Source organism: Crinia signifera, chromosome 3, assembly GCF_055691185.1.
Source record: "Crinia signifera chromosome 3, ASM5569118v1, whole genome shotgun sequence".
NCBI lineage: Eukaryota > Metazoa > Chordata > Amphibia > Anura > Myobatrachidae > Crinia > Crinia signifera.
Window position 1 is genome coordinate 329,490,072 of NC_139219.1, and position 72,089 is coordinate 329,562,160.

General features: G+C 47.5%; 2 protein-coding genes across 2 annotated transcripts; one reads left to right on the forward strand and one right to left on the reverse strand.

Annotated features, from left to right (window-relative positions):
* Window positions 1–15,573: 15,573 nt before the first annotated feature.
* On the reverse strand, window positions 15,574–21,049 carry LOC146064893 (uncharacterized). Its single transcript, XM_083178849.1, has 3 exons — window positions 17,246–21,049; window positions 16,683–16,751; window positions 15,574–16,387 (listed from the first exon to the last, which is right to left on the reverse strand). The coding sequence occupies exons 1-3, from the start codon at window positions 18,090–18,092 to the stop codon at window positions 15,699–15,701; spliced, it is 1,605 nt and encodes a 534-aa protein (XP_083034975.1). The 5' UTR covers window positions 18,093–21,049; the 3' UTR covers window positions 15,574–15,698.
* A 1,289-nt stretch (window positions 21,050–22,338) lies between these two features.
* Window positions 22,339–36,509, forward strand: CCDC25 (coiled-coil domain containing 25). The gene is made up of 10 exons (XM_083178851.1): window positions 22,339–22,495; window positions 22,816–22,882; window positions 23,392–23,439; window positions 25,190–25,229; window positions 28,382–28,433; window positions 30,527–30,602; window positions 32,166–32,269; window positions 33,630–33,829; window positions 34,314–34,359; window positions 35,965–36,509. Exons 2-10 carry the CDS (start codon window positions 22,858–22,860, stop codon window positions 35,992–35,994), a joined length of 621 nt encoding a protein of 206 aa, XP_083034977.1. The 5' UTR covers window positions 22,339–22,495; window positions 22,816–22,857; the 3' UTR covers window positions 35,995–36,509.
* Window positions 36,510–72,089: the final 35,580 nt, after the last annotated feature.

Below are 72,089 nucleotides of genomic sequence, written 5' to 3' on the forward strand. Positions count from 1 at the left end.
CCGAATGCGGACGGACAGCTGATGGTTGGTGTTTGTGCATGTACAGAGGTATATCTGCGCATGTGCAAACGCCGCACACGTCCAAATACGGCGTGAATTCTGTACAAAAAACAATCGGTTGGAACAATCCAAACAGGGGGTGGAGAGGGGCGCGAAGGGCTGTTTGGGCTCTTTTCCATATGCGTATGCCCCGCATTTCATGGGCGTTCCCATGAAAACGCTGGGCATACGTATGGTAATGCAGCTGTGATGCACATGTGGGGGGCGGACATATGACATAGCCGGATGCCAGCTGCCCACCCATATCCCTGCTTTTGCACGGAGAAATGCCCCAGTGGTCTGAAGCACTCGGTGCTGCCTGACAACTCGGTGGTCGTCGACCATCGAATGATGAGGGGGGTTCCCAGAGATGGAGGAGGTGTTCACGTGAAAAATCCACTCGCGGTCCGTTCGGTCGGCGCCTTACCGCATTCGGACGGTGTGAGCTATCTGTACGGAAGGCGGGGCTAAGAACACTTGGTTCCTGTTCGAAAATAAGCATCCGATCGATTCAACTAGAATAAGGGCCTTTGTGATGACGTGTTCTTTTTTAAAAAGGATACAAACCAATTGGTGACAATTTTATTTCAATGTACAAACATGACTCATGAAACATGTTTGATGAATTCCTGGTTGAATTACAACTAATTTGCTAATCCTAGAAATCAGCCTCTCACTTACGATCACACCGGTCTTATTACCCAATATTATTCAATGTTAGAATTTATACTCACCAACTTTGGGATACAGCTTTGAATGCCAAGTCTCAAAATGAATCCAGAGTAAAACGTTTGTCAGGTACAACTGTCCCAGAACCATAGTTATGCAGTTAACGCATGTCCTCTTTGCCATGTTCTGTATGCTGTATAGTTACATATCCCTATTCCCTTCTTCAATAACTAAATATCCGCTTTAAGGTTTTTTTGTCCAGGCCATAGTTCCAAGTAGGATGTACATGGGGTTTCCCAGCAAAAGACTATGATTAATCTGTTGATGGTGATGACTCTTCTGATAAATGTCCTTCATGTTTAGTTGCAGCCAGATTACACTCATACACTTCTGGAGCTCAGCTAGACAGCCATTTAGCATTCGCCATTGCGTTCTCAGTACCCAGAGAAAAGGACATTGACCTCTTATAATTTAACCAAATCATATTTTTCTGAATTCTTATCTATTTCAGTGGGATATTCAGGATAAAAGGTGTTTGACATGATTTAGAACTGAATCATCGGTTAAGTCTTTACCATAAAAACCCCTGAATACAGAAATCGATGTCGAAACAGATCAGTTCTCAGTTTAGTAGAACTATAGAGAGTATTTTTTGGTTATTTCTACTTTATAAACAGTCTAGTTTGTCAATATAATGTTTAATATATGGTTTAATATATGGTCTTTAGCTCTCTTTTGGTCGTTGCATTTTCTTGAGTGTACTATATATCTAAATGACAGACAGGTTAATAGTCCAAATGTCATCAGTGTGTATAAAAAGCTAATTTGGCGTTTAACCAATGTATGACATAACAAAGGTCCTGTTTCTACTTGTGCCGTACACACAATATTCCCACAAATAATGCTAAACATCAATTTTCTTAGTGTTCTAGATCACTTATATATTGTTTTATTTATTTAGTTTGTTTTTGAGAACATCTTAGAGTTTACACTTAGGTCTTATATTTTAATTACTTGCAAGGATCTTCGTCAGATGTTAAAGTGATCTTCTTAACGATTTGCGTCTTTGGGCTAACAGTCTTGCCCGTTGATCCGTCAGTTGGTTCTGTGATGGAGAATTGCAGAGAGGCGAATCCTCAGCCTGGATGTTACATAGATCAGGTACATAGAATGCAGAGTTGGAAAAAAATTAAAAACCAAACGAAATGCTGTATTATCAAGTGACGCACGATAAAGCCCTAGAGTAATTGAGGTGACAAAATAAATGGCATAGCTAAGAAATGAGAAAAGTGAAAACTTTATGGTCTTGTAATAGATATCCAGTTGTCCTGTTGCAGTCCTGTCACATCTCATCCTATACATGTGATGACACAGAAAGCTGATCAGAAGGACTGTAGACGTGAAGAACATAAGAAAGGGCACAATGTCCCACAAGAAAAACATGTATTTTTTTGTTTCACGTATTTCCCATTCATAAGTTTTGTTATGTGAATTCTCAGGGGTTTGAATCTTGCCAATCAAAAAATATATTGAAATGTAACAAATGGGCACCAGCACAAAAGTGATGATCAGACGAATGACCCTCTGCAATATAATTATCTTCAGACGTACAAAGAAGGCGCTGTGGAAGTTGGAGATCTTCAGGCAGAAGACAACAGAGAGGAGGTTTGCTAACCAGATGCCGACATAGAAGGAAAATGAAAAACAGAACTCCATAATTATGTAGAATATCATACAGTTTTCTTTAAGGTAAGAACGAAATAACATTTCCAGCAGGCAAGCGGATTGATAGATCACCCTGGTGATCCCGAGGGAGGTGAGAACTTGGTCAGCGGAGGTCACCGGTCTTACTTTTATCCAATCGGTGACATTCACAGCAACGATAAATCCATTTATCATTAGCCCTGCTGTAAATGTAATTCCTGCTGCAACATGAATAATCAGGTGTTGTATGTTAGAATGTTCCTCCATAGAGCTGTTCATGTCTGCAGTGATAGGAGTGATCCGTCCTGATGACAGGTAATGCAGGTAATCGCTGAATTACGGAACGGTCTCTTTATTTAACTCTGTAATGCAAATGATAATGCAAAACACGTCCGCTGGTCACGGTTATACAAATAAGGAACAGGTTTGTATATTTAGCTAAGCGTCCCTCTTAGGATGTTATTATAAGGTACTGACCATAATATGGGACATTAAGCATTTGCATTTTATCAGCACGATAGTCACATTTCCTTTAGACTTAAACTACAAAACAATTTAATTATGAATAAAAAAATAATTATATGCATTGATGTTGATGACGATGGGACCTCTTAGAATTTGAACTTTAATTTAATTTTCCAAAATACAAGTTCCCAGCCGCTGCTCACCAACTCTCTGGTCATTTCAGGTCATTATTTTTTAGGTCTATCTTTTGTTCTCATAATCATGTTAATCAGAAAGCTCGATTCTCAGAAGTTAAAGTTAAGTTTTAGGTTACTGGCTAATTTGTACGGTAATATCATATATAAAAAAATATATTCTGTTAAGGTTTCAGTGACTCGGCTAAAAAAATGGCATAGCGGTGGCTTGGAGTCACGGATTGGCTTGTGGGCACTGTGAGGGGGCTATTGCTACAACCTTGCCAGGACTTGTCTCCTGGCAAGATTGTCACAAAAACCTTTGTTTTTGTGTGCTATGAGTCGGTCTCTGTCTTTATTCTGAACCATACTGCTTGATGGTCACTGGATCCCAGGTTTTCACCCACATTTATCTGATGAGACCGACTCATCGCACACAAAAACAAAGGTGTTAGATTTTAGAAAGCTATAATGGAAACTACTGAGGAAGAGAGGGATCTAGGTGTCACTATTTCAGGGGACTTAAAGGCAGGTAGGCAATGTAACAAAGCAATGAAGAAGGCAAGTCAGATGCTTGGTTGCATAGGGAGAGGTATCAGCAGTAGAAAGAAAGAAGTAATAATGCCACTGTATAGGTCATTGGTGCGACCTCATCTAGAGTACTGTGTTCAGTTCTGGAGGCCATATCTCCAGAAGGATATAAATACATTAGAGACTGTACAAAGAAGGGCAACTAAAATTGTGCATGGCCTACATCACAAAACGTACCAGGAAAGACTAAAAGTTCTTAATATGTATAGTTTGGAGCAGAGAAGGGAAAGGGGGGACATGATAGAAACTTTCAAATATATCAAGGGCTTTAACAAGGTACAGGTGGGAGACATTCTTCACAGAAAGAGTAGTAGATAAGTGGAATAGCCTCCCATCAGAGGTGGTAGAGACAAATACAGTAGAACAATTTAAACATGCCTAGGATAGGCATATTGATATCTTTACAAAAAAATAAGGATCAAATATGGTTTGAGGAAGCACGTTTAAAAAAGGGGCAGACTAGATGGGCAAAATGGTTCTTATCTGCCGTCAAATTCTATGTTTCTATGTAAATCAATTTCATGATTGGGGCAGCGTGGATGGTGTAATGGTTGGGCAGTATGGATGGTGTAATAGTTAGCATTACTGCCTCACAGTGCTGAGGTCATGAACTCTGGTTTCCACCAACAATCCAAAAATATACTGGTAGGCTAATTAACCCTAGAATGTCTGTGTGTGTGTGTGTGTGTGTATGTGGTAGGGAATATAGATTGTAAGTTCCACTGGGGCAGGGACTGATGTAAGTGTCCAAATACAGCTCTGCAGAATATGTGCGCGCTATTGAAGAAACTGTTAATAAATAAAATAAAATAGTTTCTGCCAGACTTATGTAAATACATGTATAGATGAAAAGTAAAAAAAAAAAAAAAAAATTGTGTTCTGCTAATACTTTAGTCCCTTGGACTGAAACAAAACTGTAGCAATCATCCCTGAGGACCCCGCAGTGGCTTGGAAACACTGGGTGGCTTGTGGGTACTGAAGTTCTGTGGGGGCTAGAGCTACACCCCTGCCAGGACCTCTATATACTTGTTAGAGGTATTGCCACAACTGCCCCCATTGAAAATATCTCTCCCATAAAGGTCACCTCCTCACAGGAGACAGTTATTAAGGACGCTAGAGAAGTAGTTGCCCACTTTGAGAGGGGGGATATTTAATGGGAGCAGGAGCAACAGACCCAACAGCTGGAGGGGCTGACTCCCCTGGCAATGGGCAGAACCTCTTGAGGGGCGGGGGGCAGCTGAAACTTTTCTAGCAAGGAGTAATTAAGTTTATAGCTACACCACTGGTCAACATTCCAAGTCCCTGAAATGCGAACGAAAACATTGTTATCCGCTGGTGCCACGACATAGCTGAAAAAAACAAATGACCACTGGGGAGAAAAGACAATGTGCTGTGATTGGGAAACATTTGCAGTTAGCAATATATATTATACACCAATAAAGTAATGTTCATTTGGACAACACCTTGCAGTCATACAGTATAAAAAAGACCATTTACATTTTGTACGCACATATTGTCAAGATGGATGATTTGGCCTCAAAGTTTCTAGCTTTTTCTAGCCATCGTTTCTGGTCCTTGTCTGGCTCTATATCATCATGGTTTCACCCATGTTGGCGATACAATCACTGTGCTCAGTAACATGGTAATTACTTTACTATCATTGCCACTTTTATTTAGCACGCTGTAGTGTCCAGAGCAAGGTACATACAGCAGTAGGATGACAGTGGCATGACAGTCTTACAAGAGGATGGGACCAGTGTGCATCTGCTGTGATGATTACTTTTCCTCCAGTTTCTCTGTTGAAGACCTTTTGCCTGCTCTATCAGTTGTTTTCTCTAACTCTTGACCTTAGATAATGATCTCAGACATAGATCTCAATTATTGTTCCTTCATGACTGTCCCTCATCAAACTCTTTTCTTCCCTTCTTCTGTCTGGAACTTCTACTTGTCTCATCATTTATGACATGGGTTTCGAGGCTTCGCTGATTCTATTATTCCATGTCTGCATGCATTGAGGCTCCATGCCCTATCCACCAGTTGAGCTAGACATTGTGTTCTAGTTAGCCTTTCTATCTGTAAGAGAAGAAGAGTGACCCAGAATCCTCTATTAGTTGACATGGGAGATTTCTCTTTGGGTGCAGGTTTATTAGACAGAAAGAATTGGTGCTGGACATTATAGCACAATCCAGCTATCTATGATAGAACAAATAATATCTCTTTTGATAATCCACTAAAAATCTGGAATTGGTATTAGAATAATGGTCAATGTCTTTTTAGCACAAAATATAATTTCTCAGGTCTGTTGTGATCTACAACATAATCAAACTTGACCACAGGTGGTCTGTATACACTTCATCAGAATGGGTTATATTGACATTTGAATTTAAATGCATTATATCACTTATTGTAAGAGTATATAAAAAAATAATATATAGCCATGGCCAAAGGTTTATATTCAATTTTCACAAAGTCTGCTGCCTGCTTGTTTTTATGATGGTAATTTACATATAAAGCAGAACGTCATGAAGAGAGATCAGATGAATCGCAATCAATTGCAAAGTCCATCTTTGCCATTAAATATACCTTTATCCCAAAAACAAAATGTTATCTGCATTTCAGTCCTGCCACAAAAGGACCAACTGACATCATGTCAGTGATTATCTTGCGAACACAGGTGAGGACAAGGCTGGATCACTCTGTTATGCTGATTGAATTAAACTTTAAAAGGAGGGTGGTGCTTGAAATCATTGTTCTTCCTCTGTTAACCATGGTTACCAGCAAGGAAACATGTGCATTCATCATTGCTTTTCACATAAGGGGCTAAGATATTGGTGCTTGTAAGATGGCCCCTCAACCAACCATTTACTTCATCATGAACTTCAAGGAGAGAGGTTGAATAGATATGAAAAAGGCTACATGGTGCCCAAGAATGTCCAGAAAGGGCTAGGACCATCTCCTAAAGTGTATTCAGCTGGGGGATTGGGGAACCACCAGTACAGAGTTTGCTCAGGGATGGCAGCTGGCCTGTGTGAGTACATCTGCACTCACATTGAGGAGAAAGCTTTCTGAGGATGGCCTGGTGTCAAGAAGGGCAGCAAAGAAGCCACTTCTCTCCAGGAAAAACATCCAGGCAGACTGATATTCTGAAAGAGGTGCAGGGATTGGACTGCTGAGGTCATTTTCTCTGATGAATCCCCTTTCAGATTGTTTGGTGCATCTGGAAAAACTCAAGAGAAGGAAAGGTGAGCGCTACCATCAGTCCTGTCTCATGCCAACAGTAAAGCATCCTGAGATCCTCCATGTGTGTGGTGGCTTCTCAGCCAAGGGAGTGGGCTCACTCACATTTTTGCTTAAGAACACAGCCATGAATAAAGACTTGTACAAAAACATCCTCCTAGAGCAACTTCTCCCAACCATCCAAGAACAGTTTGGTGAAGAACAATGCCTTGTCCAGGATGATGGAGCACCTCGCCATATGGCAAAAGTGATAACTACAGTATGTGGCCCAGAGAACAAAACTTCCAAATTTTAGTTCCACGGGCAGAAAACTCCCCAAACTTTAATACCATTGAGAACTTGTGGACAATCCATAAAAGGCGAGTGGACAAAGGAAAACCCACAAAATAAGACAAACTCCAAGCATTGAATCGGAAACAATGGGCGGCCATCACTCAGTTGCTATATGGGTTTAGCCATTAACGCTTTAACTTCCGTTTCAATACATAATTAAAAATACAAATCGAAAAAATAACGTGCAAAGTTTGTGAGTATTTGCATATTTCAACAACAATAAAATAAAAATACAAAAACCCAAACAATAAGAAAAGCAGGTCATTAAAATGCTAATATTGAGGAGAAAATATAAAAAAAAGTTCATAAAAAACACTAAATTTTAAAATCCAAATTCAATCATTTCAGCTGTAAGGTACCCGTATCATAAATCATTCTCATTTCTGCTATTGCAAATTGGCTTGCCTGATCCTTTTGGTGCTAGTGTCCTTTAATCATCCACCTCAAGCCTCCTTATTGCTGAGGTGCGGCTATTTCTTGCATTTCTTGAAATGATCATTGTTGACATGGATCTGGTAGGTGGAGGGATAATATTAGGAGACCAAAATACATTTTGGTTTGTGAAGTAACAAGTGCCCTATAACTGGATCTATTTCTTATAGTGTTCCACTATGTACCTAGAGTACTGTCTATAGTTTTGTATCGGCTATTGAACGTTGTTATACAAATGCCCAGTCGTATGAAGAATTTTTTTTTCAACACTTTGTCACGTGGAATTAATGGCCCTATCAATCATATTAGCTGCATATCTAGATGCTTTACACTTTTCCTGCATCGAGTCAGCCTGTAGGGACTGTGGGTATTCAGAACCATTCGTTTGGGTCCGAATTTGGCCCCAGCTGCGAGGGGTTTGCACATGCTTGATTATGCACATGTGCAAACCCCGGGAGCGAACAGCGAAAATCATTTTACTGTATGTAGGGTTACCACCCGTCCGGGATTACTCAAGACAGTCCGGTAATTAAGCCCGGTGTCCGGAGTCCGGACAGGTGGCATTCCCGAACTTTTAAATGTCCGGTAATGGAGTCCGGCAAGCAACTGTTTGTCCGACTCCATGGTAGCTGTTGTCTGCCCGCCCCATCCGCTGTCTGGCACGGTCCACGGCGCTGACAGCCAGTAGTAGGGAAGGATGCTGCGTGTGGCTGGCCTGTTGATCCACTTCTGCCAGCCGCACAGCCTGTCTCCTGCTTTACTTCCACCCAGCCAGTGGTGGAACTACTGGTGGTGCAGCCGGTGCTTTGCCAGCAATGATGGATGCCACCAGTGCCAGTCAAGGAGTAGAGCGGCTACTTTCTGCAGTCGGCACAGTCCCTGCAGCACCACACTCACACAGCCGCCTGCGACAACGCCGACCAATCACAGTGCAGCCTGCGCTGGGGCAGTCAATTAGAGAATCCCGGGAGATGCCAGGACATGAGTCACCACTCACCAGGAAGAAAGGGGGCAGCGACGAGCTGGAGGTGCTGACTGGGCTGGAAGGTGAGAGAGGCAGGCAGCGGAGGTGGCTGTGCTGGGCTGTATGACGTGTGGTGGTATGACTGGTAATATGCATTCACTCCCTCCGTATCCAATCACTCAATATGCCCTATGGGCATTTACTCTCCCCCTACTAACCCCTGCTGTGCTATAAGGCTTCTGATCTGGGCTCACAGCATAAAGTGTGTGTTTATAGATACAGGGCATATAATCATATTACCAGACAGAAGGATTCAGGCTGTGGTGACATTTTAACCATTTGAGAATTCATTCATTTTTTGTAGTGTAATTATATTCCAATCTCTGTTTATGTACCTTCATTGAATTGTTTTTATTTTTTACCTTTTTCATCCATTTTTTTATTTACAAAATTAATATTTTCATATTATAAGCGTGTCCTGTATTATTGTACTCAGCGTGGATTATTATTAATATCGTATTACAAAACTTTTTTACCCTTACTACCCAGACGGCGCAGTGTAAAATATTCTTGTATCTTTTGCAGCTCATCTGTGGCTCAGGCTCGCATTGCTGATAGGCTGCTCGGCGCTCGCTCAGCTATTGGCTAGTCTAGTCTCATTTGACTCTGACACAATCAGTCTGTGTGAGCCGAGCACCGAGATGCATAAGCTCATTGCGCTGTGTGCGCGAGCAGCCACCCTGAGCCGACCCGCTGTGCCTGTGCTTCAATCAACTTTGTGTGTGCCACCCCTCCTATCCCTGGTGGCTGATGCTGTGTGGCAGAGTGTCAATGGTATAATGTGTAATGGGCATTACCATGTTTGGTATAACGTGTAATGGGTATTATGGCATGTAGCATGTGTAATGGGCATCGCGGTGTGTGGCGTAACGGGTAATGGGCATCGCGATGTGTAGCATAACATGTAATGGGCATTTGGCATGTGTAATGGGCATTATGGCATGCAGTAAAGTTTGTAATGGGTGTGTGATATGAAGGTGACATTATAGTGTAAATTTTTGGCCTGCAGCGCACACTGTCCCTATTTTTAGTTTGTCTGACTTCTACACTTTCATCCTGGCTCATTTTTTTTTTTTTTTAATTGTCGAGCCCATGCATAATGTGTAATGGGCATCGTAGTGTGTTGCGTAATGTGTAATGGGCATTACGTGTGTGTTGTAACATGTTATGGACATTACATGTGTAGCATAACATGGGCATCACGGTGTGTGGCGTAATGTGTAATGGGCATTACTGTGTGGCATAACATGTAATGGGCATTACGTGTGTAGCATAACATGTAATGGGCATCGCGGTGTGTGGCGTAACATGTGATTGGCATTACGTGTGTGGCGTAACATGTAATGGGCATTACGTGTGTGAAAGATCAAAAATAGAATTGAAGCAAAGGTTAAAACAAAAACCATGATAAGACTGGTCAAGGGGTGGGGCTGGGGGCACGTCAATGGGTGGACTGTGGGTGGGTCAAGGGGCGGGTCACTGTCCGGGAATCTCTCAACAAAAAGGTGGTAACCCTAACTGTATGTATAAATCATTTGATCATATTCACATATAAGAATCTATGGAGGATAACTAGGAGCACAGTGTTTGCAAATGAGTCTGCTGTGTTTTCATATTGTGTTACATTTATAGGCTTTTGTGGTCAGACTGTAATCCAGACGGGCTCCGAGACTCCATAGATACATGCAAACTCCATAAACTGAGATCCTATCTTCCCTTATTTGCATCAGGGCTAAGAGCAAATGTGTTATTGTCACAATTACAGCGCAGTTTACAGCAGGATATTTGCAAACATGTACACGTGCAATGCAGACGATATTGTGTAATGTAATACATTCGCAGCCCGACCATTTCTGTGCATGTGCATGCACCCACGGCAAACATTCTGTTCGCATGCTGCACGCACGCTACGCAGCGGGCGGGGAGCGGAGAAGGGCCTGGGTCGCCGGGCAGCCTCATTACCATAAGGGAATGCCCAGCGTTCTCATGGTAATGAGGGCATGACGGACAGGCGGGGGGGGGGGGGGGGGCAGGAGGCTGACATCACCGGATATCAGCTGTCCGCCTATTCCCCCTGAGCGGCCACAAATATGTAAAGTTGGTCAGAACAACCTTACATATGCGTGGGCCTTCGCCATGATTCGACCATCGAATGATGGGGGTGGGTCCGCAGAGCCTGCGAATGGGTGTTTATGTTTAACATCCATTCACAGCCAGTGCGGGTGAACCCATGCTGCGAGGGGGGGGGGGGGGAGCGGGCAGCCCGGCATTCGGCAGGCAGGGTTCGGTGGACTTGCGAGCCAACCAGAATAACCCCCAATGTGTGTTAGTGATGTATGAGGTGTCACAAGCCGGCAGATGCAGACGGTGTGGATATATGGGTCGATGTAGTGGCATCCAAAGAGGTACAAATGAAGCACCTTCTGTGGCACAGTGAAGTAGAAGTGCTAATAGTATATTTTATTATCAATTAACAAAATGCAAAGTGAATGAAGAGAACATGAATCTAAATCAATTCAATATTCGGTGTGACCACCCATTGCCTTCATAACAGCATCAGTTCTTCTATGTACCTACACGCAGAGACCCTGAAAATCCACCCGGCCGAATGTCCACTGCGGAATCCCCTCGGTACCATGCAAGGGATTCCGCGGTGTACATCCCCTCGCATGCGGCCCATTCGATGGTCACCGACTGATAAGTTATTTCTCTCCCCTTTGGAAATAAAAGTCAGTCTGAGCTGACTTTAATTTCCGTCGGTGTCTGCTGAAGTGGCATCGGCCCGCACGCATTATTGGAGGAAGGCCCAGCATTTTTATGGAGACGCCCATTAAACGTTGGGCTGCTTGTGTTACAGCCAAAGGTCTGACATTGTGGCTCCTCAGTCCAGAGCACCTGCTGCCATTTCTCTGCAACCATGTTCCTATGTTTTTGGGCAGAGTTAAGTCGCTTGGCCTTGTTTCCCTGTAGAAGGTATGGCTTTTCTGCCACAATTCTGCCATGAAGACCACTTCTGGACAGATAACTCCTGCCAGTAGATGGGTGTACCTTGGTGTCAATGGTTTCTGCCAGTTCTGAGGTGATGGAACTGCTGAACACTTCCGCTTCCAAGGGAAATAAGCATGATGTGTCTCTGAGGGATGCAGTTACGATCCCGGCGGTCGGGATCCTGGCGTTCAGAATCCCGACGCCGGAATCCCGACCGCCGAAATGCCGACACATTCTCCCTCCTGGGGTGTCCACGACACCCCTGGAGGGAGAATAAATTAGTGTGCCGAGTGTAGCGAGGCACCGGGCCCGCTGCGTGGCGAGCGCAGCGAGCCCGCAAGGGGGGGGGGGCGATCCACGTCCCCCCCTTGTCGGGATTTCGGCTGTCGGGATTCCGGCGTTGGGATTCTGAACGCCGGGATCCCGACCGCCGGGATTCAATACTGAATCCGTCTCTGATGGGATGCACTACGTTTCCTTGGCTGATCCTCAGTGTTGCCCATTTATTTGTTCTTCTTCAAAAGAGCTTGAACAGCAAGCTCTTAAAACTTAAAACCCCAGTCTGCTTTGCCTGGGAGAGACCTTGCTGATGCAGTATAAATACCGTGTGTCTTGTTGCTGTGCTCAGTCTTGCCATGGTGTATGACCTTTGACATGAAATGGTCTTCCACATCCTCACCTTTGTAGCAGTGTTTGGCTGTTCCTCACCCAGTTTTAAGCCTCCCACACAGCTGTTTCTTATTCAGTTATTAACTGTGTTTCAACCAGCATATAAAAATGATGATCATTATTACCTGTTTGGTATGATTGGTTAATCATACACATGACTATAATCATACAAATTCCCTGAACTGTGCACGTGTACCTTGTAGAATGTATGCTGTTCTGAGGCCAAAGGGCGGTTACGGCAAATAAGTGACTTTGTATTATGTTAATAAATTGATAAAGCCACCTGGAGTGGCGAAACGCGTCAGGGAGCTACTGGGGTACCCACCTTCACCCCCTGCTTTCATCTCCATCATTCTGGATTGCAGTCCGAACCATCCCTTGGATATACAAAATACCACCTAAGGACATTGGTTTCCTCGTGTCTCCTTCAAAAATACTGGGAATACATCTACCGAACACCCATCCTTGGAGCATCCGAGCTATTTACCAACATCCCACCATCGGTGATTTGTGCCATCTTGGGCCGATAAGTGGACACTCGGACGAGGACAGTCCATACCCATCTAGGGTGGTAACTATACCCGTTTTTCACTCATTCAGTCCAAGGGAAATATAGGAACGGACTCTCCTATCCCATCCCTATGCAGGGGGACCCCCGTATTTTTACCCATCTTTTTCATTGTTGTTTTTATTACCACAGTCTTTTTACTGTACCGTTATTAATTCTTTTTAATTATTGTGTTTAATAAATTTTCATATTGATTCTCAAAGCTATTGCGCTGTTCAATTTCTTTTGCTATTATTCCTGGGGGACCCCAGCATGCTGGAGTACATCTACATTATATAACTACACACACACATATATATATATATATATATATATATATATATATATATATATATAATGGTTGCTGTGGGGGGGGCGGCACTCGGAAATAACGACAGGAGACGGGCAGCTAGAACGTGCAGGGCGCACGGAGGGGGGCTCAACACTGTGAACCAATGAGAAAACAGCAGCAATGAGTGTACATTTAAAAACAAAGCAGTGCTACAACTAAAATACAATAAGAGTATCCTATATAAAAAAAAACGGGGATACACAAGTGCGTATATAACGAATTCACTCATTGCTGTGTGCTGGATATAAAAATTGGATAATGTGAAAAATAATGAAATAAAAAGACAAAGGGTTAAAAAACAATATGCATACCGGTCTGTGGAGATATAATTACTTAATATTAAGGTTCTCAGAATAAAGACTTTTGTCTAAGAGAGACAATAGCCGCAAATTACATCAACATTATTATTAATGCATAGTCGACCTGTGTCGACACAACACTGACAACGTTAAATCCACATCCTAGTGTGTGGCCTGTATAGGAGTGATCTGGGGGTTTAGAGAAAACAGCTGAGTCCCAGGTTCTCGTTAAGCCCTCTGGGGGCCAGAGTGCCCAGTGTGTAGATCCATCTACATTCTTTTTGAAGCAGAGCCAGGGATCTATTGCCCCCTCTGGGGGGTGGTGGCACGTGGTCTATGATTTTGTATCGCAGTGAGGCGACAGAGTGCCGTGCCTCACTGAAGTGGCGGGCTACTGGTTGCTCACTTTTACCAGTTGCTATTGCTGCTTTGATGGCCGATCTATGTGCGGCAGCACGCTCTTTAAATTGGCGGTCTGTTTTGCCGACATAGTGTCGGCCGCACGGGCAACTGATTAGATAGATAACGTATTTGGACGTACATCCCAGCCGGTGTCTGATCTTATATTGTTTTCCTGTATAGGGGTGATGGAAACTGTCCCCTGGTAACATCCCAATTTGGGTGTGCCAAGGAAAGTAGATGGCATTACGGATGGGTACTGGATGTTGTTGTGGTCAAGGAGATCTTTTAGATTTTTGCCCCTCTTGTAAGCGCTCATTAACGACAATGGGTGACATTCTATGGACTGCGATTTGCGTTTTTTTGCGTTAATTAGACAACAAAATGGCGATATTGCATTTTTCTTTCAAATCGCCAATTTAATGGGATGCGCTAAGGGACTGAAATCGCATATTATGTGCGTTAAGGTATGCGGACCAAAACTGCGAGATTAATTCGCATTTTTATCGCATCCAGATGTTTTCGTATAGAAAAGTATACAATTCGCTTATTTAATGCAATGCGCATTCGCAAATCGCACTTTTTAGGTGTCTAATTATCGCACTTATTTCAGACCAGGTTCTGTTTGGCGATTTGGCCCAGAACTCATTTTGGTCAAGTGCACACATGATTAATTTCACCACAGGTGCCCTCATTTTCACTCACAGACACCCCTACATAAACCCCAACATCAGTAAAGACACCTGTGAGGGTTTCAAACATGGAGATTTTCCAGACTATTTTCAAGTTGCTTATCTGTGATGTGGCCCATTTGGAGGAGCTGCGCAGGAGGGAGGAAGCTGCGCAACAGATCCTGGTAGCCCCCCGACTACTGCGTACCCCACGTATGTATCGTGCTCGGCTGTACCTGGACTCCCTCTCGGATCAACAGGTTGTGGGGATGGTTACGCTGAACCCCATTAACCTGTTGGACTTATATGAGCAGGTGAGAGATGATTTTGACCCTTTTGGGGGAGGCAACTATGCAGTGTCTGGCCAGCACAAATTAATGTGTGCCCTCTACTATTTGGCCACAGGCTCCACTCAGTCTGTGACCTCATGGGCCTTGGGGGTATCACAGGCCACTTTCTCTAAGCATTTTACTCAAGTGTTACTTGCTATAAAGAAGTTGTGCCGGACATACATCAGCAGCCGTTACTTCTCTGGTAAGCACATGTGCCCTGTACTCCAAAATGTACCTGTGCTGTAAGTGTACTCATAAACAAATTATTGACCAATACCATCTGTTTCCACCAACATTTAGCCTAATACACAGTGCCCAACGGATGCAGATGGTGGTGCTGACCTATCCCTTGCTGGTATCTAGCTTGTAAGTACATTTGATACATGTATGAATGAAGTTTGCAGTCAAACATGGCTCACTGGTGTTGTGGAACTACACGTGCCAGCATGCCCTGACACACTCCAACCATTACAGTCCAAACCATGAGTGTCAGAGCCTGCTGGAATATGTAGATCCACAACCTTTGCCAGCCAAGGATTTACCCCACACTACTTTAGTGCAATCCCATTGTCATATACCATTACAATATGTTACAATTCACACATTAATTGGTATTTAGAAAAAGACACAAACACAATGGTATGCGGTTAGATTTTTTTACTTCTGACTTCTTTTTTTGAAGCATTCTGCATTTTGCCGTGTGAAAAATAACAACTGTGGGGGCATGTTACAAGATGTTTGGCATTCGACAAAATGAATAAACATATATATCAGCTACCTTCTCCCAGCATCAGGCAGCCCTACACCACTTCTAGACCCTGCACCAAGCCCACCACGGGTCCTAACACTCCGACGGGCTGGGGAAGTGGGGGAGCCACTTATTGGGGTGCTGGATACACTGCTGAGGGTTGATGCTGCGCCATCTCCCGCATTGGCTTCCTGCTGCTGAATTTGGGCCTGCATAGCTAGTAAGGCATTGGTCTGCGCTGTGCATGATTGGGTTAGTGCTGTGATACTTTGCGCCAGGCTGCCAATATGCCTATTCTGTTCCCTTATAGCAGCAGTTTGTTCTGCAAAACGGGTGTCAATGCTGTTAGCAATGCGCACATGAGTGCCTACACCTACCCGTACACTACGTGAAATTTTGCGTAACTGAAGGAAGGTGTCACGCATGTACCCCTGGATATTACCTATTTGGAGGCTTTGGGAGGCCATGAATTCTAACTGTTTGTCCTTGAAATTAACCAAGGAGTTAGCTACTTGGGAAGCAGAAGCTGCTGTATGGGGTGTGTGGGTGGGTGGGGGTGGGTTGGGAGACACCCCACTTGGGGGAAGATCACTCTGTGACGAGGTCTGTATTTCTTCCTGTGCCGCAAAGGTGTCGACCGGATCAAGAATGATGTCCATTTCGTCTAAAACCAGTATTGAAGATTCTGTTTGGTTAGACCCTAGTTGTATAGCACCTGTGGATACAGATGAAGAGGTAAGTACTGATGCATATATAGGCCACACTGTCGTCTATACTGTTTTACATAGGGCTTGAGATGCTGGACGCACATACCTAGAGGTGTTATGTACTTACACATGTACCCCGATACAGCATGTAACATTGACATTAATAATATGTCACATGCCTAGCTCAGATGACATTCATTTCCGTTGCAATGTAGCAGCAGGAGATGAATGTAGTGTGAGATATTGTTCATGTGACATGGGTGTGTGTACTGTATGTGTAATGGCGTTTTTTTGATCATTTACCTGCTTCCGCAGATTCGGCAGCAACGGGCCTTCTGGTCTTGGATGCCGCAGCACTTCGGGATGGACAATCTGTGCAAGGAAAGATGGGCAGGCATTATGGACCTTGCTATGGCTAAGCATTTTCTGAAAACATGCATTGAAATGACAATAATGGACAATACCCTATGGATAAGGACTGCATTATTTCTGCAACACCTTTTTTTTGGTTTAAAGGCAAAGATTTTTTTAAAACATTATTATGAAACTAGTGTACACATGACAACTATTGGATAATCGGTGGTATGAAGGCATGGCAGCTAAACCACCAGTACACCTCTGGGTTTTTGGCCACATGTTAGGGTGCTAGAAAGAATGTTACAGTGTTAATCAATATGAGCAGTTGTGGAACTACAGGGCCCAGCATTATCAGCAATTTAAAAGTAGGAGCAGTCAATTTGTTGTGCATGAGCTTGCTGGGCTATGTAGTTCTACAGCAGCACTTTACTTAGCATAACAATACAAGTGCACATTACAGGTATAATACATTGGCATGTATGTTTAACATTGCATGGAGTCACACTTACCAGCTCTGGATGGCGTTTGCGGCCTATCGGAATCCGCCACGTGCAGGCCAGGCAGGACCTCAGGGGGTATGATGCGCTTCAGCTTCACCTCATACGCATTGTAGCACACAGTGGTGGGGCTTCCTCCTCCAGTCTTGGTGGCCTCCTCCAACTCCATGGCCATTTTATTTTTCAACTGCCTTTTGATGTCGTTAAACCTTTTTTTCACATTGCAGACCAGGCGCTTGTGCTGACTGACAGCGTTCACCGCCTGGGTGATGTCCTTCCACATAGCCCTTTTGCGCTGTGCAGTGGTCTTGTGGTGAGATTTGCCAAGCAAACGCTCAAACACTGGCAGGATAGCCCGGACAAGTGCTGCATTTTCTTCATATGAAAAGCGGACCTTTCGGCCACTTTTTGTGCGGCCAGCTTCCACCTCCTCCTCCTCCTCCTCATTTTCAACTCCAGCCATGTAGCCCTCCTCCTCCATGCCAGTGTCTTCCTCCTCCTCACCAGCATCTTCCTCCACCTCTGACATGTGGCCCTCCTGCAGCTGGTGTGGGGTATGGTCTAGGTCTTGGCTGTAGGATGGGGATGCCAGCGGATCCTCCACCTCCTCCTGCTGGGGCTGGACGCCCAGGGCCTGGTGTGGGGCTGGCCTTGCTGTGGCCATGCTGCCTGCCACACTGCTGGGTCTCCCACTTGTCTGGCTGCTGCCACTGGTCCCTCTGCCACTGCTCCCTCTGCCACTGCTCCCTCTGCCACTGCTTCCTCTGCCACTGCTCCCTCTGCCACTGCTCCCTCTGCCACTCCTCACTCTGCCACCAACACCTCTTCCTGTACTCACACTGCCACTGCTCCTCTCCATGCTCCTTACTTCCTATCAAAGAGTGAAATGGCGCCAATGCCCCTTTATATAGGGGGTGTGATGCATAATGGAGGGGACACAGGTGGGCCAATAGGTTGGGGGGTTCTTAGTGATGCGGAGACAGTTTTGTAAATCGCACTCCGGTTGGTCCAAAACTCGCACATGACCGGCGGAAGAACTCGCACTTTTTTGTTACTTAAAATTGCACCACTTCGCCGCAAATCGCACCACTTCGCACTTTTCAGCCTCCAATGCGCATCACATTAAATATGCGAATTTTGACAGAAAAATGCGATTTGAAAAAGTGCGATTTGCGGCGATGTGGTGCGCTAAAAAAACATGCGCATTTATCTCAAAGCATAGAATGTCACCCTTAGAGTGCAAAGCAGTGAGTGCCGGGTCTGTTTTCACTATCGGCCAATGTTTTTTGGCAATCCCGTTAATTTTCGGACTATGTGAGTGATATGTATTGACCCAGATAACTTTATCTGCTGTGGAGCTTTTGGTTTTAGCTGTCAACACTTCCTGTCAACTCAAGTTAGCTACTTTGTTTTTGATTTTTGTCAGGTCTCCTATAGGGTACCCTCTCTGTACAAATTTGTCGACCATGTGGTCAAGGGCTGGCGGTACATCCTGTGGTTCACTGGTCACTCTGTGAACCCTCAAGAGCTGGGAGTGTGGTAATGCTTTGATGAGAGGAACTGGGTGATGGCTAGTAGCCAGAAGCATTGTATTCCTGTCAGTAGGTTTAACATACAACGAGGTGACAATTTTGCCCTCTTTGATGCCTATGTTGACATCTAGATAATGAACCAAATTGGGGTGCATACTGTATGTAAACTTGATAGGGGATGTAGACAGGTTTTGCTGATCTATATGGTTGGTGATCACCAACCATATAATTGCGATACAAAATCATAGACCACGTGCCACCACCCCCCAGAGGGGGCAATAGATCCCTGGCTCTGCTTCAAAAAGAATGTAGATGGATCTACACACTGGGCACTCTGGCCCCCAGAGGGCTTAACGAGAACCTGGGACTCAGCTGTTTTCTCTAAACCCCCAGATCACTCCTATACAGGCCACACACTAGGATGTGGATTTAACGTTGTCAGTGTTGTGTCGACACAGGCCGACTATGCATTAATAATAATGTTGATGTAATTTGCGGCTATTGTCTCTCTTAGACAAAAGTCTTTATTCTGAGAGCCTTAATATTAAGTAATTATATCTCCACAGACCGGTATGCATATTGTTTTTTAACCCTTTGTCTTTTTATTTCATTATTTTTCACATTATCCAATTTTTATATCCAGCACACAGCAATGAGTGAATTCGTTATATACGCACTTGTGTATCCCCGTTTTTTTATATAGGATACTCTTATTGTATTTTAGTTGTAGCACTGCTTTGTTTGAATGTACACTCATTGCTGCCGTTTTCTCATTGGTTCACAGTGTCGAGCCCCCCTCCGTGCGCCCTGCACGTTCTAGATGTGAGTGTGATGTCATCCTTCAGCGTCTCTCCTCCAGCCGGCGCGTGCGGGATCCACGGACGGAGCCCAACACTATTTAGGTAAGCACTGTATAACTTGTAAATTGTTCTCACCTTAGAGCACCTTGATAAAAAAAGCCTAAGGGCTTTTGAAACGTCGGTCACTCAAGCTGCCCATCTCCTGACGTTATTTCCGAGTGCTGCCCCCCCACAGCAACCATTACATACAGAGCGTCCCTGCACGCTCACCCAGGAGGGCACCGGATCTTTTGACATAGCCACCCTCAGTGGTGACAACGCGGAGTGCCACAAACTCTCCCCCCTATATATATATATATATATATATATATATATATATATATACACACACACACACACACACACATATATATTATATATATAAGCATGCTGCTGGCGTTCCCCCTGCCGTGTTCCTGCCCGCTCTCACCGGGCCGCTGATGTTAACAGAAGTCCCGCCCGCAGCTGAGCCGCACCGGGTCACGCTGGGTTGACAAGGTGTCCTGTTGCCGGGGCAACAGGGCAAAACTAAAACAAGCATATTTCACATATGTAAAGCTTCATTTTATAACATTACAATCAACGGTGCAATATAAACAATGAATAATAATAAAGCGCATGACTGCTATGGAATATTAAGACCCCAACCAGCGGGGATTGAGGGAACGTGTATGCATAAATCACAGTGATATTGTGAAACACACAGTACTATGGCGACTAGTGTCTAAATTGTACATATAAAAAAGTGTACTATGGGCAATTATCTAATGTGCAAATATCCACAGAAAAAGCAAATAAGGAAACACCCGATGTCATCTGTTTATAGCAAACTAAACAAATTGGGATAAAAGCGGGCATACAGTATGAACCTTCTGGCGCGACAGTGCTGTGCTGGCAGTGGCAGGAGGACCAGCAGCAGCAGAGAGGAGGCCGGCCCAGAAGATGAAGCAGGCGCTGGCGCAGCATACACAGTGGAGGCCTGGGAGTCGGAGGACCAGCGGCGGAGGGCGGAGATAATGACATCATCATCTCGCGAGCATCAGGCACGGACGGGGGATGCGGTACTACTGGCCACTTGGGAGAGGATGGAGGGCTGGAGGCTTTTTCAGACACCCGGATTCTGGGAGACTGGAAAAGCCTCCTGGAGGGTTGCCACCCAAAACGGGAGAATCCCAGAAATCTGGGAGAGGTAGCCAGGGCCAAAACTAGGGTTTCCGGCGCCCAGGCCAAGGCAGTCATTTGGTGCCCCCCCCCCTCTGATGGGACTGGACGGGACGGTGGGGGACCAATTGACCACCTTGGCCCTGGCGCCGGAGACCCCACCCCCGTTCACCGCCCCGCTGACAACATAAATTACCTCCTGTGTGCAGACAGCGGGGGTCCGGTGACAGGCAGCAGGGTTCCGGGTAGCCGGCCCGGGGTTGTGCGCTGCTTCAGTTCCTATAGGTGACAGTCACTGCTTCTGATAGTAGCCTCTGTGCTGTAGACAGTGCCCTTCCCTCCTGAATATACACCCTACCTAACTGCTATCTCATGGTTGCCTACCTGACCCTCTCCTTCAGGGAGAAAATGATCTGTTCCTGGACTTCCCTGGTAATGTATGATTGCCAGCACCTGTGGTGACACTAGGGTTGCCACCTCAGGGCCGTAACTAGGGGGGCTGGGGGGGCACGTGCACCGGGCGCTGGAGGGGGAAGGGGGGCGCTGTCCAGTCCGGGGACAGCCAGCCGAGGTCCGGTGACAGGCAGCGGGGTTCCGGTTAGCCGCTGCAGCGGCAGCTTGACTCCATCCGTCTCTACTCTCTCCTACTAGCGCGGCGGCGAGAAGCGCTGGTGAATTCAGCCAATCAGCGTCCGACAAGTCTTACAGCCAATAAGCGTCCAGCAAGTATTTTCAAAGTCATCACCAGCGATTCCTGCCGCCGTGCTAGTAGGAGAGAGTAGAGACGGATGGAGTCAAGCCACGGCGGAGGGAATCGCTGGTGATGACTTTGAAAAGACTTGCTGGACGCTTATTGGCTGTAAGACTTGTCGGACGCTGATTGGCTGAATTCAGCCAATCAGCGTCCAGCAAGTCTTACAGCCAATAAGCGTCTTTTCAAAGTCATCACCAGCGCTTCTCGCCGCCGCGCTAGTAGGAGAGAGTAGAGACGGATGGAGTCAAGCTGCCGCTGCAGCGGCTAACCGGAACCCCGCTGCCTGTCACCGGACCTCGGCTGGCTGTCCCCGGACTGGACAGCGCCCCCCTTCCCCCTCCAGCGCCCGGTGCACGTGCCCCCCCAGCCCCCCTAGTTACGGCCCTGAGGTGGCAACCCTAGTGTCACCACAGGTGCTGGCAATCATACATTACCAGGGAAGTCCAGGAACAGATCATTTTCTCCCTGAAGGAGAGGGTCAGGTAGGCAACCATGAGATAGCAGTTAGGTAGGGTGTATATTCAGGAGGGAAGGGCACTGTCTGCAGCACAGAGGCTACTATCAGCAGCAGTGACTGTCACCTATAGGAACTGAAGCAGCGCACAACCCCGGGCCAGCAGGTGGCGCTGTCCGGGGGGCGCTCTCTATAACCTGTAGGAAGCTGCGCAGTCTGTAGGAGAGTGGCTGCTATTACACCCCCTGGCCGGCAGGTGGCGCTGTCCGATGGACGCTCTCTGTCACCTGTAGGAAGCAGGGCATGTCTGTAGGAGAGTGGCTGCTATTACACCCCCGGGCCGGCAGGTGGCGCTGTCTGGGTGGCGCTCACTACCACCAGTCCCGGGGATGCTGGGGTGACGTGAGCGCGGCTTCCGGAGTGTGTGAGCTGCTTGTCCTGTGGCCGGGAGCGGGGGATCCTGCTACTGCCGGGGGGCCTCGGGGGGACGGCTGGCTCTGAGGCTCCATATCCGCCGCTCAGGTAAGCACCAGCTGCACTACATGTCCCAGCATGCCTCTGGGCGTAGGCAAACTGGTCTGGGAGACCGGCTACTGAGAGCCGCTGCCTGTGGTATCTGACTGTGTATATATCTCTCTCTCTCTGTATTACGTATGTATGTGTATGTATATATATATATATATATATATATATATATATATATATATATATATATATATTCTCCTTGTTTGTTGATGTGCTCCCAGCATATGTCCTGTACAGTATTTGAGGGGGTGGTGGTGTCAAGGGCCAGGCAAATATGTGACTATAAGGTGACACCGTCCTGTATATTTCTTCTATAGATATTCCTGTAACCGGCTGCAGAGAGACATCAGCGAGACGCCATGGTGTTCTACTTCACCAGCAACGGTACCTTATATTCCATTATATGTTCTATACATTGCAATGGCGCCATTACTGTATTACACCTGTTATACACTTACCCCTGTACATCACTGTATCACACCTATTATACCCTTGTATACACTGACGCCGCCCCGTTACTGTATTACACCTGTTATACCGCTCTATGTTACTGTATCATACCCGGTATACCATTATGTGCACCGGCGCCTCACAGTTACTATATTGCACCCAATATACCGATATATCCTTTGTATGTCACGCTTACTGTATTGCACCCGGTATATACACTGTACCGGTGCTGTTATTGTATTATGCTGTACTTGTGCCCACATTTATCAGTATAAGGAAACCTATGTACAGCTCCTGTTCTGTATATCACACATACTAGGGCCAGAGTGCAGCCTAATGTAACTGTGACACCCCGTTACTGGTCCCATCTTTAGGGTCTGTGCTTTATACATGATAACCATTGTGGTGCGCAGTGTTAGTAATCCATTGTGTGTCTCCCGCAGTTGTCACCCCGGCGTACACCTTATACATGGGAAAGGACAAGTATGAGAGTAAGTCTCCGCCTCTGGAGGAAGGTATCAACCTTGGTTCATAATAAGTAATGCAGTGAGTGTACGGCTGTCTCATTATAATCCTTACATTATAGCAAGACCCATATACAGTGCATACAGACAGTGCCATGAAGCACGTGGTGGGACTGAGGATAACAGGAGTATTCCCGATATATGTGATCTCATTTATTGTACAGTCCTGTGTGCTAGATCTGTGTCTCCATACGGTCATTAGACGTCCAGTCTGAGATATTGTTACAGCCAGGAAGCACTCATATCAGACGCACGTTACGGGGTGTGTCGCAGGCATGTCGCCTGAGTTGTCCATATGCGCTGTGCCGCCATTGTCAGCCATAGCCCGGGGTTGGTGTAACGGGTAATATTGATCCTGCAGATGGAGGTCTGATAATAGTGTGAATGCATAGTTACTGACATTAGATTCTGGCTGCAGGCATTTCGAATTGCAATCATGTCACTCCCCGTACGGTCTATGGAATAAGATGTTGCGGCTTTTTTTCCCTCCAGTTTCTATTGTGCTTTGTGTACAGATTAAGACTCTGTCGCACACAAATATACAAGTGTTGCATACCTGGTTATCTGTGCAGTCTAGTGAAATGATTAGGTTGTAAGACTGCCTGGCGTCTTGTGCGGCATATCATATGAGGACACATCTATATAATACAACATTGATGTCACACGTAACCATAGCTGCTAAGCCATGCCCCATCCCTCAGTAATATTAAGGGGTTATGAGATCTGAGACTAGCAGGGACTTTTATTACATTTAAAGAGACAGACACATTAGGTGTAATGGTGTGTACACATGGTAGATGTGCCTTAAGATCCTATCCACGATCCAATCGGATCGTGGATAGGATCTTAAGGCACATCAGATTTGCATCCTATTTTGACTATATAGTGCAGATCTGCACTATATAGACAAGGCAGCCAAGACTTTCTGGCTTCCGATTACGTGAACGCGCATCGGGATCGCAAGGGTTAAAACCCTTGCGATCTGCATCCGATGCCGATCCGATGTTGACTATATCGTCAACATCGGAAAGGAAATCGGACCGTGTGTACACAGCATAAGGCTTGCCAGACTGTACACCTAAAAACCGCAGAGACATGTCAGCTGCTTCATAATTCTCACCAAATGACCATTTGAATGACTGGAAAATCCTAAATCCAGCACATTTCTATACATGAGACAAACAAAGTGACGACAAACTGGACCATCTCGCTGTCAGTCAGTCGCCGGTGATTGTCAGGGTAGGTTTTCCCGGAGAATGATGTCTTTACCGAGCGGTAATCACTGGACAGTTTCTGCCTTTATATCCCATTTTTCTTTATCATTGTTCTGCGATGGGGGTTTCCTTGTTTTTCTTTCACCTTCCTGCTTACTCCTGATACATTTAGGGATAACCTTTCAGCACCTCCGCCATACTTCTCTGCATCCGCTAGCGGCATTTCCTGGTCACCTGTTACAGTACATCTTGTAATGTTCATTCTAGCATTTGCCATCTTTGAAAACCCATGCAGTTCCTCTTCCCTGCCTGGGGTGTCGCTGTCTTCTGTAGTGCTTCTAGAACAGTGTGGTCTATATATCAGTACTGATATGCAAACCAGACCTGTGCTAGTAACACCACAGCAGGGAACAGGCGCTGCATGGGTTTTCAAAGATGGCGGGGGCTAGAATGAACACTACATCTTGTTTTACCTCTTACAGTAATTTACATATCTATTGCAGATGAAGATCTTATAAAGTACGGCTGGCCGGAGGATATATGGTACGTACAGAAGAGAAGTAATGATCTTATATGTAAGGCAGCAATTTAATTGTAATTCAGTGAAAAAACTTTGGGAGCAATTTTTCTTTGCTGCGTTGGTGGCAATTCCTCGGTGTAACTAGAACCTGTGTTCCTGGGGGGGTTCTTGCAGGTGAGCAGGGCAGACGCATCTCAGTGGAGGCTCTTGTGAGATCATTTAAGAGGTCAGAAATGACCTAAACAGTCTCCTCCTGAGACACACGTATAGAACTTATGGTCTCTGCAGTACTTATATTTTCTAATGCAATAGAGAAGTGAGGCGCTACGTTGATTAGGGTGTAATCAGTGTGGGAGGTAATGCAATCAGGTTAAGTGGCAGGTAATTATATACCACACACGGGAGGAATTGTTCTAACCTCGGCTGTATTTTCAGCCTAAGAACTCACCAAATTTATACCCCTTTTACACCGCCGAAAAATCCGGGTCAGCGGCGTGTCAGACCTGGATCTTCGGCGGTGTAAATCCTAACGCTGTGTCCCTTTACACGGGACTTCTACCCAGGTCCTGACCTGGGTAAACCACGGCTAGGACCTGGGTAGAGGGCGGTGTAAATGGGAACGCCGGGTCGGATGACCCGGCTCCCATTTACATGAATGGGAAACGTCCAACCTGCGGACCGCAGCGTCCGCAGGTTGGACGGATTGTCAGTCTGACACTGACAGCCGGCGCTGCTGTCTGCTATACTCTGCAGACAGCAGCGGCGGGGGAAGGAGGTGAACGGATGCCTGTGTGCGGCATCCATTCACCTCCTGTCCAATGGCGGGGGGGTGTGCGCGGGGATTGGGGTCAGCCTAGCAGCTTACCTTAGTGCTGGGCTGCCCCCAGCAGCGTTCCGGGTACGGCGGCGTCGATCGGCGCTTGAAGATGACATCGCGCTGTCATCTTCAAGGGGCGGGAGGGGGGTGCGGGCGTTTAAGCCCGTCCGGTGTAAATGCCCCTAAACGCCGGGTCGCACCCGGCTTCAACCAGGGTCCAAAAAGCCGGGTGCGACCCGGCGTTTTGGTCTAAAAGGGGTATAACTAAGCTGCTGAGTTCTAAGGGTTCATATTTCCTAATTGTTAAATCAGTCAAGTTTCCTGGCAGCTAAATATGGACGACAATGAAGCATCACACAACAGTCGTCCATGCGATGCTTCTCTGTAAAGACAGAATAAATCATTTTAAAAAGCCACGTTGGGTCTCCCCTGTCCCCTACGAACATAACCAGTCCTGGGCTCTTGAGTCGGTCCTGATTCCAGAAATACAAGGGAACGAATGATTGGTGTCCCCTAAATTTCAAACACCAGCACTGGAATCTTGGACCAGTCTTGGTTCTAAAAATACGAGGGACAAAAAGATTAGGGGCCCCTCATATTTTTATAATCAGCATCAGGCTCCAAAAGTCAGCAGGGTAATGCCACGGCCGGGGACACACTTTTTATATAATGTCCCCCAGCCGTCACATCACCAATGTATTCGGGTTCTGCCAAGGAAAAACAAGTCCCGACATTATTGTGCTTGCTGGGACTCGTAGTTCCACAGCAGGACAAATACTCAAATAAAAACACACACCAAATAAAATATAACTTTATTGACATACATACTCGCCTATCTTGGTCAACTTGTCCAGTAGAAATCCATGGCGGACTTGTGGGAAACTTTTTTTTTTTTCCAGTAGTAGGAATCCAAGGGGTTAAAAAAAAATGCAAGAACCCGAACTAGCGGACATGAGGAGCTGCATGTTGTACACGTGCAGCTCCTCCCAGAGAATGAGGGGAATTCTACTGACATCAGTCAATGGGACTTCCTCAGCCTATCAGAAGTGAGCTCCAGCAGAGCTCCGCACTTGATAGGCTGTGCTCTATGAATTTTACATGTGCGTCTATGACAGGTTCTCACCATAGATGTTTAACATGGACATCTATAGTGGAACAGTGATCACGAAAACTCCAAAAAATAGTGGGTCCCTGGGACCCCTAACTTGTAAAAATTAAGGTTCTACCTGACCCTTTCTGGGTCCCAACAGACGAACGCCTCCTCTCCCCTTCCCCCCAAGGAGGACAGAAATCTCCTCTCCCCCACATATAACCTGAGCCGAGGGCCAGCCTGAGCCTATTTTCTTTGTAAGCAAACATAGATTTTGGCGCCTTTCACTGTGGCTTTTGTGTGTCGGAAGTATCAATTGGCCGCCTCACATAATGCAAGATACATACAGATGGAGCCGGGCTCCCTCTTGCTGGCGAATCGCCAGACTGTCTCCGCTGGTGATCCGCCAGCAGCCCGGCGCTCAATCTGACTGAGACACGCGTGCGTCGCACGCGCGTCTCAGTTTCCGTGACGGGAACCCTGTCAGTCTCAGCTTCAGGGAGACAGACAGGGTTAGGGGGCGGTGCGGGGAGGCGGTGGGGACCCCAGGTGACCGCCGACAAGCCGGCGGGGACCCGGGGGAAGCGATGTCTTTCACAGATACAGGCGGGGGATGGCGGCTGGCGATTCTGCCGCCGACCCCTGCAAAGACCAGCCCGGCTCCATCTGTATATACTAGAAAAGCCATAACCTTGAAACAGGGACAGCGCGTGCCAAAAATTTCGGGCGTGGCTTTGAGGGGAAGGGGTGTGGCCATATAACAGTACCAATTCACATTACACCACACAATAGTGAAACTTGTATACACTGTGCCAGCTAGAGCCGCTTGGACACCGCGCCATGATTACACACACCATAATGCCCATTATGCCACACACCATTATGCCCATTACACAACAATGTTCAGGGTCGAACATGGGGCTTCCCCGGAGTCAGGGGCCTTGTAAATGGGTAACCCGGTTCATCCGACCCAGGGACCCTTTTCAACCAATCAGGGAGCCCCAACTTGTGTGCGGCATCCATTCACCTCATGGACGGAAGCTGGGGGTGCATGGAGGCTGGGGGCAAGCACCAGCTCAGGGCCCGGCTTCGCCCACCCGGCATAGTGCAGGGGGACACCGGTGTAAAAGGGAACAACTACCAGGTCTCATCCGTGTCCAAAAACCCGGGTGCTACCCTGCAGTTTTGGTGTAAAAGTGGTATCACACTGTGTCGTCTCCTTATTTGCTGGAGGTCCCGACCACTAACCTTGTGTTCTGTCTGTGCAGGTTCCACGTGGATAAACTCTCCTCAGCTCACGTGTACCTCCGGCTACAGAAGGTAATAGTGACCCACAGAGCTACGTGCAATGTAATATGTGGGAACTCCGCAGCTAGAACAGAGGGGAGAGGGATCTCCTACATGACAGCAATAATACCCAAACCCTGGCCCTCACACTGTAACATAGCGGGGAGAGGAATCTCCTACATGACAGCAATAACACCCAAACCCTGGCCCTCACACTGTAACATAGCGGGGAGAGGGATCTCCTACATGACAGCAATAACACCCAAACCCTGGCCCTCACACTGTAACACAGCGGGGAGAGGGATCTCCTACATGACAGCAATAACACCCAAACCCTGGCCCTCACACTGTAACACAGCGGGGAGAGGGATCTCCTACATGACAGCAATAACACCCAAACCCTGGCCCTCACACTGTAACACAGCGGGGAGAGGGATCTCCTACATGACAGCAATAATACCCAAACCCTGGCCCTCACACTGTAACACAGCACGGAGAGGGATCTCCTACATGACAGCAATAATACCCAAACCCTGGCCCTCACACTGTAACACAGCGGGGAGAGGGATCTCCTACATGACAGCAATAATACCCAAACCCTGGCCCTCACACTGTAACACAGCGGGGAGAGGGATCTCCTACATGACAGCAATAATACCCAAACCCTGGCCGTAACACAGCGGGGAGAGGGATCTCCTACATGACAGCAATAATACCCAAACCCTGGCCCTCACACTGTAACACAGCGGGGGAGAGGGATCTCCTACATGACTGTAACACAGCGGGGGAGAGGGATCTCCTACATGACGGTAACACAGCGGGGAGAGGGATCTCCTACCTGACGGTAACACAGCGGGGAGAGGGATCTCCTACATGACTGTAACACAGCGGGGGAGAGGGATCTCCTACATGACGGTAACACAGCGGGGGAGAGGGATCTCCTACATGACTGTAACACAGCGGGGAGAGGGATCTCCTACATGACTGTAACACAGTGGGGGAGAGGGATCTCCTACATGACTGTAACAGTGGGGGAGAGGGATCTCCTACATGACTGTAACACAGTGGGGGAGAGGGATCTCCTACATGACTGTAACAGTGGGGGAGAGGGATCTCCTACATGACTGTAACACAGCGGGGGGGAGGGATCTCCTACATGACTGTAACACAGCGGGGAGAGGGATCTCCTACCTGACGGTAACACAGCGGGGAGAGGGATCTCCTACATGACTGTAACACAGCGGGGAGAGGGATCTCCTACATGACTGTAACACAGTGGGGGAGAGGGATCTCCTACATGACTGTAACACAGTGGGGGAGAGGGATCTCCTACATGACTGTAACAGTGGGGGAGAGGGATCTCCTACATGACTGTAACACAGCGGGGGGGAGGGATCTCCTACATGACTAACACAGCGGGGAGAGGGATCTCCTACCTGACGGTAACACAGCGGGGAGAGGGATCTCCTACATGACTGTAACACAGCGGGGAGAGGGATCTCCTACATGACTGTAACACAGTGGGGGAGAGGGATCTCCTACATGACTGTAACACAGTGGGGGAGAGGGATCTCCTACATGACTGTAACACAGCGGGGGGGAGGGATCTCCTACATGACTGTAACACAGCGGGGAGAGGGATCTCCTACCTGACGGTAACACAGCGGGGAGAGGGATCTCCTACACGACAGTAAGCGGGAGAGTGACACCTGTGATGAGCTCATCATTTCTCCCTATGATTTATATAATCTGATCACCTCTGGGTCTGTGGCCTGGCACATTGTGTATGTAACAACCAGTCTTATAATAGGATAGGGTCCTGCAGACTCCAGGTCCCAGCACATACAGAATGGTAATGGGCACGTACTTCACCACTCCAGCTATTGCCTGCCGCCAGTTGTACTGTGTATCACTCCGCTGTGACATTAGTTACCGGCATGGGGGGTTTTCCTGCTGTGAGTGGAAATGTGCACTGGAGAAGTTGGGATGCAATACTGAGTGTTTCGCTGTAATGTTCTGTAACGAAGCAAGGTTTGCCAGTGGTGACCCGTATTGCCGATGGCGCACGCAGGGTCCTGTAAGCGGTTACTGTGACTAGTGTTTTCAGAATTGTCCTTGTGTTTCAGGGACAGACGATAGAAGATATACCTAAAGATGTTCTGGCAGACTGTGCGCAGCTGGTAAAGGCTAACAGCATCCAAGGTATGTTCTCCTGCGTGTTCTATGTAATAAGCAGTAATCGCGCTCAGTGATAAAATGTGGGTACCGGGGACCCTTCACTTTATAAAGCTGGGTCCTACTCCACTGTTTCTGGGTCCCATGACATATTATTCATTGCAGCCCTCTCCCAACTACTGTCACTACAATGCCCCTTACAGAGGCAGAAGAAAGTGTGTATGGGAAAGAGTCAGGGAGAGATAGAGCTTCATGGAATGAGCTATATATACGTCCTGTGTGTGCTATATATACGTCCTGTGTGTGCTATATATACGTCCTGTGTGTGCTATATATACGTCCTGTGTGTGCTATATATACGTCCTGTGTGTGCTATATATACGTCCTGTGTGTGCTATATATACGTCCTGTGTGTGCTATAGATACGTCCTATGTGTGCTATAGATACGTCCTGTGTGTGCTATAGATACGTCCTATGTGTGCTCTATATATGTCCTATGTGTGCTATACGTACGTCCTATGTGTGCTATACGTACGTCCTATGTGTGCTATATGTACGTCCTATGTGTGCTATATGTACGTCCTATGTGTGCTATATGTACGTCCTATGTGTGCTATATGTACGTCCTATGTGTGCTATATGTACGTCCTATGTGTGCTATATGTACGTCCTGTGTGTGCTATACATACGTCCTGTGTGTGCTATATATACGTCCTGTGTGTGCTATATATACGTCCTGTGTGTGCTATATATACGTCCTGTGTGTGCTATATATACGTCCTGTGTGTGCTATATAGACGTCCTGTGTGTGCTATATATACGTCCTGTGTGTGCTATATATACGTCCTGTGTGTGCTATATATACGTCCTGTGTGTGCTATATATACGTCCTGTGTGTGCTATATATACGTCCTGTGTGTGCTATATATACGTCCTGTGTGTGCTATATATACGTCCTGTGTGTGCTATATATACGTCCTGTGTGTGCTATATATACGTCCTGTGTGTGCTATATATACGTCCTGTGTGTGCTATATATACGTCCTGTGTGTGCTATATATACGTCCTGTGTGTGCTATATATACGTCCTGTGTGTGCTATATATACGTCCTGTGTGTGCTATATATACGTCCTGTGTGTGCTATATATACGTCCTGTGTGTGCTATATATACGTCCTGTGTGTGCTATATATACGTCCTGTGTGTGCTATACATACGTCCTGTGTGTGCTATAGATACGTCCTGTGTGTGCTATAGATACGTCCTGTGTGTGCTATAGATACGTCCTATGTGTGCTCTATATATGTCCTATGTGTGCTATACGTACGTCCTATGTGTGCTATACGTACGTCCTATGTGTGCTATACGTACGTCCTATGTGTGCTATACGTACGTCCTATGTGTGCTATACGTACGTCCTATGTGTGCTATATGTACGTCCTATGTGTGCTATATGTACGTCCTATGTGTGCTATATGTACGTCCTATGTGTGCTATACATACGTCCTATGTGTGCTATACATACGTCCTATGTGTGCTATACATACGTCCTATGTGTGCTATACATACGTCCTATGTTCTCCCCACAGGCTGTAAAATGAGCAGCATCAATGTTGTCTACACACCGTGGGGCAATTTAAGGAAAACCGGAGACATGGACATCGGCCAGATCGGGTTTCACCGGCAAAAAGAGGTAATTCTCCTTCTGATGACTGTTAGCAGCAATGTGTAGGCCGCCAGGTCCTTGTCCAGCTTCCCACCCGTTCCCTAGTTACAGTACAATGTATCTACTGGGAAAGGTTGCAACTCTACATGGCCGCTATTTACCAATCAGACCACCTGACTAATAGACGTCTATTAAAGTGTCACGTTAACCCCGTAGTGACTAGAGCGGAGTGAACTATGAATAACGCCGTTATTTATATTATATAGCCAGTGGTAAATCATCTTTGTAGACGTGTTACTCTGGAATTGTACGGGGTTAAAACTTAATTTGCTGCATTTATGTATGTGACACCTGCAGATATTTGCGCACCCCTGGTCACTCGCCATATGTCCCTGTCCCTGCTGACACGAAATCCTCAGGGTATGGGGTTCTGGGATATCGAATAGACCATGTTTAGCTCGACAATACCATGATCAAAGGCGTCAAGTTAATCACCTAAGCTGGGTCGGCCGTGTTCAGCTAGACAATGACGGAAGATCGGCACCTTTGAATGCTTGATGGGAATGTGGTCGACACACGTTTTCTGGTACCGAATGTCACAGGGGTCCCCAAGGACACTGTATCTGTACACCGTGCCCCCTCGCTGCACTCGGCACACTATTATAATCTAACCCTATGTCCACTTGTATAGTAAAGTATCAACCAAGTGGACCTTCACCAACAAAACTCGCATCGACCTTGCTGCTGTCAATCATGTTCCCGTCGATTTATACACAGGTGTCAATCTCCCGTCACTGTCTAACTAGAGTCCCTGCGACCACTAGTGGTAAATCATGGTATTGTCGACCTAAACATGATCAATCCGCCATCCAGATACGATACCCATGTATGTGACCTTATACTGCACATTTAGTTTACGTAGCTTTTTCCTTGGTGCATGGCCATAGGTATCTCTTATTGGAGTGAAAGGGAATATTTCAATTTACCATTAATTCTCCTCTCTGATGCTGTAGAGAGACACAGGCTTCCTTTCAGGAATGTTGGTACTCCCTAGTTCCGGTCTTACTCTTTTTTTTTTATTGAGGAATAAACTGGGCTCTGCCTGTTATGGCTGTAAAATTGGTGCATTACCCATCTGCTCCCTACACAACGGGAAAAGGTGACTTTCAGCGCTAAATAAATCCTATCTTCAGCTGTATTCATAGTACACTACTAGTTCTATTGCAACAGCAAATACACATTCCCTTTCAGTCGTAACAATACTGCCCACTGTCCAGCAGAGGGCGCACCAAAGCTGTAAAGTGATTATAGTACTGCCGCAGCTTTCTCCTCCTGAGGAGTTTCTGGGATTCCTATCAGGTAATTGTTCATCTGTTTTATAACCCAGGTGAAAAGTATGACCGTCGAGAAAGCTAATGAAATCATCAATCGCCTGGAGAAGACGAGGACGGAGCTTTACCCGGACCTGGCAGCAGAGAAGGAATCCAGAGACCGGGAGGAAAGGAACGAGAAGAAAGTTCAGATTCAGGAGCTGAAGAAGAAAGAGAAGGAAGAGGTGAAGAAGAAGAAAGAGATTGATGATCTTCGGTGAGTTCACCTTGGCGTCTTTTATCTATGGGTGGGATTTCCAATGTCACCTACAGTAGGTAAGGCCTCCAGGGTCAGTGATAAACAACTGTCTGTTGTAGTGTGCGTGTAAGTCTCGCCCTGCCATCCCCGGCCATTCCGTGCTCAATGCCAGATCGCCCAACTTCCGGATTTTACCTATTACCGGAATTCTGTGCCGGCACAACGTAAATTATATCCGTATAATGCCATTTACTGGCAGCTTGTAGAGGCATTTACACCGGCGTCCACCTGAATCCAGCCCCAAAGTGTTGCCTCTAATGAATGGCTATGTGCATGTATGTCCTATATAAAGAATATTCTTACTACTGTATATAGCTGACACTGGCGTCTGTTCCCCGTTCCAGAAGCTGTTTAGCAATTGTCTGTGCTCATTATGTTGTTGTTATGCAGTAATCCTACAGCTGTGCCCAGTATAGTAACCGTGTGTCCTGTCTGTCCCCAGAAATTACACCTCATTGATGAAAGCTGAGAAAATGTCCACGAATCAGGTAAGCGCTCATGTACTGTGCCCGCTGCGTCTGACTGTCATATGTCCGCGCCCTCAGGCACATGCATCGGGGGACCTTATACGTTCCTATTCTATGTCTAAGCTTTTTACTCAATGCCTGGTCTGTAAATCCTCCTTTGAGACCAAGTATTTTACCATACAATGTGCAGAATCTCTCTATTGTCCTGAAAGTTGCTGCTGATCGGCCTTTCTTGCTGTATGGTCTGGACATATCGGCTCTTTGGGCCTGATTCGGATTTAAAATGAAAGCAAAGTGGTCTCCTGTACAACTGGGCAAAACCAAGCTGTGCTGCAGGGGGGCAGATGCAACGTGCTGAGATAGCTAAGGTGCCCACACACTTTTATTTGCCGATCATCCGCAAATCGGCTGATATTGATCGGATGCGCGATCCATAGGAACGCACACGAGATCTTAATAGAAATCTTTGGTGAAGATGTGTGCCTGCCTGAAATCATTCGTACAGGACGGAAAAAAAGATTTCAAGGCAGATCTATCTAGTGTGTGGGCACCTATAGGTTTGGGTGGGTTGTGTCCAAACTGAAATCTAAATTGCAGTGTAAAAATAAACAAGTCTAACATCTGTAGGCTACGTGTAAAAGCGGCCAGTATTTACCCTGCACAGAATTTTTTTTAATTATTACATTGTACCTGGAACAAACCATAATGCAAAGTTCCTTGCTTTTTATCGCCGGGGCAGGTTCTGTGTCTGTCCGGCAGGCTTGTGTTAGCAAATCGGCAATGCATAGATCCACTTTGGTGATGAAACTGTGTCACACATGCCTCGTGCTGCAGCTATTCACATAATAGAGCAGTTATTCCTGGTATCTGCCCCACTCATCACTGGCCCTCAGTGGTGTCTGGGTCCTGGCCTTCCTTAGTGCCCTATTTACGGAGATCGGAAATTTCATAACATGACTTGGGGGTAATGGTGTTTTTTTTTCCAGCTTATTTGCTCTTTTTTAATTAAGTTCCTGATTCAGGTTGGCTCGGTAAGCAGCGAACGCCTGAGATGCCCCCCCCGGCTGAATCCCCTTGGTAACATACGAGAACACCCCCGCCCCCCCCCAGTATGCAGCCGCTAGTAATAGAAACCATTCGATGGTTTATCGTATTTACGAGCACTAGGACGTAGACGGGGTGATCGGCTGACGTCTGGTGATGTCAGCCGGCAGGCATCGGCCCGCCCTCGTCCCCAGGGGAACACTCAGCATTTTTATTGGCACGTCCGTAAAATGCTGTGTGTTCCCCTGGACAGGCCCCGTGTCCGGTCCTCCCTCTCTGTGGCAAACGGCCCACACTCGCCGATTGCAGTGGCTGGGGCGAATTAGCGATCCTGAATCGGCCCCTAAGTGCTGTAGATTGTAATGGATACATAAGGAACGAGTAGAGGCTCAGGTCATTTCCCTGGGTGAGCGGAGCACTAACTGGCGATTCGGGGGCGATGACGGTTATTGCTGGTGGCAGTAAGGCTGTGTTCCTGCAGCAGATCATCCTAACGATGTACACACCCCAGCCAGCGGGGGAACATAAAATCACATTACTGGTACCTGACAGCGCAATCACTGGTGTGTTCTCTTCCCGCAGGACGGCAATGAATCCGATGACTTCATGTAACATGGGCGGACAGCCCTGGTTCTGGGGACTTCTCAATGCCAAAATAAGAGACTTTGTTAACCCTTCATCCAGCGCTCACTCTCTCCAGCCAGGCCCATCTGCCACGAGTTCCTCTACCTACGCCTTGTGAAGGGCGCGCAGGTATTTCCCAACTCCACAAGAAGATAGACTGAGGTTTGGGAGCTGGAAATGGGATCAGCCGCCCCAACCACGTTTTGTGGCGCGAGGACCACGTGGACGTCTCAAACGTGGCTCTGCCTGGAGTGGCTTCTGCTGGCATCCGCAGACTGTGCATCCTATGCAAACCGCATCGCTGGAATGAGTGTTTTAAACTTTTAATTTCTTTTCTCGACATCTCAGACAGTTTTGATATTTTTCTTTATATGTTCGATGTCTCTGTACACGCGCAGTTTTGAGTCTTTGCCTTCACTGGAAGCGAATTCCGTCTGCAAGCTTATGTCGCGGTCGGATCTGTTCAGTAAGCAGGTTTGAGAATAAAAGTATAAGCCATACAAGTCTCCGTCTGTCCTGTTCACAGAGATGCTTTTTGCCTGTGGTCACCACTGTCTGCTCCCCTTCTGATCTGGGCTTGCACAGTGGTATATACCACATGTAAGCGTCCCTTGGACAAGTCCCAGTATTGCTTTAGATCAGTCCCATGGGTCTTCGTGTACATGGTACTGCTCATCTGGCATAGAGAGTGCATTCATATAATAATTGGATTATAGATGGGGCTAGTGTAGTCCCCAAAACCTAATTGGCCACTCTGACGTGGGCAATCTGCGGCCCCTGCTCTGTCTGCGACGTTGCTGGAAATGAGTCACTACCTCTCGCTTCTCGGTCACATTTTCGGCTGACCATTGGTTTACTTTACACAAGGAGCTGATAGTAGGTTCAGCGAGGCACAGAAGACATGGGACAGAACAGGAAACGTACAGCACAGGGTTGACATTTGTGTGCGCTACCCCATGGCTGCCACCAGAGGGCAGAGATGTTAATCCTTTATGTTCTCTAGGAGTTTTATGGGGAAGCGGTCGACATGGGTCAAGGTCGACATGGGTTTAGGTCGACAGTCATTAGGTCGACATGAGTTTTTCACTTTTTTTGTGCCGACAGGCGGTATTTCATGCCCTACCATCCACTAGGGCGTGGTGAGAGAACAAAATAGTGTGCCGAGCACAGCGAGGCACCGTTCCCGAAGCAGTGCGAGCGATGCGAGGGGCTGCGGTGCAACTCCAACTGTGTCCATGTCGACTGTGTTGACTTTCGGCTCAAAAAAAGTGAAAAACTCATGTCGACCTAGAACCATGTCGACCTTGGGGCCAGTCGACCTAATGACTGTAGACCTAAGTCTGTTCTAACAGATGTACCGCTTCCGTTTTATGAGACCTAACCAATGGTTTCTGTTCACTCTGTGCTTATTGAGCATCGTAAATTGCAAAAAACGTACAGTGTACGAAGACCATTGGTAAGGCCTCAAATAATGCCTAGAAAACATGAGAAATTAACATCTCTGCCCCTGGTGGCAGCTGTGGGGTAGCGCACTCAAATTCCCACCCTGAGCTGTACACTGTGAAGTCTCTCAGACAGTAATAATGTACAGCTTACTTACCAGGTAAGGTTCCGCTGCTTCTGCAATAATAATGGTTGTCTTTGGTTACAAGGTCCTGTTGTAAGCCGAGCATCAGGCATCGCACCTGACGTTCCAGGTGGGGTTCATTAGGTCAGTGAGCCGGAACATTTATATTAGTTATTCTCATTTAGTGTATTGTGTTGTGATCAGCTGGGTGCACACTTGTCGATACTTGTTTCCTAGCACGGCCACAACGATCATGATCGTGGGCATCGTGAGGAAAAATCGCGGGCATCGCAAGCACTAAAAAAATCGGGTGCGATGGTCGCGACGCGATGTCCGCGATTTCCCCATAGGGAACAATGTTAAATGCCTCAATTTAGCCGCGATGCCCCCGATTTCCCATAGGAAACAATGTTAAATGGGTCACTTTACCCAAATCATCATAGGGAACCTTGTTAAATGGGCCATAAACCCCCCAAAACACCCCTGAACAGTGAAATGTCCCCCCAAAAGTATTTTACGCCACCCCACGATCAACGCGAACCCGAAGCGTAGCGAGCCCGCGAGGGGCGGCGGTACGCGTCCTCCGACCTTTTCATACCCCCACTATCCACGTCGGAGTGGAGTTGAGAATAGAATAGTGTGGCGAGCCACCGAGCCTGAAGCGTGGCGAGCCCCGCGAGGGGACGCGGATACCTGTGAAGCCCGCTAAGGGACGCGTTTACCTGTGAAGGTATCCGCGTCCCCTCGCTGCGCTCGCCACGCTTCGGGCCTCGGTGGCTCGCTGCGCTCGCCACACTATTCTATTCTCAACTCCATGCCGACGTGGATAGTGGTGGTATGAACAGGTCGGAGGACGCGTACCGCCGCCCCTCGCGGGCTCGCTGTGCTCGCCACGCTTCGGGTTCGCGTTGATCGTGGGGTGGCGTAAAGTACTTTTGGGGGGACATTTCACTGTTCTGGGGTGTTTTGGGGGCTTTCTGGCCCATTTACCATTGTTCCCTATGATGATTTGGTGAAATTGAGGTATTTAACATTGTTCCCTATGGGAAATCGGGGGCATCGCGGGTACATTGAGCCATTTAACATTGTTCCCTATGGGAAATCGGGGGCATCGTGGGTACATTGAGCCATTTAACATTGTTTCCTATGGGGAAATCGGGGGCATCGCGTCTGGACCATTTTAAGGCTTTTTTAGCCGCATACGACGCGACCGACGCGATTTTGACTATTTTCAATGCATTTCAATGGGAAAATCGGGGGCATCGCGTCGGTCGCGTCGTATACCACTAAAAATGACACACGATGCCCGCGATTGTGGCCGTGCTAGGAAACAAGTACCCACTTGTCAAATGCTCATCCTACCGGTTGATATGACATTGGTATAGTGTGTATGCTCACAGGACCTCTAGGTTCATCCAGTCCTGGTCGTTCAAAAAACATTTTTAAACCGGACAAAAAGATTCAGGAGATCCGAACACTCGTCACTCGACCGGTATAACAGCCTGTAAGCTCCTGCAGCTGGTTTGTTTAATACTCCCGATTGCCTTTGTGAGTGTACATTAACACCGTTTTCACCAATCAGTGCAGGTGTCTGCATGCCCGGTGCACCCAGCAAGCAGCCAATTGCAGTGGCAGAATGTGAGCCCCGCCTCGTTGTTCCATGTGCCACCAATTGGAGGAGACAGATGCTGTTAGCACAATAAGAATCCATCAGCTTTGTTGGGGAGATAAATTGGGAAATGGTTGTTGAATCGGGCCTATATCTGGTCGCCATATAGAGGTTTTTCACAAAAAGGGGTTTTTTATACCCTACCATCCACTAGGGCGTGGAGGGTGAATAAAATAGTGCGCCAAGCGGTGCACTTGGATGTATCCATTGACGAAAAAAAATCATGAGTAAGGCGGTGTATTAATGGGCCAGTATCGTACAGGAATGCGTGTTACATCTATAGCAACGGTTAGGAGGGACCATTCTGTAGCAATTAATTGCTACAAGGAACCATCAGGATGGACAACACATGCCGGCACACTGTATGCACTACCTGCCCTTACAGGGACGTGGTTAGAAATTACTCTGCAGCTTCTGCCATATTTATGTAAACGTCTGTCCCAAATCCTTAGGGCCAGGTGCACTAAGCTTCAAAAAGTGATACAATGGAGAGTGACGAATAACCAACCAATCCGCTCCTACCTGCCATGACGTAGACTGTGTTTAAAAAATGTCAGGTGAAAAAAAAATGTCAGGTGGGAGCTGATTGGTTGGTTGTTTATCACTCCTTAGAACCAGAGAGCCGCCTCTGTAACAACATATGTATTGGTAGATTTTTGTTCTTGGCGGTTTACAGGATCATTTGCAACAACCCTATAATAAAAGCATACAGGGGAATTCAATTGCTGGCTTAAAATTGGAAAATCCCAGCAGCTGTGATGTTTTCCTATTCGATGGCAGGAGAGAACATGGGATGTAGATCCTCTAAAAATCATTGTGTCTCTCTTCCCGCACCTCCACAGTAAATCTGATTTCTCAGAAAAGTGTTAATTTTATGAAAAGAATCACTGGGACTCGCTCTGGTGCCTCCTCCTCACAGGACAAAGTAGCTGTTGGTCGGTTACCAGTAGCTGAATTCACCTGTAATTACTCCCAAGTGCTGTCGTCTTCAGTGTCAGGAGCCGGGTCTTCTGCAGCCGTATGTCTGAGTGTGTATGCGTTCTTTCATGTAAGTAAAAACACCTAGAAGCTGGCCGCTGGGTGAACTACATATCCCAGCAGCCTCCTCCCCAGTGACAAGATGGGGGGAAAAAGACTATTGGGAGCCCAGAAAAGCACAGTGGCGGTAATGGTGCGCACACACTGGGAGATGCGTGCTAGGTGCGATTGGAGCTATACAATTAGAACTTTATACACTACATAATGTTATGGAAGCGCGAGAGTGTATGTATTCTATATACAGTAGATAGATGTAGTCATTTATTCTATTTTATTTTACTTCTGTATGGTCTTAATGTAAACTGGCCAAATATGAGTAGGTACAGTATATCTATACAGTGTATTATAAGCGCAGTTTGTTCGTGTTGTCTTTTGGTTTATGTGTGAGTGTGGAGCGTACGCACAACCTACTGCGGCTGAATGGAGAGAACAACTTGTACTGGGGCAGATGTATTAAGTCTGGTGATGAGATATAGTGGAAGGAGATAACGCACCAGCCAATCACCTCCTAACTGCCATTTTTTCAAACATAGCTGATGCGTTATCACCTTTTACGTTATCTCTTCACCAGGCTTAGTGCATCTGCCCCACTGTGTAACATCCTGTCTGCTAGGACATTGTTTACAGCGCACCATTACACACCTTGCTTCTGCCACATAAGATGTGCACTAGACTACAATGAATCCGTACAGATCGCATGCGATTCCCTACACAGGGTGCGATTTGAACTAGACACAGGGGCCTTATTCTGGTTGCTTTGCTTGCTGGCGCTGTGCTTATGCGCATTACCGCAGGGCAGCGGGAGGGGGTCGGCTGGCAGCCTCATTACCACATGAGAACCCTCGCTGTTCTTATGCTAATGAGGCCATGGTGTGGGAGCGGAGGGCGGGCAGCTGACGTCACCGTTATCCATAGGAATACTGTTTGCAGTACCGGCTCTGGCCACGGGCGCATGTTGGAAACGCGCCAGGCTGGTGACTTAATTATTACCTCAGTCAGCTTTATTATATCATCTGTGGAAAAACATGGGTATCATTAAAACCTGGCGTGCCAGGGAGCCAAGGAGGACTGAGTTTGCAAACAGAACCTATTTCTATGTAATGTATTTCTATGGTATTGTGTGGCGAATGGTTTGCACCATAGTGTCCTTCGCTTCTATTCTCTGGGCCTCAGATGAAGGTAATGAGGGACACGGCGCTCCACCACACTTCTGATGCTGTTATTACTGGTTATATCACATCCATATTCCAGTCCCTGCTGTCCTCTGACCGCTCTTTCATCCAATAACCAGGGTTAATCATATTCAGGAACATAGGCCCAGGTCTTCTCTCAAGGCATGCCAAGGTTGGGCTAGGTCTAGGCTTGGTCTGTTTTTGTTTTCTGGTGAGCTGTCACGTGCAGGTTGTTGTCGCTGATCCCGGCCCGTATACCCGCTGTGTCTCACCAAAGTGCTATTTCCCGTCTCCCGCACCCTCAAGGCAGTAGGAGAAAATGAAAAGCAGCTGACGGGGAGTGGAGGAGGTTTATTTAACCACTTGTTGCCTGCACTTTAACGTGTCAGTGTACAGAGGCGGTGTGCTGTGACTGGGGTACACTATGTCATCGCTGCCTGTCCAAGATGCTGTTATAGTCTCAGCATCTATGGGTTCATTACGAACGTATGCCGCAACTGGGGAGAAAGGAAAATGCTCAGCACAGTATGTGTAACATTAACCTACAAGGATAATATCATAGTTTCACTTTTAGAAGCATTTGTAAATTTACCCCATCATCAGGGGCCGGATTAAGGTGGGGGGGGGGGGTTTGCTCAGGGGGTCAGTACCCCTGGGCCCTCCTTTATCTAGGGCCCCCCATGGTCGGCATGTATTTAAAAAAACAAAAAAAAAAACATTTTTGTTTTAAACTAAAGGTTTTGTGCATGGGAGTTGGGTAGTGCTGCAGCGTCACCTATCTGCCAATGTGACAATGATTAATGGAGCTGAGCATCGGGAGCCAAGGGGAAACCCTTCCATGATGAGACCACTGCTGCTGTCCTCCATGGACCTGAGAAGCATGTGATGAGCTCTGATTGATGGAGCTCATCACATGCTTCTCAGGTCCATGGAGGACAGCAGCAGTGGTCTCATCATGGAAGGGTTTTTAATCAGAGGCAGCGTTGAGCCTGCGAGGTCTCCTGCAGAGTAAGGTGCAGAGGGACAAACACAGACTTTTCAGTTTGTGGTCAGTACAGGTCGAGTATCCCGTATCCGAATATCCGTTATCCGAATTATTCCGAAATACGGACATTCCAGAAAGTGAAAAAAAATATTTTTTTTGCTAAAAACTCACTGGGGACATTTGTAACAGCATCACTGGGGACATGATATGTAACTGGCACTATATATGTGCAAGACAATGATTGCTTGGCATTCAAATTCAATGCTGAGATAGTACACACATTTTGTTTCACGTTTTGAAACCTTGTTTTTTGAACAATTAAAATATATTTGTGTGTATTTTATGTGGTAATAAAATATATTTGTGTGTATTTTATGTGGTAATAAAATATATTTGTGTGTATATTATGTGTTTATACAGCATAAATGCAAGATACTTCAAAATACATCATTGAAATATTAAAATATTCCGAAATACGGAATAATCCGTTATCCAAAATTCTCCTGGTCCCGAGCATTTTGGATAAGGGATACTCAACCTGTAATGACAAGTGCAAGGGGGCCCCCTGTCTAAAGTAACCCGGGCGCCCTGAAGGCTAAATCCGCCCCTGCCCATCATCATTGTCTGGAGATGAGTTTTGGAATGAAATGCAAACAGATTTAATATGCATGGGACCAGAAGTTTTTGGGCTTTCTGATTATTCCGTATATGTTGGAATACCGGCGTAACATAATGAGATACTGTATCTTGAAGATGGGGTCCAAGTTTAAACAATAAATGCTTTTATGTTTCGTATACACGGTATACACAGGGGGGGAGGGGGACTTATCAAAGTAGTTGCGGTAAAAAAAAAAGTGAGAATGTGTATTTTTTTCCGACTGTCTGTCGCATGTGTGAATTTTCTTCAACCCCTTCAGTGGTAATCTCTAGAATTTTCCGGGCTGTGCCTCAGTGCCCAGACTAGCATTGCCACCGGCTCCCTCTCCTCTGCCACGCCTACTCCTCACCCCGCACCTTCGGATTTTCTATTGGAGGCAGCGGCTGCTAACACGCCGGGTGCAGGGCTGGGCAGCGGCTGGCATAGTGTTCAGTGGCGCTGCCCGGCCCAGGGGGACAGCACAGTGTTTTGTTTTTTTAGGTAGCGCTCCCCCTAAAAAACTCGCCCAGTGGGGAGTGCTACTTTAAATAAAAACCACCACTGAAGGGGTTAATGACTAATTAGGCACTTTGAAGTTTTTAATTATTCTTAATTAGCCAATAATGAGATGTCTGTTTTGGGGTGATAAAGTGCAAAGTGATGGACATAGGGGTGCAAGATATCGGACAGGTATTTTGGGGTACTTTATGAGTGGGACAGTTGTTTTTAGTCTTGCAGGTGGAAGTAATCGGTTGTGGTTGCAGGTGTCTTTAATTGAACCAAATATTTACTTTTACCTATTTTCATGTAGCCCGAATTCATGAGAACAGTCATATAACGCAGAAAGCTTGTATTAGTAGTATTATTATTTTTTAGACCCTGCATATTGCAATCATTTTAGGTCCTGAAAATGCTTTTATTGTGCCCTCTCATATACTTCTATACAGTAATCCTACAGGCTGGGTTCCTTATTTCAACTGAACGCATCGCTGGTCACCCGTTTTCCCAATTTTCTAATAGGATAGGTTGAGAAAACAGGAGTGCGCAGAGAGTACCCCCAATCTGCGTTTATTTAATGAGGCGATAACCGTAATCCTGAGATTAATATGAGAGGGAGTTATATGTAAGCATAGACTGCGATGGCGTATGTTCATGGTAATTTAAGCAAACAGTATTATAGTGTACACTACTTGTGGTACAAACACTTTGAGGGCCTCAAGCAGCTTTGTTAGTGAAGCAAATGGACAAACCCATGCTGCGCTGCAGATGGGGCAGATGTAATCTGTGCAGAGAGAGTTAGATTTGGGTGGGGTTCGTTCAAACTGAAATCGAAATAGCAATGTGAAGGCTCCCATACGCTAGGACGATTCACTTGCAGTGTGGGCTCTTTAAATGGGAATGTGGTGATCAAAGCGTCTAAATTGCATGTGATTGACAGCAGGTCCGATGCGATGTGATGCGCGGTCCTGTACGCACCGCACCAAAGCCTGAGAGTCGCACCGGCTGCACAATCGCTTGGATTGCTTCCAAGCTGGGCAGAGGGGATATGGTCATTGGGTCACCAGCATGTTGGTCAAGACCATTAGGTTGACATGCATTTAGGTCGACATGAGTCTATGTTGACATGCAGGAAGGTCGACATGAGTCTAGTTCAACATGAGTTAGGTCGACAGTCAAAAGGTCGACATGGGGCTTTTACCCGACGTGCCGACAGGCGGTATTTTACACCCTACCATCCACCAGGGCTTGGTGGGAGAACCAGGGCCGCCGAGAGGGGAGGGGAGCAGGTACATTTTACCTGGGCCCGGGCTTGGCAGGGGGGCCCTGGTCCCGGGCTGGGAACACACATTTTTTTTTTTTTTTTTTAATTATGATTTTGCCCGTGTGTAGTGGCGGGCGTGCAGATGGGAGAGCGTGCCGGGCGCTGAATGTATACTGGAGGAATAGGAGAGCGGCGGGGTCAGCTGTCACTTACAGTGTGTACAGCGGCAGCTTCAGTGTAGGAGAATTCTCCTGCTCTCCGACTCTTGACTCCTCTGCGCAGCTCAGCTAAGATGTGGCAGGCGGGGCTAACAGAAAATGACTGCCTACATGCCAGGCTCCAAAAAGATGGCCGCCGTTGACCAATGGGGAGCCAGGTTTCCTTTCCAGGCAACACAAGAGTGAAATAGGGGGCGGGGCATAACGGAGTCTGCTGCAAATGAAGGAAGAAGAAGAGAAGCTGCATCCTGGTCATGAAGAGAGACGCATGGACTGGAGCAGAGAGACAGAAAGGTAGAGAGAGAGGAGGGGGGTGCCTGCATGCCTGCATGCCTGCCTGCCTGCCTGCCTGCCTGCCTGCCTGCTACTCTTGCATACACAAAAAACTTATGTACCTATATTGATGATTGTGTGTCTAACTCTGCTGGGGGGGTTAAAGGTCGACATGGCTCAAGGTCGACATGGTCCAAGGTCGACATGGTTGTAGGTAGACAGTCATTAGGTCGACATGAGTTTTTCACTGTTTTTTTTTACCCGAATGTCGACACAGTCGACATGGACACAGTTGGAGTCGAACCGCTGCCCCTCGCTTCGCTCGCAATGCTCTATTTTATTCTCCCACCACGCCCTAGTGGATGGTAGGGCATGAAATACCGCCTGTCGGCACATGTCGGCTCAAAAAACAGGGAAAAACTCATGTCGACCTAATGACTGTCGACCTAAAACCATGTCGACCTTGGCCCATGTCGACCTTAAGTCATGACCCTGTCAACCTTGGGGACAGTCGACCTTCCGTGGTCGATCTAATGACTGTCGACCTAAGTCTGTTCTGACAGATGACCGTATCCCTATAGTGTGGGGGAGCAGGTGCAGGGTTAGCGGCAGTATAGTGTGTGTGTGGGGAGCAGGTGCAAGGTTAGCGGTGATAGGATGGTGTGCATGGGGAGTGAGTGCAGGGTTAGCAGTGATATACAATGCAGCGTTGGGGGCGGTGGCACTCAGAAATAAATACAAGACTGCAGGCGGTGTGAGTTACCAAAGCTTCAAAGCCTGTGGGCTTTTTTTATCAAGGTGCTGGCAAGAATATTCCTTTGAAACGTCGGTTTGTATTTATTTCTGAGTGCCACATATATATATATATATATATATATATATATATATATATATATATATATATAGAATTTGTAGAGGGGCAGGCACTCACCAACACTGAGAGTTTTGTGCAAAAGCAAAGTAGTCTTTATTCGTCACATCATAGGGACATCAAACAGGCATCGACGTTTCGACCCACAACAGGGGTCTTTGTCAAGATCATCAACATGGGTACACCAGACAAGATATACAGCTAACCTGCTGACCGGCTATTTATGGCCTGAACCCTCATTAGCTGTCACCACCCACTCACCTGTGGCCGCCTAATGGGAAGCCCTGAGATAACCAGTATACATTAAAACCACACTTACCATTCAAGCAGGACAAGAGGATCAACCAACGTTAAGCACCATCTTAAATTATCATAGTACAAAAAGGCAAAAAATAGCGTGTAGTAACTTAATTAAGTAAGGTGCGCTGAAGCCGGAAGTAGCGTGCGTTCCATGGCTTTGGAACGCACCTCCCAACCGGAAGTGGTCATCCTCAGCGTCTAGACGCCCCCAGGCTGTGCAGCGCATTCACAGCTGCCACAGACCCAGGAAACGAGGTGCGTTCCACCCAGCTGGAACGCAAACAGGAAGTGTTAATAGGAGACAACCGCTATATCATGGAAACATAATTTCTCATCAACACTCTCAAGCCCTATATAGCGCAGGTCAGCAGGTCACTTGCATTTACAATTTTATTTATTAAAACCACTAATATATAAACAAAACAATAATATACAATATGAAAAAAATATAAATCAAAAATAAACATAATCAAATGCATAGAAAAAAGGGAAGAGAAAAATATAAAGAATACAAAACAAAACATTTATTGCACTACCCCATAATCCATTGCTTCTCACGCTCATGAAGCCCTCTACAAAAATACATTATAAGCATTATGCTCATTTAAACCCCTTGGGACAAGTGTCCCCAATTCAAAGATCCATCTCGCCTCCTTTCTTTGTAGCACCTTCTCCCGATCACCACCTCGTTTCAGTGGTGGCACATGATCTATCAGCATGCATTTAAGACTTGCTACGGAGTGTCCAATCTGACAAAAATGCCTCGCAACGGGTTTGTCAGATTTTTTATTCTCCAGTGCTTGTCGTATCGATAGACGATGGTTCGCCATTCTGTCTTGAAACGATCTTGTGGTTAGACCCACGTAATAGAGTCCACAAGGACAGATTAAGATGTAGATCACATACGATGAAGTACAAGTGATTCGATGTTTAATCGATATTTGTTTTCCACTGTGTGGATGCGAAAAGGACCGTCCCACCAACATGGAACGACAGGTTGTGCAATCAGCACATCTCACACAACCCAATCTCTGTGATGGTAGCCAGGTTGTAGTGGCCATTTTGGGTTGTTTGGTTGGACACATAAGAAGTTGCTTGAGATTAGGTCCACGTCTGTATGAGAACATAGGTGTTTTTTTGTTTATCCCCTTCATCTTTACGTCAGACGTGATTAAGGACCAATGCTTCTTAACAGTCCGCTCAATGTCCTTAGAGGCAGTGTTATAGGTAGATGGGAATATCATTCTCCCTGCCTCCAATCGCTTTTTAGCATTACTCTCAGTGGTATAGTATTGCAACCGATTGCCAAATATGTTGACAGTTTCCTGCAGATTCATGTTCAGAGGATGTGGTGTTATATTAGGGACACCACTGATTTTCTGGAGAAACTTAGTGAATTGAATGATATGCCTGAAAATGCATTGTTTGCCACCATGGATGTCAGCTCATTGTATACGGTCATTCCCCTTCAGGGTGGACTGGGTGCAATGAGGGCTGGCCTCCTTGGTGGCGGACATGAGGGCCCACCGATTGAATTTCTGCTGGAACTGGCTGAGCTGGTATTGGGCCAGAACCATTTCTGTTACAATGGCGAATTCTTTATCCGCTATGGGGTCATCCCTGGCCCCGTCCTATGCTAATTTATATATGCATGACTACGAAAACAAACACATTATGCCTATATTTGGTTCAAAGATTTTGTGTTATAAACGTTTTATCGATGATATTTTTATTATTTGGAGTGGCACTGAGACAGAATTTGAGGCAATGCTTGAGTGTCTTAATGCTCTTGATACCCCGATACGCTTTACCCATACAGTGGACATTAACTCGATTAATTTCTTGGATGTTACAATCTATCGTGAGAATGGACAGTTGTGTTCCACATTATTCCGTAAAGAGACGGATAGAAACTCGCTCCTACATTCTACCAGTCATCACCCAAGCACTTTGAAAGAGAGCCTCCCGATCTCACAATTCATGAGGGTACTAAGAAATAATACCTCAAGCAACAATACCACCATGCAGATTGATGAGATGCGTAATCGTTTCCTTGATAGAGGCTACACATCGGCAACGATTGAGAGGTGCCTGAATAAGGCTAAGAAAAGGCACTATACCACTGAGAGTAATGCTAAAAAGCGATTGGAGGCAGGGAGAATGATATTCCCATCTACCTATAACACTGCCTCTAAGGACATTGAGCGGACTGTTAAGAAGCATTGGTCCTTAATCACGTCTGACGTAAAGATGAAGGGGATAAACAAAAAACCACCTATGTTCTCATACAGACGTGGACTTAATCTCAAGCAACTTCTTATGTGTCCAACCAAACAACCCAAAATGGCCACTACAACCTGGCTACCATCACAGAGATTGGGTTGTGTGAGATGTGCTGATTGCACAACCTGTTGTTCCATGTTGGTGGGACGGTCCTTTTCGCATCCACACAGTGGAAAACAAATATCGATTAAACATCGAATCACTTGTACTTCATCGTATGTGATCTACATCTTAATCTGTCCTTGTGGACTCTATTACGTGGGTCTAACCACAAGATCGTTTCAAGACAGAATGGCGAACCATCGTCTATCGATACGACAAGCACTGGAGAATAAAAAATCTGACAAACCCGTTGCGAGGCATTTTTGTCAGATTGGACACTCCGTAGCAAGTCTTAAATGCATGCTGATAGATCATGTGCCACCACTGAAACGAGGTGGTGATCGGGAGAAGGTGCTACAAAGAAAGGAGGCGAGATGGATCTTTGAATTGGGGACACTTGTCCCAAGGGGTTTAAATGAGCATAATGCTTATAATGTATTTTTGTAGAGGGCTTCATGAGCGTGAGAAGCAATGGATTATGGGGTAGTGCAATAAATGTTTTGTTTTGTATTCTTTATATTTTTCTCTTCCCTTTTTTCTATGCATTTGATTATGTTTATTTTTGATTTATATTTTTTTCATATTGTATATTATTGTTTTGTTTATATATTAGTGGTTTTAATAAATAAAATTGTAAATGCAAGTGACCTGCTGACCTGCGCTATATAGGGCTTGAGAGTGTTGATGAGAAATTATGTTTCCATGATATAGCGGTTGTCTCCTATTAACACTTCCTGTTTGCGTTCCAGCTGGGTGGAACGCACCTCGTTTCCTGGGTCTGTGGCAGCTGTGAATGCGCTGCACAGCCTGGGGGCGTCTAGACGCTGAGGATGACCACTTCCGGTTGGGAGGTGCGTTCCAAAGCCATGGAACGCACGCAACTTCCGGCTTCAGCGCACCTTACTTAATTAAGTTACTACACGCTATTTTTTGCCTTTTTGTACTATGATAATTTAAGATGGTGCTTAACGTTGGTTGATCCTCTTGTCCTGCTTGAATGGTAAGTGTGGTTTTAATGTATACTGGTTATCTCAGGGCTTCCCATTAGGCGGCCACAGGTGAGTGGGTGGTGACAGCTAATGAGGGTTCAGGCCATAAATAGCCGGTCAGCAGGTTAGCTGTATATCTTGTCTGGTGTACCCATGTTGATGATCTTGACAAAGACCCCTGTTGTGGGTCGAAACGTCGATGCCTGTTTGATGTCCCTATGATGTGACGAATAAAGACTACTTTGCTTTTGCACAAAACTCTCAGTGTTGGTGAGTGCCTGCCTCTCTACAAATTCTATGTTTGGGATCCAAAAATCCTCTAAAGTGGAGCACCGCCCTGTATCCCTCTCTCATGGACTGAGTGCGGTTCCTCCAAAATATATATATATATATATATATATTTGCTGCCACTCAGTAAGCACCCACCTAGGAAGCATTGGCATAGCGAAGGGTCCGCAGACTCTGCGGTGGCTTGGGGGAGTCCGCGCCGGCGGAGTCTGCTGGGAGCGCCCTCCATGGGGGCCCCGGAAAGTTGTTGTACCCGGGCCCATGATTTCTCTTGGCAGCCCTGGGGAGAACAAAATAGTGTGCCGACCTTATCGAGCAGACAAGGTGCTATGTTTCAGTGTCCTTGTCGACGGTGTCAACATTCGGGACAAAAATGTGAAACCCCCATGTCGACCTTTTGACTGTTGACCTAACCCATGTCGACCTAATAACCCTGTTGACCTAACCCATGTCGTCCTAGACTCATGTCGACCAAACATGCTGGTGACCTAATGATCCATACCTGGGCAGACTTTGCTGGGATCACATGCAATATATCGATTTTCGGTCCTGCCACCTGGGCAGGTCTCGGGCGGCTCAAGAGGGGGAGAAGAAGTGTAAGCCCAGTTTAAGAATAAAGCTGTCTAATTCTGTGAATTTGCACAAGCAGCCAGTATTTACCCTGCACAGAAACATAAATGTATTTGCTTTCCTTGCATGGCAGCAACAATGTGACATGACTTTCTGCAGCAGGAGCCCAGTTTGGAAGGCGTGGAACGTCAGGGTGGAATGCATCCTGATTCCCAAGAGTTACTGGGATTCATTTACGAAGCCACTCTGCGCTTCCGATCTTGTTTATCACCAATACATAAAAGGGTGATGGTTTTACAATGGGTGTCTCACCAGTAACAGCATTGCCATTTTACACCCCCCGACACCTCATAAATAAACCTCGCTGGCTCCAGTTCTCGTGCTTCCAGTTAGCGAGTCTCCGCTTCTCTTTGTTCCCCGTCAGGGGTGGCAGCTCTCAGCAGCTGACTGGGTGCAGCCGCCACAGGTCTCATTCTATATAAGGTTCAGTCCCAATGTGCCCTGCACTGAGCGAGGAGAAGATGAGCCCATGCCAGTGTACCAACCACAGCCACCGTGTATCTGTATAAGAAATGATTTACCGGTATCGGCACACTGAGCAGGGTTACTAGGTCTGCAGTCACAATGGGCCTGATTCAGGAACAAGCGGTCCCCGGCATATTCGCCTTGGGGGCACATTGTGCGGCTTTGCACAGGTGGAGGGTGTGCACCTGTAACGATCACAGTCGCCAAGGCGTTTTTACCGGCAGAGGAGGGAGGCGGCGCATCAGTGGAACGCCCAGCATTTTATCATTGTCCCCATGAACACTTCGGCGATACCCTGGAAACGCGGGCATTCTGATGCCTGCCAGGGGTGAGCAGCTGACGTCAGTGTCCATCCCCACTTTGGCGGGCACCGAAGGAAATAAAAGTCCCTTCAGACTGACTTTTATTTCCAAAGGGGGGAGGAATCGTTTGATGGTCAGGTGTGTTGAAACACTTAGTATATCACTGGCATGCCGCACTGGGCTTCCCAGCTTATGATGGTTTTTTGGGGTGCCACACCCTGCACCTAGATATAGCGCTAGGGACGCCCAATATACAGAGAAGCCTTGACGCGGCTTGGGGGCATAGCATACACCTGCGCAGGTATATGTAACCAATATCTCTGAATTCTATTATCATGTAGTGTTCTAGATTGGTTACTAGCATTGCTCAGTGTGCTGAGGGAAAAAATGTCTTGTTTTACTTACCCAGTATTTAACCCCTCCCTCATGCACCTGGGAAATGCTACTGAACTAATTGAGCATCTACCACTATCTGTATGTGTGTTGAAACAAATCCCTATTAAATTCTGCCACCAGATAAGATGACGGGGCTATGGCTCCTGCTCAGTATATACTCTCTCCTGTATAATCATTTCTCATCAGCAGTCCCAGTGTATTGAGGGAACCAGCAAACATAATGGAAGCAGGCACAGGCAACACTGCCCTTCTGGGCCACCAGGTGATGTACGGATGTGGTAATTATTTCCCACACACATTCGCAATGTGACTAAAAAAGCCAGGAGATGTATTCCATTAATTGCATCATTGCCCCGCCTACTTCCAGAAGTGGGCGGCTAAAAGGGAGAGTGGGAGGTGCAAACCAGTGTCAGAAGGAAGAGGGAGACATTTCCGCTTTTCCAGGCGGCCGGGAGTGCCACCTGATTTCCAGGAGCATCCCTACCATTCTAGGAGAGTAGGCACGTACGCCCCTAGGGGATATACTATATCAAGATGGACAGAAAACATTTGGACACTTACTGTAAAAGTTGATGCAAATACATAGGGAACTTCAGAGACGTATGCAACAGCGGGAGCTCTCCTGCCAGCAATAGGGAGGAAACTAGCAGCAGGCTGCTTTGTCTCCTATACCAAGATAGGCACCAGCTCTCGTATTGCAGCAGTGTATTATTGCAGTAACTAAAGCCCCCGCCCATACACCGGGCGATGCACCTGCAATTATGGCTCTTCCTGTGTGACCGACAGAGAGTCTGATGCATTATGCAGTCCCGTGCCTTAAGGTTACTGGGGAGACTTTTTGGGTTCACCTAGTCCAGTGACTGTGAACCTTGGCACTCCAGCTGTTGTTAAACTACATGTTACAATATGGGTGTGGGTCGGCACTGATAAATTTGAAAATTTTTGTTTAACAATTTTAAACGTACATATGTTATACCAACGTTCTTACCGCACAAAAATAAAATGGTTGGTGGTGTCTGGTTGGTGGTGCTCCCAAAGAAAGTTCAGCAGCAAAACTGAAAGAATATTTTGTCACGAGGGTGAACAAAAAGGTTTTTGGGGCACACTTGTATGATGACAAAATATTCTTTCAGGTAAACTTCATGTCCCAGCATACCCTGCAACAGTTTTAGCATGGCCAAATATCAAAACTGATTCAGGCTTGATCAGTTGTGGGTGAATTCGTCCGTGTTTCCGATTGTGCGGGTCTGCGTATGGGCGAGATATGCGCATGTGTGGACCGCCTGTGTGAACTCTTTGGGGGGTATCACACTCGCCGAGGCGCTGGAACGGGCTGGGGATGGAAGGTGGCACTTGCGTGTGGGGCAAGTGGCTGACATCACATGACTTTGCCACCCACCCCGAATTCGAACGTCTCCTTCTGAAATAAAAGTCAGTTCAGACGTCTCAGTTTAGACTGATTTATATTTGCAAAGGGGAAGAAAATAATAATTTGATGGCCTTCCATAAATAATCCCTATATATATATATATATAATATATCCATCTGACGGGAAAGATCTAGTATGTCCGTACAATACCTGCCGTCCCCCTGGGACACCATTACTAACACGCTTCCCATGGACTCACAGCCGGAGAACGCATTGGCAGCAATGAATGTACAGAACATTCCATGCAGACGACACCATTGTCCCTGTGAAACACAACACCGCGATTCCCCGGGCTGTGACGGTTCTGCGCCGGACTCGCACGCAGTATGGCTGCTCTGTACTAGAGGGTAGTCAGAGATATGGAGAGAGATAAAGTACCAGGCAATCAGCACCTAACTGCCGTGTTACAGGCTGTAGGGGGATGCACTTTGCCGCACATCGCCAGATACCGCATCAATCATAATCGCATATGCACTAACATGCGATTATTATCACTAAGGGCAGCTCTTGCGGAGCAGCCAGAGACGTGACAGCGGGTCCCCCCTTCAGCCTCTCGTCAGCATTGCCTCCTAGCTGTTCCTGCTGTGTGCCGAAAATTGTTACATACTGTAACTTTTGTGAGTTTGTGCTATCCACTGTGCTACTGTGCCCTGCCAAGTTAGTTTTGTTTCTTACAGCTTCACACTTTATCTAATGGGGTACATACGGCTGAACATCGTCCATCGTCCACGTGTGTGCGGGAGCGGAGTAATGTGATATTCACACCAATGCCGGGTATAAATCATCCAGGCGTCAGACGTTAGGTGCAAGGTTATATAACACGTTTGTGCGGGAGCGGAGTAATGTGATATTCACACCAATGCCGGGTATAAATCATCTCGGCGTCAGACGTTAGGTGCCAGGTTATATAACACGTGTGTGCGGGGGAGGAGTAATGTGATATTCACACCAATGCCGGGTATAAATCATCTCGGCGTCAGACGTTAGGTGCAAGGATATATAACACGTTTGTGCGGGAGCGGAGTAATGTGATATTCACACCAATGCCGGGTATAAATCATCTCGGCGTCAGACGTTAGGTGCCAGGTTATATAACACGTGTGTGCGGGGGAGGAGTAATGTGATATTCACACCAATGCCGGGTATAAATCATCCCGGCGTCAGACGTTAGGTGCAAGGTTATATAACACGTGTGTGCGGGAGCGGAGTAATGTGATATTCACACCAATGTCGGGTATAAATCATCCCGGCGGCAGACGTTAGGTGCAAGGTTATATAACACGTGTGTGCGGGGGAGGAGTAATGTGATATTCACACCAATGCCTGGTATAAATCATCCCGGCGTCAGACGTTAGGTGCAAGGTTATATAACACGTGTGTGCGGGAGCGGAGTAATGTGATATTCACACCAATGTCGGGTATAAATCATCCCGGCGGCAGACGTTAGGTGCCAGGTTATATAACACGTGTGTGCGGGAGCGGAGTAATGTGATATTCACACCAATGCCGGGTATAAATCATCCAGGCGTTAGGTGCAAGGTTATATAACACGTGTGTGCGGGAGCGGAGTAATGTGATATTCACACCAATGCCGGGTATAAATCATCCAGGCGTCAGACGTTAGGTGCAAGGTTATATAACACGTGTGTGCTGGAGCGGAGTAATGTGATATTCACACCAATGCCGGGTATAAATCATCCCGGCGTCAGACGTTAGGTGCCAGGTTATATAACACGTGTGTGCGGGAGCGGAGTAATGTGATATTCACACCAATGCCGGGTATAAATCATCCAGGCGTCAGACGTTAGGTGCAAGGTTATATAACACGTTTGTGCGGGGGAGGAGTAATATGATATTCACACTAATGCCGGGTATAAATCATCCAGGCGTCAGACGTTAGGTTATATAACACGTGTGTGCGGGAGCGGAGTAATGTGATATTCACACCAATGCCGGGTATAAATCATCCAGGCGTCAGACGTTGGGTGCAAGGTTATATAACACGTGTGTGCGGGAGTGGAGTAATGTGATATTCACACCAATGCCAGGTGTAAATCATCCCGGCGTCAGACGTTAGGTACAAGGTTATATAACACATGTGTGCAGGAGCGGAGTAATGTGATATTCACACCAATGCCGGGTATAAATCATCCCGGCGTCAGACGTTAGGTACAAGGTTATATAACACGTGTGTGCGGGAGCGGAGTAATGTGATATTCACACCAATGCCGGGTATAAATCACCCCGGCGTCAGACGTTAGGTGCAAGGTTATATAACACTTGTGTGCGGGAGCGGTAGTAATGTGATATTCACACCAATGTCGGGTATAAATCATCCAGGCGTCAGACGTTAGGTGCCAGGTTATATAACACGTGTGTGCGGGAGCGAAGTAATGTCATATTCACACCAATGCCGGGTATAAATCATCCAGGCGTCAGACGTTAGGTGCAAGGTTATATAACACTTGTGTGCGGGAGCGGTAGTAATGTGATATTCACACCAATGCCGGGTATAAATCATCCCGGCGTCAGACGTTAGGTACAAGGTTATATAACACGTGTGTGCGGGAGCGGTAGTAATGTGATATTCAAACCAATGCCGGGTATAAATCATCCAGGCGTCAGACGTTAGGTGCAAGGTTATATAACACGTGTGTGCGGGAGCGGAGTAATGTGATATTCACACCCATGCCGGGTATAAATCATCCAGGCGTCAGACGTTAGGTGCCAGGTTATATAACACGTGTGTGCGGGAGCGGAGTAATGGGATATTCACACCAATGCCGGGTATAAATCATCCAGGCGTCAGACGTTAGGTGCAAGGTTATATAACACGTGTGTGCGGGAGCGGAGTAATGTGATATTCACACCAATGCCGGGTATAAATCATCCAGACGTCAGACGTTAGGTACAAGGTTATATAACACGTGTGTGCGGGAGCGGAGTAATGTGATATTCACACCAATGCCGGGTATAAATCATCCAGGCGTCAGACGTTAGGTGCAAGGTTATATAACACGTGTGTGCGGGAGCGGAGTAATGTGATATTCACACCAATGCCGGGTATAAATCATCCCGGCGTCAGACGTTAGGAGCAAGGTTATATAACACGTGTGTGCGGGGGAGGAGTAATGTGATAATCACACCAATGCCGGGTATAAATCATCCAGGCGTCAGACGTTAGGTGCAAGGTTATATAACACGTGTGTGCGGGGGTAGAGTAATGTGATATTCACACCAATGCCGGGTATAAATCATCCAGACGTCAGATGTTAGGTACAAGGTTATATAACACGTGTGTGCGGGAGCGGAGTAATGTCATATTCACACCAATGCCGGGTATAAATCATCCAGGCGTCAGACGTTAGGTACAAGGTTATATAACACGTGTGTGCGGGAGCGGAGTAATGTCATATTCACACCAATGCCGGGTATAAATCATCCAGGCGTCAGACGTTAGGTACAAGGTTATATAACACGTGTGTGCGGGAGCGGAGTAATGTGATATTCACACCAATGCCGGGTATAAATCATCCAGGCGTCAGACGTTAGGTACAAGGTTATATAACACGTGTGTGCGGGAGCGGAGTAATGTGATATTCACACCAATGCCGGGTATAAATCATCCCGGCGTCAGACGTTAGGTACAAGGTTATATAACACGTGTGTGCGGGAGCGGAGTAATGTTATATTCACACCAATGCCGGGTATAAATCATCCAGGCGTCAGACGTTAGGTACAAGGTTATATAACACGTGTGTGCGGGAGCGGAGTAATGTTATATTCACACCAATGCCGGGTATAAATCATCCAGGCGTCAGACGTTAGGTACAAGGTTATATAACACTTGTGTGCGGGAGCGGTAGTAATGTGATATTTACACCAATGCCGGGTATAAATTATCCAGAAATCAGACGTTAGGTACAAGGTTATATATAACACGTGTGTGCGGGAGCGGAGTAATGTCATATTCACACCAATGCCGGGTATAAATCATCCCGGCGGCAGACGTTAGGTGCCAGGTTATATAACACGTGTGTGCGGGAGCGGAGTAATGTGATATTCACACCAATGCCGGGTATAAATCATCCCGGCGTTAGGTGCAAGGTTATATAACACGTGTGTGCGGGAGCGGAGTAATGTGATATTCACACCAATGCCGGGTATAAATCATCCAGGCGTCAGACGTTAGGTGCAAGGTTATATAACACGTGTGTGCGGGAGCGGAGTAATGTGATATTCACACCAATGCCGGGTATAAATCATCCAGGCGTCAGACGTTAGGTACAAGGTTATATAACACGTGTGTGCGGGAGCGGAGTAATGTGATATTCACACCAATGCCGGGTATAAATCATCCAGGCGTCAGACGTTAGATACAAGGTTATATAACACGTGTGTGCAGGGGAGGAGTAACGTGATATTCACACCAATGCCGGGTATAAATCATCCAGGCGTCAGACGTTAGGTACAAGGTTATATAACACTTGTGTGCGGGAGCGGTAGTAATGTGATATTTACACCAATGCCGGGTATAAATTATCCAGAAATCAGACGTTAGGTACAAGGTTATATATAACACGTGTGTGCGGGAGCGGAGTAATGTCATATTCACACCAATGCCGGGTATAAATCATCCCGGCGGCAGACGTTAGGTGCCAGGTTATATAACACGTGTGTGCGGGAGCGGAGTAATGTGATATTCACACCAATGCCGGGTATAAATCATCCCGGCGTTAGGTGCAAGGTTATATAACACGTGTGTGCGGGAGCGGAGTAATGTGATATTCACACCAATGCCGGGTATAAATCATCCAGGCGTCAGACGTTAGGTACAAGGTTATATAACACTTGTGTGCGGGAGCGGTAGTAATGTGATATTTACACCAATGCCGGGTATAAATTATCCAGAAATCAGACGTTAGGTACAAGGTTATATATAACACGTGTGTGCGGGAGCGGAGTAATGTCATATTCACACCAATGCCGGGTATAAATCATCCCGGCGGCAGACGTTAGGTGCCAGGTTATATAACACGTGTGTGCGGGAGCGGAGTAATGTGATATTCACACCAATGCCGGGTATAAATCATCCCGGCGTTAGGTGCAAGGTTATATAACACGTGTGTGCGGGAGCGGAGTAATGTGATATTCACACCAATGCCGGGTATAAATCATCCAGGCGTCAGACGTTAGGTACAAGGTTATATAACACGTGTGTGCGGGAGCGGAGTAATGTGATAATCACACCAATGCCGGGTATAAATCATCCAGGCGTCAGACGTCAGGTGCAAGGTTATATAACACATGTGTGCGGGAGCGGAGTAATGGGATATTCACACCAATGCCGGGTATAAATCATCCAGGCGTCAGACGTTAGGTGCCAGGTTATATAACACGTGTGTGCGGGGGAGGAGTAATGTGATATTCACACCAATGCCGGGTATAAATCATCCAGACATCAGACGTTAGGTACAAGGTTATATAACACGTGTGTGCGGGAGCGGAGTAATGTCATATTCACACCAATGCCGGGTATAAATCATCCAGACGTCAGACGTTAGGTGCAAGGTTATATAACACTAAGTAGCCTAGTGAATATGTTGCTTGTATTCTTATAACTACATAACGGCCTAGAAATAACTTCACACGTAGACACTTATCTAAAATAAAGACGCGACACCAATAGCTTAGATTAAACTGTCATACTTATTTATTTAAGAACTGGTATGACCCCCGATAAAGGGGATGGCAAAGACCAGGCACCTGAGACCAGAGACCGTTCAGGGGTGTTGCCCCGGGCAACGACCAGGTCGTTCCCAAATTCCTACACACCCCTTACCAAAGGCACAGCCCGCCCTGCGTGGACATCCCCCCGCCTCTAAGGCCTGACGCGAACATATCCGCCTAAATGTTCGTCGCCCCACCGCGCTGAGTCGAGGCCCGTCCGCCCTCCTGGCAAGGAGAGGGGTAATACCACGCAGGGACCACCTGACACCCTTCTAGAATCCTGGTCGAGGGTGCTGTCCCGCCAATTTTAAAATATATTAGCCAATTGAATCAAATTTTTGTGAGGCGGAGCCTTTAGAAGAAAGGGAAGGGAGGGTGGGGATCAAAAATCAAAGAGGGCGCATCCCCTTGCAACTAGAACCTATATACCCCTGACCTGGGGTGCAACCCCCTTTGCCCCCCATTGGTGGGGGCTTCCCGCCCGGGATTAACCCCTCCTTCTATGCCCTGTCTCTATCACTCAACTTTATTTACACAGCCCAATTCACAGTCTCTTAACTGCACTTGGGCTTATTCAGCCCTCGTTTTAACTAAGTAGCCTAGTGAATATGTTGCTTGTATTCTTATAACTACATAACGGCCTAGAAATAACTTCACACGTAGACACTTATCTAAAATAAAGACGCGACACCAATAGCTTAGATTAAACTGTCATACTTATTTATTTAAGAACTGGTATGACCCCCGATAAAGGGGATGGCAAAGACCAGGCACCTGAGACCAGAGACCGTTCAGGGGTGTTGCCCCGGGCAACGACCAGGTCGTTCCCAAATTCCTACACACCCCTTACCAAAGGCACAGCCCGCCCTGCGTGGACATCCCCCCGCCTCTAAGGCCTGACGCGAACATATCCGCCTAAATGTTCGTCGCCCCACCGCGCTGAGTCGAGGCCCGTCCGCCCTCCTGGCAAGGAGAGGGGTAATACCACGCAGGGACCACCTGACACCCTTCTAGAATCCTGGTCGAGGGTGCTGTCCCGCCACAGCAATGGTACTCTCTACTGCCCTGTGCACCTAGTACCAATGCACCGCCATACCCTACAATAACGACACCAACTAATATAACTGTTTAAAAATATCACCCAGAAAATTCGCCATGCCCTCCTCTGAGAGGTGCACTCCATCTGGCCTGTACATGCCTGGTTTCTCTTTCACAATGTTCGGGTGCCTAACTGCCACTCCCCCTTGCCTTAAGACAAACCTGGTCAAAGCATGATTCAACTTTTTCCTAGCCTTCTCAATTGCTACGGGGTTTTTGGCGCCTCTCCACGAAAAACGTGGTATTATGTCCGACCATACCAGCCTGTAGTTTTAGCCAGGTCGTTGCCTCCCAGATGTATAACTAGGGTATCTGGCTTGACAAAACCGTTACTTTTCTTTTCCAAAAACCCCAATAAGTCCTTCCACAACATGCCTCTAACACCTAACCATCTCACTGATTTTGCCTTTGCTAACACTGGCGATGTTCTGGCTAGGGTGTTTCTTTCTGCCCAGAAAACGTATGAGTGACCTACAAACCAAATTACCCCCGTGGGGCCAAGGGGAAGGGGAAGGGCTGAAAAGAAAGCAAAACCTAATGATTAGTATCTATACTTATGCTCTATAGTAACAATTAACGGGTTTTGACTGAGGTCCAAGTGGAGGTGAAAAACTCAAAAACCTCTAGAGGGCTTCTAAGTTTGGGGCCAGATTGAATTAAGCACCTCTTAGAGGAAAAATAAAAAATTCACTCCACACCGACGATTGCGGAACGCTAGCCATTCCCCAACCGTTTGTAAACGAGACGTTTTTGGACCCGCGCAACAGGCGCATGCTATACTTGACTTATAGTTAACTTACACTTATATTCTATAACTAAAGCATTTCAACTCTAACGTATTTCTTAAAACTATTGGATTTCCACCTGCCCACGGCCTTGATTGCGCTCTGTGGCAAGCCCGCCACTGCTGCTGACGTGGCTGCGCCAATCCTGAACGAATGCGTTCCGAAATCCTCAGGTCTTAGCCCTATCGCCGCTAGGCCCTTTTTCATTACTGCAGCGAATTGAAACTTCGTTAGCGGCGATCCGTCTGCGTGCGCTAAGAATTGTGCGGCCGCACCTTGTCTTACTGCTACATACTCGCCCGCTAGAGTAACTGGGCAAATACTCTTCACTAGGTGTGGTCTTAGCGTAATCCAGGTGCCCCTGCCTTGCTGGTCTGTCTTAGACCTCTTCAGCTTGCATAGCACCTGTTCCTTGCCAACCACCACATCCTCCCAAAGTATGCCCGAGTGTACTTTCTTATTGCGCGCTGTTAGCTCACTAACCCTAAATGCGCCGTGGAAAGCCCAGGCGTAAGCCACCCTAAAAAGTGCCAGCTCCGAGTCATTTTCTGCCACCGATGCTAACCCCTGCAATAGCTCTACCAACTTCGCCTCGTCCAAGGGGCGTCTATTATCTGGTTGAACTGGCTGTACCCTAGACCAACCCTTCATCGCTTTACTAAGAATAAAAGACTTCGTTGGGTCTGGCATGTTGAATAAACGGCAATGAAAAGCTATTCCCGCCAATGTCGCCGCCATAGCCGACTTGGACCTGCCACTATTGTAATTGCCCCACACGAAAGCCAGGAGGCAGTCGTCAACAGACTTACCCCTAGCCTCCGGCAGCTGCTGGTATCTACACCAATCCTCCCAGGCTTTTTCGTATGCCCTACGAGTCGCTGGCGCCAATGACCGAAATGCCAATTCTGTCATGCCGGCTCTATCACCTGCCAGACAGAATTTGGACAACTTAGGCCGGTCTCGGCTGCTGTTGGAGCTAGGCCGCGGAATCTGGTGAACTGAAATCTTGATAACGCATCTGCCACTTCATTGTCCACCCCTGGTACGTGCTCAGCCCTGAAATTGATATTGTTCTTTAAACAAACAAGGACAAGGTGCCTCAGCAATCTCAATGCTTCCGGTGATGTTGCCCTTTGATTGTTTACTGCGTGAACAACCCCTAAATTATCGCACCAGAAGATTATGTTTCTGTTTGCTAGTTGGCCAGCCCATAGCTCCACTGCGACTATAATGGGGAAGAGTTCCAGTAATAACATGTTTACTGTAAACCCTCTGTCAATCCAGGATTGTGGCCACTTCTCGCAGCACCATTCCCCCTGAAAGAAGGCACCAAAACCAGATGATCCCGCAGCGTCTGTAAAGAGCTGCAAGTCCCAGTTTGAAGCCGCATCAGACTGCCACATTAGGCGCCTGTTAAAGTTAACCAAGAATTCGGACCATGTCCTCAAATCATCCTTGATTTCCTTTCCCAAGCGGATTGTGTGGTGTGGGTCCCTGACCCCCGCTGTGGCCCTTTCCAATTTCCTGCAGAAAACCCTGCCCATGGGTATCACCCTACAGGCAAAATTTAAAGAACCCAGTAGGGACTGAACAGTTCGTAGCTGGACCCTCTTTCTGGCCCCGCAGTCATCTATCAGCTCCCGCAACTTGTGGACCTTGTCCGCTGGCAGCCTACAGCAACCTTTCCCGGTATCAATTTCGATACCCAAGTACGACAGGACCGTTACTGGTCCCTCTGTTTTGTCGTGGGCTATAGGAACTCCTAAAGAACTGAAAACTCGTAACGCGACTTGTAATGTCTCCCCGCATTCTGCTCGACCTGCTGGTCCTGCTATGAGGAAATCATCCAGATAGTGGGCCACCCCTCTGGAGCCAGCCTCCCTCTGGATGCACCACTGAAGAAACGTACTAAATTTTTCAAAAAATGAGCAAGATATCGAACAGCCCATGGGGAGACATTTATCTATGTAATAGGCCCCTTGCAGCTTAAAACCCATAAATCTGAACGATTCTGGGTGTAGTGGAAGCAGCCTAAAAGCAGATTCTATGTCCAACTTGGCCATAAGGGCCCCTGGGCCAAAACTCTTAACCAAACTAAGAACTTCATCGAATAACTGGTATCGAACGCTTGCCAATTCCTCCGGAATGGCATCGTTAACAGAATTACCGGGTGGGTGGGACAGGTGCTGTATCAGGCGAAATTTGCCTGGCGTCTTTTTGGGCACCACACCCAGCGGTGATATGCACAGGTCCTGTATAGGGAGTACCTCAAATGGTCCCTCCATCCTGCCCAGCTTGACCTCAGTTAGCACCTTGTCCCTAACCACCTCCGGCAATTCCCTGGCTGACTTTAAATTCTTATTTGTGGATGTGTAAAAATTTTTTGGGATGGGTAATGGGAAACCATGAACGAAACCCTCCAACAAAAACTCTGCATCGAACTTATTGGGGTACTCTTTTAAATAAAGAGCCAACTGTTGTATGACTATGGGTGATTCTGCCTTACTTAGAGCTAGACGCTCCCTCTCCAGTGTCCCCCGCCTTACTACCCCCTTTGCAGGATTTGGCAGGGTGGCCTGCTCCACAAATCTTACATTCGTGCTTAAAACGGCACTTGGCCCCTCTGTCACATTTTCCGTCGTTGTAAGCGAAACAACGCCCTTTCCCCCCGGATTTCCCCGATGCTTTTCCCCCTTGAAAGGACTTCTTCCCGGCGGGTTCTGTCATGGGTTGGCTTTTCCCTATAACCTCCCACCAGATCTCAACATGTTTTGAGCCCATGGGCATGATGGGGGTGCCCTCGTGACATAGCCTGAACTTCTCATCATATTCCCTCCACGCCGGGCCCTTATAACTCATAAAAGTCTCGTTTATGAGATGCAAATACCTAATCACGTTCAAATATTCAGTGGGTCTGAGCGTTAAGTAACATGATGAGAAGGCCAGAAATCCCCTTAACCAATAATGGAAGCCCTTGAAGGCGGCTTCGCCGTTGGGCGTAGCCTTCTTTGCTTTATCGAATTCTTTCTTCATTTCTGTTGTTATGGTAAAGAAATCGATAAATTTCCCTTTTCGGATTTTTTCCCTAACTCCCTTCCTGAGCCCTCGAGCTACCGCCGTATTAGAGCAGTGTGATGCCCCAGTATCCGCTGGCGCTGCTGGTGTGCTACGTTTCCTCTTACGCTTTTTTCCCTGCACCTCCTTTGCCACTTGCTTCGCGACTAGCTTCGCTAGCTTGCGCGGGCGTTTTGTAGCACTTGAATCATCACTACCCCCTGACGATGCTGAAGACCCTGACTCACCCGAAGACGACCCTTCCTCTTCACCATCTCCCTCTTGCGACGTGTTCTCGTCAACTTCAACCACTGATTCGCTCGCAGGTGTTTCTTTTGCGGCCGAGGATTCTCCCGCTTTCTTGGATGTCTGGACAGCTGATGCGTTTTCCCCTAGAGTCGACCGTGTTGCTGTGTGTGCTGACCTCTCACGAGACCTCGACCCCAAGGACGGCATCAGTGAAGTTGGACGTGTTTCGGAGGCTGAAATAGAAGGGGCGTCAATAACTGCGCGACTGGGTGAAGCCGAAGCCAGTTCGCCAACTCCCGCTGTCCCTAAGTCTGCCTGCAATGCTGGCCCGCAAGCGCTAGACCTATGCATATCTGCCGCAACCTCCCCTTGCCTAAAGTGACTATCAGGGTTCCCCGCGAAATGGCCCCTTGGCGGCGGCGCCCAGCCCCCGTACGGCTGCATTTGATATCCCGGGAAACCATATCCCCCTTGTTGGATGTAAGGGTTGTATGCTGGCATGCCTACATTGAAAGAGTGGCCGGGCCCGGAACCCCAGTACGGGAACTGAGGCCCGCCGTAACTCCCAAATGTTTGGTACTGCATGGGCCATTGCCCCTGCCCTTGCTGTCCCATGAATTGCTGAGGTAAGAAATGGGTTGGACCTCCCTGGGCCCTGTTAAATTGTGGGCCTGTCGCATAGTTGTGCTGATTTTGGGTCCCATAACCCCTTAAACCTGGTGCAAAACTTCCCTGGGGAGGCTGAAAGCCTGTTCCCCGACCCTGGTCCTCATAAAACAGCTCCCCGGCCGGTGGGTGGGCTGCACCGTGCCCATAATGCCCTCCCGCCAATGGCGCTTGCATACGCCATAGCCTGGGCCTTGCTTCATTGTATTGCCCCGGTGTGGGGCCACCTGTGATGACCATCATGAGGCTGGGCCCCCTGCCCGGGCGACCCTCCCCCCCTTCCACATAACCAGCTTGGTTGCTGGCACCCTGTGAGCCTGCATCCCTGGCCTCCGTTCCTGCCTGCTCTGTCTCCTGTGCCTGCGCCTCTGCTGCTTGCCCAGCAGATGGCGCTTCTGCCCCTATACTGCGGCTATTCCCCAGGGAGTCAGCAGGGGGAGCTGCCGTCCCCCTGTCTCCCGACTGAGGCACCGAGACCGCGCAGGGAGCTGCGCGGTCTCCGTCCCCACTGACACTCTCCTCCCTCCCGGCTGTATGACGCGAGGGGGAAGCCGCCTGACTGCCGCCGTCGTCGCCTCGCATGAGAGAGCCTGGGGAGCGCGAGGGGACAGATGACGCGCCCCCCGGCTCTCCGTCTCTGAAGGCCGCGGCCGCCCTCCCAGCAGAGCCGGCATCCCCGCCGCCATGACGCCCTCGGGTCCCGGAGGATGGACATCACCTGCGGAGGGAGCAGGAGGGGGGGTCCTTGCGCCCGACCCGCCACTACCATGAGCGGCGGGTGATACAGGCCGCGACCCACCGCCACCAGCTACTGACACCACTGAGCGACCACTCACATCCCCACGCCCAGGGACATGGCTGAGTGGGCGCGCGGCGTCCGCCAGCCAGCGCGGCGGTGGGGCATTCCTTCTGGGCCTACCAGACATTGTTCAACACTAAGGTAAGACGCTGCAAAGCTGCACTTATCTTTCTCTGTGACGCTGATCCCTGCAGATCAAAAATCAAAGAGGGCGCATCCCCTTGCAACTAGAACCTATATACCCCTGACCTGGGGTGCAACCCCCTTTGCCCCCCATTGGTGGGGGCTTCCCGCCCGGGATTAACCCCTCCTTCTATGCCCTGTCTCTATCACTCAACTTTATTTACACAGCCCAATTCACAGTCTCTTAACTGCACTTGGGCTTATTCAGCCCTCGTTTTAACATGTGTGCGGGAGCGGAGTAATGTGATATTCACACCAATGCCGGGTATAAATCATCCAGGCGTCAGACGTTAGGTACAAGGTTATATAACACGTGTGTGCGGGAGCGGAGTAATGTCATATTCACACCAATGCCGGGTATAAATCATCCCGGCATCAGACGTTAGGTACAAGGTTATATAACACGTGTGTGCCGGAGCGGAGTAATGTGATATTCACACCAATGCCGGGTATAAATCATCCAGACGTCAGACGTTAGGTACAAGGTTATATAACACGTGTGTGCGGGAGCGGAGTAATGTCATATTCACACCAATGCCGGGTATAAATCATCCAGACGTCAGACGTTAGGTACAAGGTTATATAACACGTGTGTGCGGGGAGGAGTAATGTGATATTCACAGCAATGCCGGGTATAAATCATCCAGACGTCAGACGTTAGGTACAAGGTTATATAACACGTGTGTGCGGGAGCGGAGTAATGTCATATTCACACCAATGCCGGGTATAAATCATCCAGGCGTCAGACGTTAGGTGCAAGGTTATATAACACGTGTGTGCGGGGGAGGAGTAATGTCATATTCACACCAATGCCGGGTATAAATCATCCCGGCGTCAGACGTTAGGTACAAGGTTATATAACACGTGTGTGCGGGAGCGGAGTAATGTTATATTCACACCAATGCCGGGTATAAATCATCCAGGCGTCAGACGTTAGGTACAAGGTTATATAACACGTGTGTGCGGGAGCGGTAGTAATGTGATATTCACACCAATGCCGGGTATAAATCATCCCGGCGTCAGACGTTAGGTACAAGGTTATATAACACGTGTGTGCGGGAGCGGTAGTAATGTGATATTCACACCAATGCCGGGTATAAATCATCCAGGTGTCAGACGTTAGGTACAAGGTTATATAACACGTGTGTGCGGGAGCGGTAGTAATGTGATATTCACACCAATGCCGGGTATAAATCATCCAGACATCAGACGTTGGGTGCAAGGTTATATAACATGTGTGTGCGGGAGCGGAGTAATGTCATATTCACACCAATGCCGGGTATAAATCATCCCGGCGTCAGACGTTAGGTGCAAGGTTATATAACACGTGTGTGCGGGAGCGGAGTAATGTGATATTCACACCAATGCCGGGTATAAATTATCCTGGCGTCAGACATTAGGTGCAAGGTTATATAACATGTGTGTGCGGGAGCGGAGTAATGTGATATTCACACCAATGCCGAGTATAAATCATCCTGGCGTCAGACGTTAGGTGCAAGGTTATATAACACGTGTGAGCGGGTGCGGAGTAATGTGATCTTCACACCAATGCCCGGTATAAATCATCCAAGCGTCAGACGTTAGGTGCAAGGTTATATAACACGTGTGTGTGGGAGCGGAGTAATGTGATATTCACACCAATGCCGGGTATAAATCATCCAGGCTACAGACGTTAGGTACAAGGTTATATAACATGTGTGTGGGGGAGCGGAGTAATGTGATATTCACACCAATGCCGGGTATAAATCATCCAGGTGTCAGACGTTAGGTGCAAGGTTATATAACACGTGTGTGCCGGAGCGGAGTAATGTGATATTCACACCAATGCCGGGTATAAATCATCCAGGCGTCAGACGTTAGGTACAAGGTTATATAACACGTGTGTGCGGGGGAGGAGTAATGTGATAATCACACCAATGCCGGTTATAAATCATCCAGGCGTCAGACGTTAGGTGCAAGGTTATAGAACACGTGTGTGCATGGGAGGAGTAATGTGATAATCACACCAATGCCGGGTATAAATCATCCCGGCGTCAGACGTTAGGTGCAAGGTTATATAACACGTGTGTGCGGGAGCGGAGTAATGTGATATTCACACCAATGCCGGGTATAAATCACCCCGGCGTCAGACGTTAGGTGCAAGGTTATATAACACGTGTGTGCGGGTGCGGAGTAATGTGATCTTCAAACCAATGCCCGGTATAAATCATCCAGGCGTCAGACGTTAGGTGCAAGGTTATATAACACGTGTGTGTGGGAGCGGAGTAATGTGATATTCACACCAATGCCGGGTATAAATCATCCAGGTGTCAGACGTTAGGTTATATAACACGTATGTGCGGGAGCGGAGTAATGTGATCATACAACAGTGTAGCCTCAGCTCATGTTATAATATCAATATGCAAATGGCGTGAGACTTCTAATTGCTTGATAATTAGTGGAGGCAGAGTCTCACGGGAGGCCCAGGAAACGCACACGATTCAACGGGATGCAGTTAAAATCCCGGCGGTCGGGATCCCGGCATTCAGAATCCCGATGCCGGAATCCCGACCGCCGAAATGCCGACACATTCTCCCTCCGTGGGTGTCCACGACACCCCTGGAGGGAGAATAAATTAGTGTGCCGAGCGCAGCGAGGCACCGGGCCCGCTGCGTGGCGAGCGCAGCGAGCCAGCAAGGGGGGCGATCCACGTCCCCCCCTTGTCGGGATTTTGGCTGTCGGGATTCCGGCGTCGGGATTCTGAACGCCGGGATCCCGACCGCCGGGATTCAGTACTGAATCCGATTCAACGTGTTCCGCTGTCGCAGCAAAAGGAAATAAGAGCAGATTACATGCTAATAACAGGTTTACGCAGCCCAGCGATCAGGTCTGAATTAGGCCCATTGTCTGTGAGCTATATCTCTCTTGCATTTTTTGGTGGACAGATTTGCAAAGCTGCTTGTGCGTTGCTTTTCATCCCGTCCACTGCTGAATCAGCCCCATTGTTAACAGAAGTTCTGTATTTTGAAAAAATAATTTATGCTTGGGATATACCATTTATTTGGAGCCACCTGCCCTCACTGTCCATGCCCGCATGTTCCAGCTGTTTCCATTATCCAGAACACCGCCCCCCCCTACCGTCCTGTCGTGGCAGCTGATATTGGTCACATGACCACAGGCCTCCCATCAGGATCCGGGGACTTGTTCCCTGTGCTGTGATTGGCTGCTGAGGGAGGGGTCTGCATTGAAGCTGACCTGCCTTGGCTCCTGCTCTGACCAGGGGCAAACACAGGGGTCAGGCCTCCCCAAGGCACAACACCAGAGGGTTATATCTTTGTTATGCTGTTGTACAGTTGTAGTTCTTGTAATTCCCACATGCCTCTGCTACCAGTGTGCAAAGTACCATACACATGTGCATTCTATCGATACTCGGCCGCTGTGTGGGTTAGGTCTGAATCGACCCCAATGGGCACAGTGTTTTTTTCCTAACAAGTGGCTTCTTGTGTGTATGGGTAGCTCAGTGGCGTAACAATGACCATGCTGTGGCTTGGCGGAGCCAGTGCTTGTGGAGTCTGCAGTGGGCGCTGAGGAAACCATGGCCAGAACAGAGCCATCACAGAAGACAACCCTGCATAAACTTCAGGACCCCTGTGCTGAGAGATAGAGCTGTCTATGGCATTGCCCGCCTGTGCAGATCACCTGAGGGGGAGCCTTTGGAGAAGGGTGGCAGCAGTGCCAGGGCGGAGGACCGATTAGCGCACCAGCAGATATCAGGAGAGAGCAGCCTGAGGAGACCCAGAGCGACTGCAGCGGATGACAGAGAACGGGAGGAGCAGGCTCCGCAGAGGGGATACGGTCATTTGGTCTACAGCATGATGGTCGACAGTCATTAGGTCGACATGGGTCTGGGTCGACATACGGAAAGGTCGACATGGTTCTAGGTCGAAAGGTCATTAGTTCGACAGGTCGTTTGTTCGACAGGTCATTAGTTCGACAATGTGTAGGTCGACAGTCAAAAGGGGTTTTTCACTGTTTTTTGAGCCGACACGTGCCGGCAGGCGGTATTTCATGCCCTACCATCCACTAGGGCGTGGTGGGAGAACAAAATAGTGTGCCAAGCGCAGCGAGGCACCGTGCCCGATGCATTGCGAGCGCAGCTATCGATGCGAGGAGATGCGGTGCACTTGAAACTGTGTCCATGTCGACTGTGTTGACATTCAGGTAAAAAAAAACAGTGAAAAGCTCCCATGTCGACCTTTTGACTGTCGACCTACACATTGTCGAACTAATGAACTGTCGAACTAACGACCTCTCGAACTAATGACCTTTCGAGCTAGAACCATGTCGACCAAGACCCATGTCGACCTAATGGTGTCGACCTAATGACTGTCAACCATCATGCTGTAGACCAAATGATCCCAACCCCCGCAGAGGATGAACGCGCACCCAGTGTAAGTACACCTCCAGCGAGGAACCCACAGAGACTCTTGGAGAAGATGGACGGTGAGGTAGACCCCGGCAACAGTAGTGAAGATCCCAGCGGCAACTGATTCATCGCGCAGGGACCCGGACCCCTGGACAAGGAGCACAGCCTGGTGTGGTGTTCGGTACCCTGGGCAGCATTGAAGACCGAGGATCGGAGGTGGCAAAAGTGCTGCATGGAAGAGTGGGACTCTGGTGACCCTTTCACTGCACCACTCTGCCCCTGTTAACCCCTTCCGCTGCAATAATATATTTGGGGTGGGCTCCCCCTATATATGCCCAAACTCTTATATATATATATGCCCCTATATATATGAGCAAAGTTTGTAGTTCCACCACTGGGGCAGCTGCTCCTCTTTCAGTCAATAAAGGCAGAGTCTGCTGACAGAGCCGCTGCGAGCTCCACACATAGCAGATTAATGTCAGTGGTTTTATACCTGCAAAACTATTTTCCTTTTCTAAATGAGCCGAGTATCTTGTGTCTGAGCGGGAAGTGCTGACGCTGCGCTCCTGACTGTACAGCTGGGCACATTGCGTGTTCCTCTGTGTGGTGAAATCTGCTGATTTCCTCCAGCATCTGGCTCTGGGTAACCCGTCTGCAGTTGCTGATTCTGTTATGCGGCCTACGCAGCGGTGCCCACAGGTGTCACGGGTTCAGTGGTCACCGAGGCAACAGGCCTTGTACATGGGAAACATCAGATAGAAATGGGTTCTCAGTACAACCGGGTACAGTCTCCGATCGAGCCCCCCTCCATAGGTGCTGTCATTTCTGCGCACAATTGCAGGCAACTTTTATGCTCCTCTGAGCTACAATTAGGGCCAGCCTTACCCTTAGGCAGCTGCCTAGGGGCTCCACAATCTGAGGGCGCCCTTAAGTTTGACAAAGTGAAATATGACTCTGAGAGAGGCGTCTCTGCTGAACGTAATGCAAATGGCAGTTGTTCATCACCCCACCCTTACAGGGACTAAAAATGTAATCCAAAAAGAGGGCCATCTGCCCAACCCAACTCAACTTGCTCAAGTAAAGTGGCGTTAGGGCCCACCTGGACCGGTGATGCCCCCAAATAAAAAATCTGTTCCCCTCTGTCACCACTTTCTTCAAATTAAGAAAGATTCGAAGAAAGATAATTAAGATTTTTTACGGCGGGGGGGGGGGGGGGGCTATCTTTCTAGTTACGCAGCTGCACCCCTGGGGCTGCTGCTGACGGCTTTGGCTGTTTGCGCCCATTTGGAGAAGTTCAGGCCGCTTGGGGGGCTCGGGAGCGCTCGGGTGCTCAGCCATTCCTCTGTTTGGATGCCTGAAGGGCTGAGTGTGGCCGAACCACCCCGAGCCGGCCTAATCCTCCCAGAGCCGGCCCGATCCTCCCCATCGCTGCTTGGGGACAGGGAGGATTGGCAATGGGGAGGGAGATCAGGGACAGGGGTGTGGTGCAACAGTGGTTCACCGCGGGAGGCACCACTGGCGCACCCATTCTTTACAGTGGCGTGCACGGAAATTTCTCGCAAGGAGCCCACTCCTGCAGCACAGCTCAGCCTGAGGCATTTCCGGGCATACCACCAAAGGGGTTAATGTCCTATAAGGGTCCATTAAATTAAAAACATTTTCACTTTATAAATCTTTTAAAAAGCATAAAATCCGTCGGACGGGCCTTAAGACTAGTAGACAATAAAACCAAATAACC

Coding starts and splice junctions, on each gene's coding strand:
- LOC146064893 (XM_083178849.1), bottom strand. CDS start 18,092: ATGGAGAGGAGCAGTGGCAGTGTGAGTACAGGAAGAGGTGTTGGTGGC. Junction 16,752..17,245: donor GCAAACGCCATCCAGAGCTG/GTAAGTGTGACT, acceptor TTCCTTGCACAG/ATTGTCCATCCCGAAGTGCT. Junction 16,388..16,682: donor TGCCGAATCTGCGGAAGCAG/GTAAATGATCAA, acceptor CTGTATCCACAG/GTGCTATACAACTAGGGTCT.
- CCDC25 (XM_083178851.1), top strand. CDS start 22,858: ATGGTGTTCTACTTCACCAGCAACG. Junction 30,603..32,165: donor AAAGGCTAACAGCATCCAAG/GTATGTTCTCCT, acceptor TTCTCCCCACAG/GCTGTAAAATGAGCAGCATC. Junction 34,360..35,964: donor AGAAAATGTCCACGAATCAG/GTAAGCGCTCAT, acceptor CTCTTCCCGCAG/GACGGCAATGAATCCGATGA.